The 72,089-nt window shown below is 42.4% G+C and overlaps 1 protein-coding gene across 2 annotated transcripts; it reads left to right on the top strand.

Annotated features, from left to right (window-relative positions):
- The first annotated feature begins 13,519 nt into the window (after window positions 1-13,519).
- Window positions 13,520-61,212, top strand: LOC129708433 (casein kinase I). 2 transcript variants are annotated; one of them, XM_055654186.1, is made up of 10 exons: window positions 13,520-13,902; window positions 31,491-31,601; window positions 36,833-36,981; window positions 38,686-38,914; window positions 39,877-40,047; window positions 41,692-41,840; window positions 42,981-43,149; window positions 44,182-44,321; window positions 51,496-51,558; window positions 59,388-61,212. In XM_055654186.1, the coding sequence occupies exons 1-9, from the start codon at window positions 13,827-13,829 to the stop codon at window positions 51,526-51,528; spliced, it is 1,227 nt and encodes a 408-aa protein (XP_055510161.1). In that variant the 5' UTR covers window positions 13,520-13,826; the 3' UTR covers window positions 51,529-51,558; window positions 59,388-61,212. The 2 variants fall into 2 exon arrangements, with proteins under 2 accessions (XP_055510161.1, XP_055510160.1); XM_055654185.1 differs by lacking the exon at window positions 51,496-51,558 and having other exon boundaries at window positions 13,521-13,902.
- Window positions 61,213-72,089: the final 10,877 nt, after the last annotated feature.

Here is a 72,089-nt window from a genome sequence, read left to right as displayed (position 1 = left end):
CCTGAAGGTGGAATCTCATGTAGATAGGGTGGTGAAGAAAGCTTTTGGTGTGCTGGCCTTTATAAATCAGAGCATTGAGTATAGAAGTTGGGATGTAATGTTAAAATTGTACAAGGCATTGGTGAGGCCAATTCTGGAATATGGTGTACAATTTTGGTCCCTAAATTATAGGAAAGATGTCAACAAAATAGAGAGAGTACAGAGGAGATTTACTAGAATGTTGCCTAGGTTTCAGCACCTAAGTTACAGAGAAAGGTTGAACAAGATAGGTCTTTATTCTTTGGAGCGCAGAAGGTTAAGGGGGGACTTGATAGAGGTTTTTAAAATGATGAGAGGGATAGACAGAGTTGATGTGGATAAGTTTTTTCCATTGAGAGTAGGGAAGATTCAAACAAGAGGACATGATTTGAGAATTAAGGGACAAAAGTTTAGGGGTAACATGAGGGGGAACTTCTTTACTCAGAGAGTGGTATCTGTGTGGAATGAGCTTCCAGTGGAAGTGGTGGAGGCAGGTTCAATTTTATCATTTAAAAATAAATTGGATAGTGGGAAGAAAATTTATATTAAAATTTTGGAAAGGCCCAACAACCCCCACAATCAAGATGTGGATTATGGAGATGTCGGTGACCTTACATTTGGAAAAAAAATAGATTTGTCTTAATTGACAAACCAGAATTATTGATTAGAATATGGCCTCCATTTATAGATTACTTGAAGGAGTAGATCGGACCGGCACGGAGGCCGGACTGAAGCCTGAACCCAGGACTAGATGAATAGTTATGTCCTCTGACCCACAGACCAATCTCCCAAGTTGTATTATTGATAGTTTATTCTATTTCTCTAAATTCTTTCTTTCTTTCTTTTTTTCTATCTATAAATATAAATAAATAATTAGAAAAATAAATTGGATAGGTATATGGATGGGAAAGGAATGGAGGGTTATGGTCTGAGTGCAGGTAGATGGGACTAGGTGAGAGTAAGTGTTCGGCACGGACTAGAAGGGCCGAGATGGCCTGTTTCCGTGCTGTAATTGTTATATGGTTATATGGGTTGGTTAGCACAGAATTTCAATCAAATCAATGCAAAGTAAAACAAACAAGTTCCATACTTAGTCTTACTTAGCCTCAGTCTGAAGAAGGGTCTCCACCCAAAACATCATCTATTCCTTTTCTCCAGAGATGCTGTCTGATCCCGCTGAGTTACTCCAACTTTTTGTGTCTATCCCGGTTTAAACCAGCATCTGCAGTTCATTCCTACACAACCTTACTTAATTGATGCCCTACCCACCAGCTGCACCACGATAAATCATTCACCACAAATACACTTTAGCTGCCGTGTGTACCATCTCCAAATGCATGCACTGTTACTGTGATAGCATTTCCAAAGCCCCCTATCTCTGTCTCCAAGGACAGGCATAACAAGATTATTGAAGCATAATTATATATAGGTAAAGAGAGAACACGTCACCAGGAAAGCTCATCAATGTCCCAACTTCCCGAGAAAATTGAGGAGATCCGGCATGTTTCCGAACACTTCGACAGGTGTACGATAGGGATCAGGAGAAGGCGCTGCCTCAAAAAGGAACTAATATCATCAAAGACCCACCCCACCCTGGCCACGCTCTCATTAAAACATAGAAACATAGAAAATAAGTGCAGGAGTGGGCCATTCTAGCCCTTCGAGCCAGCACCGCCATTCAATATGATCATGGCTGATCATCCAAATTCAGTAACCCGTTCCTGCTTTCTCCCCATATCCCTTGATTCCGTTAGCACTAAGATGCTACCATTGAGAAGAAGGTAGAGGAGTCTGAAAACCATGATCTCCGGGTTCAATAGCGACCATTTGGCTCTTGAACTCTGCACCACACTAACCTCAGCAACTGTGATCCACTGTAGACATTGATTTGATTGCACCATGGACTTCAGTTTTGCACTATTATGATCTGGTTACCAAGTATTATGGATTATTAATTTATTATATTATTGACTTTTGTATATTTATTTTGAGCTATTTTGTTTATGGGTCTGTAAAGCTGCAACAAGTGAGAATGTAATTGTTCCATTGCCAGTACACATGACAATTAAACATTCTTGACTCTTAATGAGAATTCTGATGCCCTCTTATTCACGGCAGAGACCCAGAAATAATCTGTTTTAAATAGACTGTGAGTGGACATTGGCAGGGCATTCAGAGTGTGACCAGGGTGCCAATGTGAAACTGAAACCATCCAAGAGTCATCATAATACAGCAAAGCACAGTGATAGAGTTGCTGCCTTACAGCGCCAGAGACCCGGGTTCGATCCTGACATGAAGCATCACCAATCCATGTTCTCCAGAGATGCTGCCGAGTTACTCCAGCACAATGACTTTTTTTTGTAGATCAGCAACTGCAGTTCGAACACCTCCGCTCGGTCCGCATTAACCAACCTGACCTCCCGGTGGCTCAGCACTTCAACTCCCCCTCCCATTCCGTATCCGACCTCTCTGTCCTGGGCCTCCTCCACGGCCAGAGTGAGCAACACCGGAAATTGGAGGAACAGCACCTCATTTGGGGAGTCTGCATCCTGGTGGCATGAACATTGAATTCTCACAATTCTGTTAACACTTGCTGTCTCCTCCCCTTCCTAGCTCTTCCTCAGCCCTCGGGCTCCTCCTCCTCCTTTTTCCCTTCTTCTCCCCGCCTCCCCCCCACCCCCTATCAGTCTGACAAAGGGTTTCAGCCCAAAACATTGCCTATCTCCTTCGCTCCATAGATGCTGCTGCACCCGCTGAGTTTCTCCAGCATTTTTGTGTACCTTCAATTTTCCAGCATCTGCAGTTCCTTCTTAAACAACTGCAGTTCATTGTATATCCTAGAAGTTTACAAGGTGAAATACACCAGAGTTAGGAGTTAGAGTTATAATCAATGATTGCATTGCAGGGGCCTTGAAATTGACATCATAGGTGGACAAGATGGTGAAGAAGGCTTTTGGCATGCAGTCCTTCATCGGTCAGGGAATTGGGTACAGAAGTTGGGACATGTTACAATTGTGTCTGAAGAAGGGTCTTGACCCGAAACGTTACCTATTCCTTTCCTCCAGAGATGCTGCCTGACACGTTGAGTTGCTCCAGCATTTTGTGTCTATCTCCTGACAATTGTACAAGATGTTGTTGTGGTCACACTTGGAGCATGGTGTTCGGTTTTGGTCACCGTGCTTTTTTTTAATTTATTTTTTTTATGTACAACTTCTTTTTTTTTTTGTTACATTGAAAAAAGATGAGAATAAGAAAAATAAGTTAGATAGTAAAGGATAGAAAGATGTGAAATATATAGTGTGTGAAGAAAGAAAACGAGTAAATGAAGAAAGTTGAGAGAGAAAATAGTGAAAAGATAATAAAATAAAAAAGAAAAGGAGATCATTATTTATAATCTTGACCAACCCTCGTCCAGTCCTGAAACTGTTATTTTTTACAATTGTGTTGCACCATATGATTCCAAAAAAACGACGAATGGAGACCAACTCGTTATGAATTGGTCTGATTTATCCATTAGGAGGAATCGCATTTCCTCAAGATGAGCGGTGTCCAACATAATTGTAATCCACATTTTAAGCGTTGGTATTGATGTACCCTTCCAAAATTTAAGTATTAATTTTTTTGCTATTATTAAACCATAGTTAAGGAATAGATTTTGAGATGTGTTCAATTTATTCCCATCTTCCATTGCACCAAATATAATCATTTCAGTATTAGGTTCCATTCTTGTCTTGAATAATTTTATAAATATTTCAAAAATATCATTCCAAAATCTATAAAGTTTTATGCAGGAAACTAAGGAGTGTGTTATAGTTGCCTTTTGGGCTAGACATTTATCACAAGTGGCGGATATATTTGGATAAAATTTGTTCAATCTTGTTTTTGAATAATATAATCTATGTACAATTTTAAATTGAATTAGATTATGTCTTACATTAATTGAACATTTGTGAATATATATCAGGTATTTTTCCCATTTAACCTTCGTAATTTTTATCATTAATTCCCGTTCCCACTCTTCTCTAAGTCACCGTGCTTAAAGAATGATGCCATTAGGTTGGATTTAAAGAAGATGTTGGACTGAGCTATAGGGGAGAGATTGAGCAGGTTAAGACTTTATTCCTTGGAATGCAGGAAGCTGCGAGGCTGTCTAGTAGAGGTGTATAAAATCATGAAGGAAATTGATAGGGTAAATGCAGAGAGTTTTTTAATTAAAAATACTCATACGAACATAAATATGCCAAATTGAATATCCAATTATGGCAACTTGGTCAGCATGGAGAAGGTGGACCGAAGGGTCTATTTCCGTGCTTTACACCTCTAGGAGGCACTAAAGAGCTCCACCAATGTCCAGCATAAAAACATTGAAGGCCCACTTATTGCTCTCTTCACTGCCCTCTGGTTTAGTTTAGGTTTATTGTGGTCCAGTCCTCCCTCTGACTGCTTAGCACACAACAAAAGCTGTTCATTGTACCTCGGTACACATGACAAAAACAAAAACTAACTAACTCTGCGATGTCCTTGTTTGTTAGCTGGCCGTGCCCTCAGTGGCTGGGTGAGTATGTGCTGGAGCCCACTGGCTGACTGTGTCCCCGCACCGGGCAGTGGAACGCACCCTGTACATCTGCCGTCATCCCACACTGTGGGGGAGCAAGTCTACGTGTGTCAACCCAGGCCCCAAATCTCAGCCACGACTGTAGCTCTGGCGTGTCAGTGCAGAACTAGGCGGTCGGCTGAGACCGCTACAAACATTCTTCTGGAGCCTGAACTGATTCCAATGACACGGCATGATTTAAAGAGGCGGCTCGTGCATCATAGGAGGTTTAAACTGCTGGCAAAGTGAGCTCCAATTACTCACAGGATTTTGAGATTAGAATTTAAGCGACCAAGTTCAACAATTGATGAAAGACAGGAGGAAATGACAGAGTTCCAGTGGCCACTACAATTTGACACTCATGTTTTGGCATTTTCCAGCAAAGAAAACATTCAGGAACAAAGACTTACAGTGGCTTTGCCTTTGTGTGTGTGTGAGTGTGAGTGTGTGTGTGTGTGAGTGTGTGTGTGTGTGTGTGTGTGTGTGTGTGTGTGTGTGTGTGTGTGTGTGTGTGTGTGTGTGTGTGTGTGTGTGTGTGTGTGTGTGTGTGTGTGTGTGTGTGTGTGTGTGTGTGTGTGTGTGTGTGTGTGTGGGTGTGTGTGTGTGGGTGTGAGTGTGTGTGTGTGTGTGAGTGGGTGTGTGTGTGTGTGTGTGTGTGTGTGTGTGAGTGGGTGTGGGGGGTGTGTGTGTGTGTGTGTGTGTGTGTGTGTGTGTGTGTGTGTGTGTGTGTGTGTGTGTGTGTGTGTGTGTGTGTGTGTGTGTGTGTGTGTGTGTGTGTGTGTGTGTGTGTGTGTGTGTGTGTGTGTGTGAGTGTGAGTGTGTGTGTGTGTGTGTGTGTGTGTGTGTGTGTGTGTGTGTGTGTGTGAGTGTGGTGAGTGTGTGTGTGTGTGTGAGTGTGTGTGTGTGTGTGTGTGTGTGTGTGTGTGTGTGTGTGTGTGTGTGTGTGTGTGTGGGTGTGTGTGTGTGTGTGTGAGAGTGAGAGAGTGTGTGGGTGTATGTGTGTGTGGGTGTGTGTGTGTGTGTGTGTCTGTGTATGCGTGTGAGTGTGCGTGTGTGTGTGTGTGTGTGTGTGTGAGTGTATGTGTGTGTGTGGGTGAGTGAGTATGTGTGTGTGTGTGTGTGTGTGTGTGTGTGTGTGTGGGTGTGTGTGTGTGTGTGTGTGTGTGTGTGTGTGTGAGTGGGTGTGTGTGTGTGTGTGTGTGTGTGTGTGTGTGTGTGTGGGGGGGTGTGTGTGTGTGTGTGTGTGTGTGTGGGTGTGTGTGTGTGTGTGTGTGTGTGTGTGTGTGTGAGGTGTGTGTGTGTGTGTGTGTGTGTGTGTGTGTGTGTGTGTGTGTGTGTGTGTGTGTGTGTGTGTGTGTGTGTGTGTGTGTGTGTGTGTGTGTGTGTGTGTGTGGGTGTGTGTGTGTGTGTGTGTGTGTGTGTGTGTGTGTGTGTGGGGGGTGTGTGTGTGTGTGTGTGTGATTGTGTGTGTGTGTGTGTGTGTGTATGTGTGTGGTGTGTGTGTGTGTGTGTGTGTGTGCGTGTGTGTGTGTGTGTGTGTGTGTGTGTGTGTGTGTGTGTGTGTGTGTGTGTGTGTGTGTGTGGGGGTGTGTGTGTGTGTGTGGTGGGTGTGGTGGTGTGTGTGTGTATGAGAGAGTGAGAGAGCCTGTGTATGTGTGCCTCTGTGTATGTGTGTGAGTCCATGTGTGTGTTTCTATGTGTGTGTATATGTCACTGAGTGTGTGTGGGTGAGTGAGTGTGCGTGTGAGTGGGTGTGTGTGTGAGTGCATGTGGGTGTGGGTGTGTGTGTGCATGTGTTTGTGTGTGTGTGCGAGTGTGTGTGTGTGTGTGTGTGTGTGTGTGTGTGTGTGTGTGTGTGTGTGTGAGTGGGTGTGTGTGTGTGTGTGTGTGTGTGTGTGTGTGTGTGTGTGTGTGTGTGTGTGTGTGTGTGTGTGTGGGTGTGTGTGTGTGTGTGTGTGTGTGTGCGAGTGTGTGTGGGTGTGTGTGTGATTGAATTCCTCCAGTGCTTCAGGCATTAGGCCGGCACAGTGGTGCAGCGGTAGAATTGCGGCCTTACAATGCCAAATACTCGGGTTGATCCTGACCAAAGATCCTATAGCGAGCAAGATAGTCCACTCGACAAAAAAGACGTAGTACGGTCATGGGCAGATTCATGGGTAATTTAAAGCCAAATTTCCGTAACCGGCTTCCGTCTCCACATCGAAGATCCCATAGGATACTAGTGCGGAGACGGAAGCCGGTTACGGAAACATCCTCGTAAAAATAAAAGTTATTTGATAAAAATCTTCTCCTCATTTTCAGAATTTTAATTTATTAACACAGACTGTTCTCCCGCAACATTGATTACACTGCGAGTCGGGTCGAGTCGTTGCATTTCGTTGTCTCTGTACTGTACACTGACAATGACAATTAAAATTGAATCTGAATCTGAGTCGGGTGATGGAAATGGATGAAAAAAAGGCCCACGTTCCGTTCCGTTGTGCTACACGTCAGCCCATTGCATTTAGCAGGAGTGGACTATCTTGCACCGCTATAGGATCTTTGAAGGGACACAAAATTGCTGGAGAAACTCAGCGGGTGCAGCAGCATCTATGGAGCGAAGGAAATAGGTGACGTTTCGGGCCGAAACCCTTCTTCAGACTGATGGAGGGTGGGGGGGGAGAAGGAAGGAAAAGGGGAGGAGGAGGAGCCCGAGGGCGGGCAGATAGCTAGAGGGTTAAGGAAGGGGAGGAGACAGCAAGGGCTAGCAAAATTGGGAGAATTCAATGTTAATGCCATCCGGACGCAAGGTCCCCAGGCGGAATATGAGGTGCTGTTCCTCCAATTTCCGCTGTTGCTCACTCTGGCAATGGAGGAGACCCAGGACAGAGAGGTCAGATTGGGAATGGGAGGGGGAGTTGAAGTGCTGAGCCACCGGGAGGTCAGGTTGGTTATTGCGGACTGAGCGGAGGTGTTCGGCGAAACGATCGCCCAACCTACGCTTAGTCTCCTCGATGTAAATCAGCTGACACCTAGAGCAGAGGATGCAGTAGATGAGGTTGGAGGAGATGCAGGCGAACCTTTGTCGCACCTGGAACGATTGCTTGGGACCTTGAATGGAGTCGAGGGGGGAGGTGAAGGGACAGGTGTTGCATTTCTTGCGGTTGCAACGGAAAGTACCCGGGGAGGGGGTGGTACGGGAGGGAAGGGAAGAATTGACAAGGGATAGGATCTTTGACCTGACCACGTGTGATGTCTGGAGAGTTTGTACATTCTCCCTGTGACAGGGTGGGTGGGTTTTCTCTGGATGCTCCAATTTCCTCCTCCATGCCAAAGATGTTCAGGTTTGTAGGTTAATTGCCTTGTGTAAATTGTCCCTAGTGAGTGGGACAGTGCTAGCTTACGGGGTGATCGCTGGGCGGCGTGAATTTGGTGGGCCTATTTCCCGCTGTATCTCTAAACTAATCAAGATTCCAGCATCTACAGTTCCTTGTGTCTGCATTAACTGTGTGATTTCTGTAAATCTTAAACCACCACATATGGAAAATACAAAGAGTTGCTGAGCATTTCAATATAAATGAATTGTCTAGGCTTTAAGGTTTTATTCGAATTATCAGTTTAGGTTAAAATAGCCATGTTTATGCAATGTACAGAAACCTCCCTCTCTGATGCTGATGAATCTTCTGTAGGTTCCTGCCTTGTTAGATTTACATTGCTGGTGCAATTATACAGCATGCACAGGCTGTATTTAATGGGATTACCATCAAACCGGATATGAAAATAGCTTCTGCAAGGTTCGTTAAACCCTTCCTGACAGAAGCACTTAGCAGCTGCTCAATTGAATTCACAACCCAATTCACAATGCACGGCTCCTCCTCCGACTGTTGCCGTAGCAACAGCCGAACATCCAGAATGCAACCTCATCTAATCCACAATCAGGTCATCAGTCAGTAAACAGCACCTCACAACAGCACAAATAGATTGCAAGAGAAATACACAGAGAAAATAAATGCGACTTACATCAGCGAGCCAAGTGTCCTCTGAGTCTTTAATGAAAAGTCAAAGACTTTTAAGAGTTACTATTAAAAGGAAAACTACCCTTAACAGCAATACTCCTCCAACAATGAACACAAATGAACAATGGGGTGATGGAGTGTGAGGTACAAAACAAGCGTCTTTTTAATGGAAATTGCAGAGTTTTTGCCAAAGAGGAAAAAAGAAAACTCGAGCTATTGAATGTCGGTAGAAATGGCCAACAAGTTCAAAAGGAAACATAGCACAACGTTTAACAACGTCAGCAGGAGTAATGAAACAAAAATTACATAAGAAAAGGCACCTTGGGCTGGAATAACTCAGCGGGTCTGGGAGCATCTCTGGAGAACATGGATATGTGATGTTTCTGGTGGATCGTTCTTTAGTTTAGTTTTGTTCATTATCACGAGTCAGCGGAAAGACTATACACGATGACAATCGAGCCGTACACAGAGTACAGATACATGATAAAAGGAAGATTTAAGATTCAAGATTCAAGAGAGTTTATAGTCATGTGTCCCTGATAGGACAATGAAATTCTTGCTTTGCTTTCAGCACAACAGAATGATATTTATTCAAGATAAAGTCCAGTAAAGTCCGATTAAAGATAGTCCAAGGATCTCCAATGAGGGACATGGTAGCTCAGAACCACTCTCTAGTTGTTGATAGGGTGGTTCAGTTGCCTGATTACAGCTGGGAAGAAACTGTGTGTGCTTTCACACTTCTGTACCTCTTGCCCGATGGGAGAGGGGAGAAGTGAGAGTGAGAGTGAGAGTGAGAGTGGCCTTGCCGAGGCTGCGTGAAGTGCAAATGGAGTCAATGGAAGGGAAGTTGGTTTGTGTGATGGTCTGGGCTGTATCTACAATTCTCTGCAATTTCTTGCGGTCTTGGATGGAGCTGTTCCCAAACCATGAAGTGATGCATCCTGATAAACTGCTTTCTATGGTGCATCTGTAGAAGTTGATGGGGGTTGTTGGTGACATACCAAACTTCCTAAGCCTTCTAAGGAGCATTGGTGTGCTTTCTTAGCCATTGCTTGGATATGGGTGGTCCAGGCCAAGTTGTTGGTGAATTTTACTCCAAGAAACTTCTTCAGAGATGTTGCCTGATCTGCTACAGCACTTTGTGTAATTTATTTTAGTAAACCAGTATCTGCAGCTCCTTGTTTACAGTGAAACCATTAAATGGTTTCACTGCAGACAGTTCTACACACAATAACACAATAACTGTCCAAACAGGAAATGTGAAAATGTCAAATCAAAACATCTCATGAGTAAAAAGTATGCAGAATGGGACACAAGGAACTGCAGATGTTGGAATCTTGAGCAAAACACAAAGTGCTGGAGGAACATAGCGGGTCAGGCAGCATACGTGGAGGGAATGGACAGATGATGTTTTGGGTTGTCACTCTTCCCGCTGACTCAAAGATTTAAGGTGAAAGTGAAAGGGAAAAGATTTAATAGGAATCTGAGGGGTAACTTTTTCACATAAAGGGTGGTGGATGCATGGAACAAGCTGCCAGAGGAGGTAGTTGAGGCAGGGACTATCCCAATGTTTAAGAAATTGTTAGACAGGTACATGGATAGGATAGGTTTGGAGGGATATGGTCCAAGTGGGTCTAGTGTACCTGGGACATGTTGGCCGGTTTTGGAAAGGGCCTGTTTCCACACTGTATCACCCTATGACCCTGTAAACATTGATGCCTTCCACAGATGTCTGTAAATACTGATGCTCTCCTCTAGAGCCGCTGTATGCAGAAGGACAGACCTAGCCCAGAGGGTGGACATATACAACCCAGTCTGCAGCAGTGGGAAAGGAAACAGGGTCCTTAAAATGTTTCAGGTCCCAGACCAGGAGTAGACCTGATAGGCCGCATAGCCTAATTCTGCTCCAAGAACCTACGAACATGAACATGAACTTATGCTGCCTGACCCTCTGAGTTACCCCAACACTATACGCGTGTATTTTTTTCTAAACCAACATCTGCAATTCTTGAATCAATGTATTAAACAAGGCTGTGTCCTAAGCCCCCTGCTGTTTAGTCTGCTTACACACGACTGTACTGCTAGACTCAACAACAACTTCATCAACAAGTTCGCTGATGACACAACAGTGGTGGTTCTCATCAGTGACAATGATGAGTCAGCGTACAGGATGGAGGTGGAGCTGCTCACAGGATGGTGCAAATCCCACAACCTCATTCTCAACGTGGGAAAAACTAAGGAGATGGTGGTTGACATCAGGAGGGCGGGAAAACAACACCATACACCTCTGCACATCGATGGAGCTGATGTGGAAAGGGTCAGCAGCGTGAAGTTCCTAGGACTCCACCTGTCAGATGACCTGACGTCCACGACCAACACCACAGCACTGGTCAAGAGAGCCCAGCAGCGACTACACCCTCTCCGAAGACTACGGAAAGCAGGTCTCCCCACTACACACCTACGAATTTTTTATAGGGGGACAATCGAGAGCACATTAACCTACGGCATCACTTCCTGGTTCGGGAGCTGCAAGGCGTACGAACGGCACCAACTAGACAGGATTGTGAAGACCGCCAGCAGGATTATTGGTGCTCCACTCCCTTTCCTGCTGGACATATACAGGAAGAGATGTATCAACAGAGCCATCTCCATCATCAAAGACCCCTACCACCCATCGCATCACATATTCTCCATCCTCCCATCTGGGAAGAGGTACAGGAGCATTAGCTGCAAAACCAGCAGGATGCTCCTCAGCTTCTTCCCGCAGGCTATAAGACTGCTAAACGGACTTTGCCCCCTGCCAAAGTATCGCGCACCAACCACCAACCTGGACGCACTGCAGCAGAGCCACTGTCGTGCCACTGCCGATCGGAACGCCTGTTGATGTTTAGTAGAGAGTAGAGTGTTTAATTTGTTCATGATACATGTATTTTTATTTCTATTTATTTTTTACTGCACACTGAATGGACACTGGTTGAGCAACGTTTTTTTGTTTCCTCTGGGTATGTGAAGACTCAGGAAAATGATAATAAAGATATACTTGATACTTGATACTAAATGATGATGGACCTGGAAAAAAAGGCTCACTGCAAATGACTGTTTTTTCTATCCTGGGCCTCTTCCACTGTCAGAGTGAGGCCAAATGCGGATTGGAGGAACAACAGCACCTCATATTACACACACACACATCTCATATGAGCAGCTCACAACCCCAGCAGTATCAATATTGATTTCTCTAACTTCAAGTTACCCATGCATCCCCTCTCTCTCTGCTCCTGCCCACCCTATTCGTCGTACTAGTTTCAAAGTCATCCTGTTGAATTTCACTGTTTGTATTACTCATTATCACCTTTCCCACAACCCACAATGGACCATTGTGGGCTCCACATTTCCTTAACAATCATTGCTGGCTTTGATCTGTTTTCTTGTATATTTTTCATTAATTTGTTCCATGTACCTTTTCATATCTCTCGGTTCCCACTCGCCTGACTCTGAAGTCTGAAGAAGGGTCTCGACCCGAAACGTCACCTATTTCTTTTCTCCAGAGATGCTGCCCGACCCACTGTTACTCCAGCTTTTTGTGTCCATCGTTACTATGTTGCCTAAGGTAGACACAAAAAGCTGGAGTAACTCAGCGGGGACAGGCAGCATTTCTGGAGAGAAGGAAATGGTGATGTTTCGGGTCGAGCCCCATCTTCAGACTGTTTAAGAAGGAACTGCAGGTGCTTAAGAAGGAAAATCGAAGGTACACAAAAATGCTGGAGATACTCAGCGGGGCAAGCAGCATCTCTGGAGAGTAGGAAATGGTGATGTTTCGGGTCAAGCCCCTTCTTCAGACTAAGAAAAGAACTGCAGATGCTGGAAAATCGAAGGAACACAAAAATGCTGGAGAAACTCAGCGGGTGCAGCAGCATCTATGGAGCGAAGGAGATAGGCAACGTTTTGGCCCGAAACCCTTTCGGGTTTCGGCCCGAAACGTTGCCTATCTCCTTCGCTCCATAGATGCTGCTGCACCCTTCTTCAGACTGTTGTCTGTCAGAGTCAGTGGAGGAGAACGAGGAGTACAGGGGAGAGATAAGACTTTGCCTTCCATCACAGTGAGGATGAGATTCACTGTGATGGATGTCCATGTAAATTGTGTTGTGTCTTGGTTCTTCTTCTTGTTTGTATGACTGCAGAAACCAAATTTCGTTTGAACCTCTGGGTTCAAATGACAACAAATAAATTGTATTGTATTGTATTGTATAGAATGTGGATACACAAAAAAGCTGGAGAAACTCAGCGGGTGCAGCAGCATCTATGGAGCGAAGGAAATAGGCAAGGTTTCGGGCCGAAACCCTTCTTCAGACTGACAGTGTGGTTGACAGTTCGCCTTTCCGAGCAGTTGCCATGTCCACCCCGGTCCACCCAGACACACTGGGCCAGACACACAGGAGCGAAGGAGAGGCGCCCGAAACCCACACACTGATTTGGGTACTGGGTTACTGGGGGGTGGGAGTTACAGCATGTATTCAGGGGAGGAGACAGCTGAATGGGAGAATAGCAGATAGAATATGAGGTAGTTTCTTTGAACATCGAATTCTCCCAATTTTGTTAGTCCTTGCTGTCTCCTCCCCTTCATTGTAACACCCCCCATGGACTCCTCCTTTGTCCTCACAACGAAATTTACAACGAAGAAGGGATTCACCCCGAAATGTTGCCTATTTCCTTCGCTCCATAGATGCTGCTGCACCCGCTGAGTTTCTCCAGCTTGTTTGTGTACCTTCGATTTTCCAGCATCTGCAGTTCCTTCTTAAACATAGAATGAGGATAAACGTGGACTACATTTCCCAGAGGGCACCTCTTCCAAAGGGAGCGCCCTGGTGCTGGGCGCGTGACGTCACCAGTCACCGCCCGGTGACGGCGGGCGGCGGACGTGACGTCAGCCGGCCGCCTCAGTAGAGTAATGGCGGAGTAGAGCTCGGGAGGGGAGAAGGAGGCAGCGACCAGAATCGGACTCCATCCTGCGCGTAGCGGGGCAGAATGACAATAAAACTCGGCGGAGCATAATCCGCAGTGTCCCGCTCGTCGCTCGGTACCGATATTGCCCGGGTGTGTTTGACAAGGAGCGAGGAAAGTGAGAGTGAAAATCGTTGCCCGAGATAGATCGGGGAACAGAGGGAGAGGTGCCCTCAATCAGCGGGCTCCATCTCACTGGGCGACAGCAAGCAAGGCCGGCCATGGAGCTGAGAGTGGGCAACAGGTACCGGCTCGGCAGGAAGATCGGCAGCGGCTCTTTCGGAGACATTTACCTGGGTAAGAGCTGAGTGGAGACGGGAAGGAGGAGGGAGGGAGAGGACAGTGTTCATGGTAACCCAGTAAAAACAGTGTGTGTGTCTGGCGTCTCCTCCTGTGTGTCTGGCCCAGACCGGGGTGGACATGGCAACTGCTCGGAAAGGCGAACTGTCAACCACACTGTCAGTCTCCACCTCTTGTCAGTCAGCCGCTGAAGAGGCTGAATCCTGGGACTCACACAGCTGACAGGCACCACTGCCTTGCTGCAATAAGCCACAGGAGAGAAGATCACACCCTCCTTGGAGCAACTTCACTTTAACAAACCCAGCTGCTATCCTTAAAACAAACCTCAGCTGATCTAACACTCCTGGGGCCTGGAACCTGTGCCCATTTGAAGTGGTCTTTCACATGTACTACTAAAGTTGCAATTGTCGCAAGTCTAGGTCCAGGCTTCCTGTTTTCTAAAGGAGTGTTTCAAAGTAATTGTTTGTGTAGAAGTAATGGATTATGGGAGCTTAGTGAATAATCAAATTTGTTTCCTGGTGGAAACACAAACTGCTACTTTGTTATCGATTGATTTTTACATCATTGCAGTTCGGATCAGGTGAAAGTCTTAATGGTCAATCGTTTAAATATTGAGCTCGTGGTAGGTTATCTGGGTATAAGTTAGGAAACGTAGCGGATGGTTTGATGCTGGGGTCTCCAGCACGCTACTGCCAGTGTTGTCGATAGTTTGTGTTTATAGAATCTCACCTTTACAAAGCACTACAAAAGATAAGGCATCAGGTCTTTGCTGGGAATTCTTACTCGAGTATTAAACAAGTACATAAAAATGCTGTTGCAAAAAGGAAGGGCTTATACTTGCTTAGATCTGGCAGACCTTTGTCTGGGTGTGCATGCTGTGTTGTGCACCAGAATAAACCACAGAGAAAGTTGAAGGGAAGGGCAAGAGAAATGAAATACCATAATGGTTTATGGTATTTTTATATTGTTTAAAATAGTAAGCTGACACAATAGGAAAGACCATGTTCAGTAGTGTTGATCTAATCAGCTGTGTCTGTCCGACACTTACAGATATCCAGCTGGCCTTCAGCTGTAACTGAAACATTTGCTCAATGGATGTCAGTTCTCGAGCATCAGAACTTTTGCACACTTTAAAATTGGCAGATATGATATGAAACATTGTGTGGGGAGGGGAATCTAATTAATAACCTAGAATAAATTGAACTTTTTGATAAAAATCACCTCCCACTGAATGCCATTCCCAATGGCAATCTGGACTTTAGCTGTAATGATGTAGTGTGAACATATTCAACGGATTGTTTCCTGATGTGTCAAGAGCATCCACGAGTGTAATAGCTTTCCAAAACACTCTAGACAGCCATGCTGTAACCGTATGCTTGGTTTCTCTTCCTGAGGTTTCTGAATAATGTCCAATTTGTCTATTGCAGTCTTCTGAAATTTCCATTGTGATTCAGAAGGGGCGAGTTGGAATTGGGTATCGCAAAACACCAGATTTATTACAGTGTTTGACATTTTATTTTGCTGAATGTCACTCCTAGAATTCCCATTGGAAGCTTCTGAATTTTGGCAGGTTGTTTCTGAACAATGAGAAATGTTGAAGTTTACATTGTTTCAGGAAGTAAATGCCTCAGGTCAAAGTGTGTTCAGTGGACAGGCTAGATAATACTATAGAAGCCATTTAATCTTTATTAATGTAAAGTTCAGCAATATAGATTTGATTACAGTTGTGTATGGGGATATTTGGTATACCATAGACTAAAATTTTAAAGATTGGTTCTGGTTTTTGTTTAGTCAAATGGGGGTCAAATTGTGACTTTGAGTTTTACCATTTGTCTATTATTTCTCTAAAGCTAACCTTGGAAAGTTTTCCTCTATTTCTATGCGGGGGGAGGGGAGAGGAGAGAGTCTGCAATTTTAGTCTTGCTATAGAAAATTTTGATCCCGCCTCTTCAACTGGCAGAACAAGATAATTCCCAATATCGTAAGTCAATTTAAAATTATTTGATGAGATCATAACCATCGCACAATTTGAACAGTATAGTTTTAGTTATCATTTTGATTTTGTTAGGCTGGGTTCCTTTTTTTTTTATTGTGATTTGTGCTTTTCTTGCCACTTCCCCTCCCCCTCAAGGCCCTGATTCCTTTGTTTCTTTGTCCTGGAGCTATATTGTGTCATTTGTTTTATACAACACTTAAAGACGGCTTTAGATGATGCACACGAATATAGCAGTGTTTGTACAGAAATTCCTTTTTAAAACGTAGTTCCCCCATGCTTTGATTAGTAACTGAGAGCTCAATTCCCATTGTAATTTATTATATTTTATTTTCAATTTACTTCATTGTTTTGAAGAAGAAGAAAAAATATTGCAATTGGTAAATTGACCTCAAAAGCAGAAATATGCAGAAAGTTTCATTGAAATTTTGAACTCGGATCAGCTGATGAGACGGTCCGTTCTAATACCATCTGAACATGGTTGACAGTTTCCACCAGCTGGACATGAATGGATTTTATTCCCATTTTTTACAAAGATCATGCGTTCCTCAGATTAAATGTTTCTTTTATGTGCAATTTTAGAAAAGGAATAGGCAGCCAAAGCACAAAAGAATGAAAGTGGAGCTTGGGCTTGCGAGCTTTCATCGTTTTTGGTCGTGGCATCTCATGTAATGGAGGTTAGTGAACATCTGCAGGGTTCAGCCTGGGCAGGAAAGGGGCCACCTTGATGATTAAGAGCTGTCTTGTCTGATTTTTAAGTAAAATTGATTTTGCCAAGTATGGATGTGAAGATGCTTTGGTGCACCTGTCCATTTCTGTTTAGTAGTATTAATAGAATTGTGCTGTGTGATTTTGCTGAGTTTAGTCTTGGTTTCTAAGGTGTTAGGAGATTTCCTGAGGCATATGGTTTTGGTTGGAAATAAGGGACTAAATCTGAGTCTTGCTTCCTCTTTTGGAAAGGTTTGCTTTCTCGTAATTATTCCTGATCTTGAACTTGTTCAAGAAAAGTGTCAAGAGTGCTTAATTGTCAATTTACCGCAAACAGAACAATGAAATTCTTACTTGCTGCAGCTTAACAGCTCCGTGAACAGAGTACCCTTAGGTAACAAACTAAAGAACGTTTTCTAAATTAAAAAAAATACTGCAAAATAAAAGCCCAAAGTCCCTAGTGCAACCTAGACAGTTCTTAGTGTTTAAGAAGGAACTGCAAATGCAGGAAAATCGAAGGTACACAAAAATGCTAGAGAAACTCGAGCCGAAACGTTGTCTATTTCCTTCGCTCCATAGATGCTGCTGCACCCGCTGAGTTTCTCCAGCATTTTTGTGTACCCTAGACAGTTCTTAGTTTACTTAGTGTTTATAGGGTTCAAGAGTCTGATGATTGTGGGAAGAAACCTGCAGTTACTTAGTTTATTGTAGCTCTTTGCTGCCACACCAAGAGGGGATCGTTTCCCTTTGTTGTGAATTAATATTCCCAATTTTGACTTTTTACTTTGCAGTTACTATTCTGAGGTTATTGGATTTCTGTCCATTAGCATCCAGAATTTAAATGCATGCCACCATCTTTAAACCATTTATTATCCTGCCGTTTATCATATATAGACGCCTATATTTCTCCACGCCTTTGAAGACTGGCTTTTTTATAGGGGAGGGGTGGGGAATCAAATGAGAAAATTGCAGTTTCAGTTTGTGCATGAATTGGAACACAATGATCAGAAATACATTCTGGGCAACTCGAGTAAACGATTCTTATCTGTGGGAGTAAAGGTTAGTGTATTGTGTTTTCAGTTAGTTAGATTGTTTGTCCTGCGATGGTGAAATGTTTACATTGGTTTATTTTAAGCAGACGCAGTTGTTCTCAGATGAGATGTTTTGATTTGACACATTCAGATTTCCTGTTTGGATAGTTATTGTGTGTGGGACTGTCTGCATTTAAGCCATTTAATGTAGACACGAGGAACTGCAGATGCTGGTTTACTAAAAAAAACACAAAGGGCTGGAGTTGCTTGCCAGACAGCCTCTGGAGGACAGGGATGGGCGGCGGGTTGTGACCCTCTTCAGACTGAAGATGGGTCCTGACCTGAAACGTCATTTATCCATGTCCTCCAGAGATGCTGCCTTACCTATTGAGTTACCCCAACATTTCATGGTCTTTTTCTTTCTGAAGCCATGTAGGATTCAATGTTAGGAAAACAATTCTGTGATTCAATGTCCTTCTGGAGGCAAGTAAAAAAATAAATGCCATTAGAACAAGTTCAAATAAAAGCTGTACCATAATTAGGAATTAATAGGATGGTGTAATTGTCATTGTTTCAACTACCAATTATTTGGGGAAAAGACTATTTCTTATTAGAGTTTTCTCATTAAGCCAACTGCTTCAAATATTTGAGAATCTCACATCTGTTCAAGGAGCAGCTAAATTGCTCCCCAGAAATAAATTATGAACTCATAGAGAATTTAATGCTGCAAAGAGATCAGAATTACTAGTTAATGCAACTTAATGCTTGTGTAATTGGACATCTGAACAAGGGAACTAGGACCACGACAGATTCTGGCTTCTGAATTTTCTATATAATTTTCCTAATTTATTGCTCGTCTAGAATCAACGTGTAAAATAATCAAAAATAAAATGTGGTAGATAAAGAAACGGAAGTTTGTGCTAATATTCAGGTCGGGTGGAGCCTGTACAAAATGTTAACACATTTTTCAAAAACTACACGATGTGCTGGAGTAACTCATTGGGTCAGGTAGCATCTCTGGAGAACATGGATAGGTTTGGATCGGGACACCCCTTCCCCATTCTGACAGATGTCTTCCCCGCGACAGATGTCAGTCTTCAACAGAAGCTGTACCTTTGTATGGTTATACATGTAAAAAAATGTCCAAAGTAGCAACCTGATCTTGTGTAGGACTAGCATTTTGTGATTTTTATAAAATGTAAAATCATGCTTTAAGCGGCAATAGATCCAAATAGTGCATTTCCTTTTGAACTATTGTTTATTGACTATGAAGATAGACACAAAATGCTGGAGTAACTCAGCAGAACAGGCAGCATCTCTGGAGAGAAGGAATGGGTAACGTTTCCGGTTGAGACGCACCTTCAGACGTTTAATACTTTTCTCCGTATGGTGTTTTAATTGGTTGCTTTAAGAATGTGATAGGAAATTGTCAGCTGCCTCAGATATTTTTTTCTGATAGTACATATATGGTAGAGCTTAGTTTCAAATTTGTAAATATGTGTTTTTATTTTGCGGAGGAAATTATGGTGAGAATATTTTTCACGCTTATGTTCTTGCTGAACACACTTTGCTCAATAAATTATCATGGAACAGGAAATGAGACATGTTATATGCTCTTTGTTGATGATGAACTTTAAATTGCTGCTTTGGGTTCCACTGAGGAAGAATGATGTGAAATGTGTTTGTATTTAATTATATTTCAATAAGTAGGTTGAGTGGACTCACCCAAGTACATTAACTCCCAGTAAGCTTTGGAAACAATTGAGATGTACAAAATTCTGAAGAAGGGTCTTGACCCGAAACGCCACCCATTCCTTCTCTCCAGAGATGCTGCCTGTTCCGCTGAGTTACTTCAGCATTTTGTGTCTATCTTCAGTTTAAACCAGCATCTGCAGTTCCTTCCTGCACAAATTTTAGATTGGTTTTAAGCTCACTGTTGATAGAACTTATTAGAAACATCGAAAAGGTGCAGGAGCTGGCCATTCGGCCCTTTGAGCCATCACCGCCATTCAATATGATCATGACTGATCATCCTGTTCCTGCTTTTTCCCCCATACCCTTTGATTCATACCTCGTTCCTGCTTTTTCCCCATATTCCTTGATTCCTTCTAACTCTCTTGAAAATATCCAGTAAATTGGCCTCCACTGCCTTGCGGCACCCCACTAGTCACTGTCTGCCATTCTGAAAAGGACCTGTTAATTCCTACTCTTTGCTTCCTGTCAGATTCAGATTCACATTTATTGTCACATGTACCAATTAAGGTGCACTTCCGGCTACTCCTCCTTTTCCCTTTCTTGTCCCCACCCACCCCCACCCCTGATCAGTCTGAAGAAGGGTTTCGGCCCGAAACGTTGCCTATTTCCTTCGCTCCATAGATGCTGCTGCACCCGCTGAGTTTCTCCAGCTTTTCTGTGTAACCTTCGATTCTCCAGCATCTGCAGTTCCCTCTTTAACAAGGTGCAGTGATATTTGAGTTACCATGCAGCCATGCAATTAAAAGAACACAACACAATTAAAAAGAACCATAGAACTTAACATAAACATCCATCACTGTGATGGAAGGCAATATAGTTCAGTCAGTCTTCCTCCTATTGTTCACCTGTGTTTGGGGCTTTGACCCTCCGCAGTCACCGCCACAGACGGCCCCATGTACAGGCCCTCTCGTCGGGATGATCGAAGCTCTGACGTCGGGACAGATGGAGCACACTTTGCGGCTTGGAGTGCCCGAATCGGCCGCTTTCTGACCAGAGACAGCCTCTTCTCGATGTTATAGGCCGCAGGCAGGCTAGCGGTTGGAGCTCTTCTTCGGCGATCTCTGGCAAGGGATCCCTGGCTCCGGGATGGTAAACTCCACTCCACGCCTGCTGCTAGAAGCTTCGCAGACCACAGCTTCACGATGTTAAAGTCAGCAGGCCGGCGGTCGGAGCCTTTCTTCTGGCTCCGCGATGGAAGTCCGCGCCGCCCCTGCTGCTGAAGCTCTGAGCCAGTCTCCGGGAAAGGCCGCTCCAATCCAAGTTGTTACGTCGCGAGGGAGGGTGAAAATGCGACTAGAAGATAAGTCGCATTCCACCGAGCTAAGTGACTGGAAACAGTTTCCCCCTTTCCCCCACCACCCCCACATAAAAATGTACCTAGATACATTAGCACATACATTTAACATACTAAAAAAAACAACAAAAGTCGAAATGACTGACAAACTGCTGGCGAGGCTGCTGCGCCACCCGATGACGTCTGCCAACCATTTCTCTATCCATGTCAATACTCTACCCCCAATACCATGTGCTCTAATTTTGCACATTAATCTCTTGTGTGGGACCTTGTCAAAGGCTTTTTGAAAGTCCAGATACACCACATCCACTGGCTCTCCCTTATCCATTCTACTTGTTACATTCTCAAAAAAACCCAGGAGCTTAGTCGAGCATGATTTCCTCTTCATAAATCCATGCTGACTTTGACCGATCCTGTCACTTCTTTCCAAAAATGCGCTGCTATAACATCTTTAACAATAGACTCCAGCATCTTCCCCACTACCGATGTAAGGCTAACTGGTCTATAATTCCCTGTTTTCTCTCTCCCTCCTATCCTAAAACGTGGGGTTACATTGGCTACCCTCCAGTCCACAGGAACTAATTCAGAGGTTATTGGGAGGTTTTGAGACCTGTATATGGAACGATGGATTAATAAATAGATATCTTGCTCAGAAACTGGGGAGGGGAAGGCAGCCCAGACAATTCCAACCTAATGCAGTGAACCCCGTCTTCACTATTGCAATCTTCAGCTGGTTGATCGATATGCAAGTGACCCTAGATAATGGCTTGACAAGCGATATGTTGCATTATTGTCCTATTTTACGGCATATCTTTGCCTTCATTCTATCGCTCTATATCCATAGGAACTGTGCTCTTATTGCACTTTTAGTAAAACACAGGAACTGATTTATAACTTTTTTTGAGGGGAGGGGGCTTATTTATCAATTCCGTTCAACTTTCAGATTTTGGGCGTATGTGACTTTTCCATTTATTTGTTTAAATATTTCGACAGTAGAGCAAGTGTAAAAGCAAAAAGTCTTGCCGTCTCTGGATTGAGAATAGTGTGTGGTAATAGATTTGTACAGCACGGAAGCAGGTCTTTCAGCCCAACTCATCCATATAGACCATGATGGGTCTGATTTGCCTCTTCCCCACAATGGTCTTTGTCTATGAAACTGTTGTTCTACAATGCAGAGAATTATATGCATCTTTTCCTTTACTCCACTGTACTTGAGTTTGACGATTGCATCTATGCATGATATAGCTGATCATGCAAAACAAAGCCTTTCACTGTACCTTGGTATACATGACAATAATAAACATAAACCTAAAGATGCCTTTCTCAGCCAGTCACATTTACCTAGGCTTGGCCCACGCACCAAGTCTGTATTTCTGTGCAAATGCGTTGGTTGTCTCCAAATTATTTAGCAATCTGTGAAGGAAAGCCTGGCAAAACGCAAGACATTTTAGCAAGCTGTTAGGACGTACATTTGCCAAATAGTCTCAGCAGGATAGGAAGATGCGATTTTTTTTCCCCTCTCCTGATGACTTCACCATATCTGGTTGAAGAGAAGGAAATGAGATGTTATGGCTTTTGGTCTCTCCATAAAAGATAGCACATCGATCATTTTATGTTTCAGAATACTGGCATTATTTTTTTTTATTACATCTTCATAAATCTGGGAGACCAAATAACTAAGTTCCAATGTTAAAATTAGCAAATTCAGTTCAGCTGTCAGACATTTAGCCTTTTGCAAAGGTAGTTCACTATGTGCAAATTTCAGCATTAATTCTTGTTCCCTTGCACACAGATATATTAGTATGCTGATGTCATTCATATTCGCTCTTATTATGTTACAACTCGCCCCACTCCTAATTTATTTTGAGTAATCATTGGCAGCATGCCACGTCTCTTCCAATTGGAGATGTAACCTGACCTGTCCATCTGCTTTTGGAGGTTAAGGGGCCTCAATTCCATAATGTTTTCTTTTTAAAACCATGATTTGTAAAATCAATGCCACATACTTAATGGATCTTCATTTTCCACTGCATCACTCTTGGTCTCACAGCTTCCATCTCTGTTTCTCCATTATTACAGGGTTTTTTTTAACTGCTCCACACTTCCCATAGCTCCATTGCTTTAAAATAATTTTAAGAGTAATATTTCAGAAGCATTCAACAACTTTGTTCAAGTCAGTGGTCGGCAACGAACGCCCATGGGCCGGATCTGGCCCGTAACCCGAAATCATCCGGCCCGCAGGCGTCTTTTTTCAATTAGTTTTCGCGACCTGGGAACTGCAGCCAGTCCCGGGGCACACAGGCGACCTGGGAACTGCAGCTAGTCCCAGGGTCGCGAGGGATCTGGGAACTGCAGAAAACTAATTGTAAAACACGTGAAAACTAATGCGAAAAACAACACCAAGTGTCACACTAGTATGTATTATTACTAATTTATGTATTATTAGTATGTATTATTACTAATTACTGATTTAGTATGTATTATTATCTCCATTTATTAACTATGGCGATAGATGTGGCCCGCCATCTGCTCACAGACATGGGTCCTGGCTCCTATGCAGAACAAGGTTGCTGACCCCTGGTTTAAATGAAACGCATTGCCAACAATTTTTCTGTATTTTCAGTAAGCATATAACATTGAGAAATAATGGTATTATGCAACAAGTATTTGTGAGAGGTTGAAAATATTTTGGACAATTTCATTCACTTAACAGTTTTATTTTTCAAGCTTTATGTGACAGACAAAATTCGGGAATGTTTAATTGCCATGTGTTCCAGCAATGGAATATTGAAGCTATTACCAGCTGCATCTTTACAGGACCATTATCCCAATTATATACAAATAAATATGCAATAATTAATAACACTAAATTAATGGTAGACAAAAATGCTGGATAAACTCAGCGGGTGAGACAGCATCTATGGAGTGAAGAAATAGGTTAACGTTTCGGGTCGAGACCCTTCTTGACCCGAAACGTCACCTATTCCTTCGCTCCGTAGATGCTGCCTCACCCGCTGAGTTTCTGCAGCATTTTTGTCTACCTTTGATTTTTCCAGTATCTGCAGTTCTTTCTTAAACATTAAATTAATAATGTGATACTTGGTAGCTATTAATACAGTACATGAGATGATATTTCAGCACCTCAGCTTCAATGAAAGCAAGGAGTGAAATGGTGGTGCTAAGCTAAAACTTTACTTAAGCTTCGAGTAAAATGATTTTTCAACAATAAGCTTTTATAAAGTAAACAGTTGAATTATTTCTAATTGAGTTAATAGTTGAACCATGCACTGTATCATTTGGATCATTCACGGCAGCATAGATAGATATTTTCATCTATAGGAAATGCATTTTGTCTTCATTCCATACGGTTTGAAATCAGTATTGTAAATGCGACAGTAAGAGATGATTTCTTATGTACTGTCATTTAACATTTTGCTGGGTGGCATTTTCTTGCTGCTATTAATCTTGTGCCAAGAGCATGGGACAAAATTGTAAAAAAGAAAAGTCACAAGTGTGGATGTCAGTTTGTTACAGTGAATGTATCCAAACTAACCAATTATTTACACAGAACTGGCCTGATCAGCAATTTGTAATTCAGCCAAATTGATGTCATGCAGAGCCGTACATTCCTGGCATAGGAACGCATAATTCTGCCCCTCATGTTTGCTTGCAGTCTTCCTCCCCATGCATTTTTCAAAGATCTAATTTCCTTTCAATATGAATTTTTGAACCATACTTTAGTTTTTGGCAGAGCATTCAATATGTTTGTAACCACACTTTTTGTAGCTTTTAATTATTCAGCTTAATACTTTCTCATTCCTGTCTTGTTGATCCAGAGCTCCCCTTGTTGCTAACTATCCTCATCCAGCTGCAATCATATAAGACCCTAATGGGGGGAAAAAAATAGCTTCTCAAATCTCTCCGGCTATACTCATCACCTGCGGGAACATTGTGAGTTATAGATGTCATTGCACCTGTTATGGTTAAAACAATTTCTGGTAAGCAAAAGGCACCCTGGAGAAAAGCTGCTTTTTGTAACGGCCCAGAAAAGAGAATGCCGGAAAGCTGAGCGCTTCTGGCGGAAAACAAAACTTCATATTCACCATGACATCTATAAAGAGAGCCTCCGTGCCTACAATTTAGACTTAAAAAGTGCTAGAGAAACATTTTTCTCCAATATCATTAACAACAACACTAATAAGGCAAAAACCCTATTTGCAACTGTTGACAGACTGACTAACCCCCCAACACAAATACCACCTGAACTCCATTCCACGCAGAAATGCAATGAGTTTGCATTATTTTATACAGAAAAAATTGAAGGCATCAGACGTGCCATCAATATCACCGCTTCAAATAAAAATGTTGGATCACCACCCTATTTAGGCAAAGGTAATGTGGCAATGATGACATGCTTTAATGTCATAGACTCTAAAACTCTTGTGGAAACGGTGACACAACTAAGGCCATCCACCTGCTGCCTTGATGCTTTACCTACCAACTTCTTTAAGAATGTTTTTGACTGCCTAGCAATAGACATACTGCAAATAGTTAACAGCTCTCTTCAATCAGGCAATTTCCCAAAAGCCTTGAAAACTGCAGTTATTAAACCTCTTTTAAAAAAGCGGAGCCTAGATGCCTCTATTATTAACAACTATAGACCAATATCAAACCTATCTTTCATAAGTAAAATCATTGAGAAAGTTGTCCTCCTGCAACTTAATCACTTCCTGGCTTCAACTGGCTGCTACGACAACTTCCAGTCAGGATTTCGACCTCTTCATAGCACCGAGACCGCCCTTATTAAAGTTGTAAACGACATCCGTCTTAACACAGACTCTGGCAAAGTTTCAATATTAATGCTATTAGACCTCAGTGCTGCATTCGACACTGTTGATCACTCAATACTTTTGGACAGGTTGGAAAAATGGGTGGGGCTCTCGGGCACAGTCTTAAGTTGGTTCAGGTCATATCTACAAGATAGGAACTATTTTGTTTCCATTGGTGACTTTGTATCAGAACCAACGTGACGTGTGGAGTCCCGCAAGGTTCGATCTTAGGGCCCTCTTTATTCAACATCTACATGCTCCCACTAGGGCAAATCATGCGAAATTATAATATTGACCACCACTTCTATGCCGATGACACTCAAATCTATGTAGCGCTATCACCAAATGACTATCGCCCCATAGATCTGCTGTGCCAGTGCATTGAGCAAGTCAAAGACTGGATGTGCCAAAATTTTCTCCAACTAAATAAGGACAAAACGGAGATAATTGTTTTTGGTGCAAAAAAAGAAAGGCTTAGAGTAACCCAACACCTACACTCTCTGACCCTGAAAACTTCAAACAAAGCCAGAAATCTTGGGGTCATTATGGATTCAGATTTAAATTTCGACAGTCACATCAAATCAGTAACAAAATCGGCCTACTATCACCTCAAGAACGTAGCAAGATTAAGAGGACTCATGTCAGCTCAAGACTTAGAAAAACTTGTACATGCCTTCATTACTAGCAGGCTAGATTATTGTAACGGTCTCCTTGCAGGTCTTCCAAAAAGAACTGTCAGACAGCTACAGCTTGTTCAGAACGCTGTTGCTAGAGTTCTAACAAAGACCAAAACATTTGAACACATTACACCAATTCTTAAATCCTTACATTGGCTCCCTGTATGTCAGAGAATTGATTTTAAAATCCTGCTGCTCACCTATAAATCACTACATGGTTTAGGACCAAAGTATATCACTGACATGCTTCCACTATATAAGCCTTCTAGTCACTAAGAAGCCACTAAGATCTTCTGAAACCAATCTGTTAGTGATTCCCAGAGTAAATACAAAACATGGGAAAGCAGGATTTAGTTACTATGCAACAAATAGCTGGAATAAACTTCCTGAAGATTTAAGACTTGCCTCAACTTTGACCACTTTTAAAACAAGACTGAAAACTTTTATGTTTACTTTAGCTTTCAGCTAAATCTTAACTACATTGCACTTTTAACTTTTGCACTTTTTATAATGCATTTTTAATTTTGCTTTTCTTTTCTTTTAGTTCTATTTCATTTTATTTCATTTTATTATTTCATTTTATTGTATGACATGTTTTTATGTGAAGCACTTTGAGTCTGCCTCGTGTATGAAATATGCTATATAAATAAAGTTGCCTTGCCTTGCCTTGAGTTACTGCTTCACATATGCTGTTCCTTTTCCATTTTAAACTAAATTGGCCATTGTCAGAGTGAGGCTAAATGCAAATTGGAGGAACAGCATCTCATGCAGTGCCCTCCATAATATTTGGGACAAAGACCCATCATTTATTTATTTGCCTCTGTACTCCACAATTTGAGATTTATAATACAAAAAAATCACATGTAGTTAAAGTGTACATTATCAGATTTGATTAAAGGCAATTTTTATACATTTTGGTTTCACCATGTAGAAATTACAGTTGTGTTTATACATGGGTCCGTCCCCCCCCCCCCCCACTTTTTCAGAGTACCATAATGTTTGGGACACATGGTTTCACAGGCGTTTGTAAATGCTCAGGCGTGTTTAATTGCCTCCTTAATGCAGGTATAAGAGAGCTCTCGGAGCCTGGTCTTTCCTCCAATCTTTCCATCACCTTTAGAAACTTTTATTGCTGTTTATCAACATGAGGAACAGTTGTGCCAATGAAAGTCAAATAAGCCATTATGAGACTGAGAAACAAGAATAAAACTGTTAGAGATATCAGCCAAACCTTAGGCTTACCAAAATTAACTGTTTGGAACATCATTATGAAGAAAGAGAGCTTACAAATCGCAAAGAGACTGACAGGCCAAGGAAGACCTCCACAGCTGATGACCAAAGAATTCTGTCTAAATAAAGAAAAATCCCAAAAACACCTGCCCGGCAGATCAGAAACACTCTTCAGGAGTCAGTTGTGGATTTGTCAATGACCGCTGTCCGCAGAAGACTTCATGAACAGAAATACAGAGACTACACTGCCAGATGCAAACCACTGGTTAGCTGCAAAAATAGGATGGGCAGGTTACAGTTTGCCAAGAAGTACATAAAAGGGCAACCACAGTTCTGGAAAAAGATCTTGTGGACAGATGAGATGAAGATTAACTTATCAGAGTGATGGCAAGTATGGAGGAGAGAAGGAACTGCCCAAGATCCAAAGCATACCTCCTTATCTGTGAAACACGGTGGTGGGGGTGTTATGGCTTGGGCATGTATGGCTGCTGAAGGTTCTGCCTCACTTATCTTCATTGATGATACAACTGCTGATGGTAGTAGCATAATGAATTCTGAAGTGTATCGACACGTCCCATCTGCTCAAGTTCAAACAAATGCCTCAAAACTCATTGGCTGGTGGTTCATTCTCCAGCAAGACAATGATCCCAACATACTGTTAAAGCAACAAAGGAGTTTTTCAAAGCTAAAAAATGGTAAATTCTTGAGTGGCCAAGTCAATCACCCGATCTGAACCCAATTGAGCATGCCTTTTATATGCTGAAGAGAAAACTGAAGGGGACTAGCCGCAAAACAAGCATAAGCTAAAGATGGCTGCAATACAGGCCTGGCAGAGCATCACCAGAGAAGACACCCAGCAACTGGCGATGTCCATGAATCACAGACTTCAAGCTGTCATTGCATGCAAAGTATATGCAACAAAATACTAAACATGACTACTTTCATTTACATGACATTGCTGTGTCCCAAACATTATGATGCCCTGAAATGGGAGGACTATGTATAAATATTGCTGTAATTTCTACATGGTGAAGCCAAAATGTATAAAAATGGCCTTTATTAAAATATGAAAATGCACTATAACCATGTGTGATTTTTTTATGTTACATATCTCAAATTGTGGATTACACAGGTGAATAAATAAATAAATAAATGGTGGGTCTTTGCCCCAAACATTATGGAGGGCTCTGTATTTCGCATGGACAGCTTTCAGGCCAGTGGTATGAATACTGATTTCTCTCAGTTCAGGTAACCCCTGCATTCCCTCTCTATCAATCCCTCTCCCACCCAAGTTGCACTAGCTTCTCATATTCACACAAAAACAGCTAACAATTACCTGTTTCCTTTATCATCGTTACTTTTTTGCATATCTTTCATTCATTGTTCTTTATCTCTCCACATCACTGTCTATATCTTGTTTCCCTTATCCCATACCAGTCTGGAGTAGGGTCTCGACCCGAAACGTCACCCAGTCCTTCTCTCCAGAGATACTACCTGTCCCGCTGAGTTAGTCCAGCTTTTTGTGTCTATCTTTGGCTATAATACTCCAGTTAGAGTCACGTTTGTGCAGCAGCATTCTGCTTTTATTTATCGCCAAAATGCATTATTCCCCATTCTTTATTTTAAACTGCCAATACAATCTTACTGGCACTTTATTTTTGCATGCACTGGCTTCCCAGTTTTCATCACAGCTTGTTAATTCTGTTTTGCTCTCGTAGTATCAGTTTGTGTCCTTTTGTTTTTCGATGAGCTAGTGTTTCTTTTTGTTAAATTCACTGCTTCAAAGAAGTACAGAACATTCTGAATACTAATTTAAGCAACTTTACCATCCAAAAATAAACAGAATTATATCACCAGTTCATTCATGTTTGAAAGTTCTAATCTAGTAGAACATTTCCTGTTTTGATGTCCATGTGAAATGGCAGTTCAGAACCAACTTGGAAGTTTTTAAAGAGCCACTTGCCTTTCGTCTGCCTTATAATCTGTACCCAGTAATGTCCAATAGAATTAATTCCAAAAATGGATTTTTGATAATCGCAGGCTAAACAGAGACTGGAACCTTGCTGTCCACATAAGTGTAATAAATAGAAACTGCAGATGCTCGTTTATACCAAAGATCGACACCAAATGCTGGACTAACTCAGTGGGTCAGGCAGCATCTCTGGGGAAATTGGAGAGGTCACATTTTGGGTGGGGCCCTTCTTCCGATTACATACATGCATGTGTGGCTATTTTTCTCGACATAAGGCATTTACCATGTATTTACCTAGATAATGTCATAAAGTGATACAGTGCAAAACAGGCCCTTCTGCCCAACTTGTCCACACCAGCCAACATGTCCCATCTAGACTAGTCCCACTTGCCTGCGTTTGGTCCATATCCCTCCAAACCTGTCTTATCCATGTACTTGCCTAACTGCTTCTTAAACGTTGGGATAGTCGCAGCCTCAACTACTTCCTGTGACAGCTTGTTCCATACACCCACCGCTCTGTGTGAAAATGTTACCCCTCAGATTCCTATTGAACCTTTCCCCTTTACTTTAAAGCTATGTCCTTGGGTCCTCGATTCCCCTACTCTGGGCAAGAGACTCTGTGTATCTACCCAATCTATTCCTCTCATGATTTTATACACCTCTATAAGATCGGCCCTCATCTTTCTGCGCTCCAGGGAACAGAGTCCCAGCGCTCTCAACCTCTCCCTTCATCTTGGTGAGACCGCATTTAGAACCTCCCAGCTTCTATACTCAATGCTCTGACTGATGAAAGTCAGTGTACCAAAAGCTTCTATGACCACCTTATCTATCTGCAACTCGACCTTCAAGGAACCATGCACCTGCACCTAGATCCTTCTGCTCTACAACGCTCCCCAGTGCTCTACCATTCACTGTGTAGGTCCTACCCATGTTAGACTTCCTAAAATGCAACACCTCATGTTTCTCTGCATTAACCATTCCTCAGCCCACCTGGCCAATCGATCAAGATCCTGCTACAATTTATCGCAACCATCTTCACTATCTGCAAAACCACACACTTTTGTATCATCAGCAAGCTTGTTAATCTTGCCATGTATGTTCGCATCCAAATCATTGATGTAGATGACAAACAGTAACGGCCCAGCACCAAACCTTGAGGCACACCACTAGTCACAGGCCTCCAGTCTGAGAAGTAACCTTCAACCATCACCCTCTGCTTCCATTAAGCCAATTTTCTATCCATTCAGCTATCTCTCCTTGGATCCCATGCGATCAAGCCTTCCATGGCAGCCAGCCATATGGAATCTTTTTGAATTCCTTATTGAAATCCATGTATACAACATCTACAGCCCTGCTCTCATCGCCCTTTTTGGTCACGTCTTCAAAAAACTCAAACAGAAAAAACGTCTTCAGCATTTGTCCATCCAAATGTCTGCTTATCCCATCCCTCAGAATACCCACCAGTAACTGGGGAAAAAAGGAATAGGTGAGAAGAGTCTCTACCTGAAATGTCACCTATACATTTTCTCCATAGATGCTGCCTGACCTGCTGAATTACTTCAGCTTTTCGTGTCTATCTTTGGTTTAAACCAGCATCTGCAGTTCTTTCCTACATATGTTTCAACAAATAGTTTATTATGTTATTTTCTCCCTCCTTTGTCTTGAGGTTGGGTTGGTTCAATGTCTGTAAATAATGACAGTGCCACAGTCATTATATAAAAAATCATAGGATGTTACTGTGTAATTATTTGTGTTTGTCTAATTTGCTGCCCAAATTGTATTACCGCTTTGTATTTAGCAGACATTGGAAGTGGTTTAGGGAGGTGTGAATTTTGATGACCTCTGATTCCACTGGGGCAACAGCTTACATTTTGCAAGTTTCTGATGATTTCAGTTCCTTGATGTTAAATTTGTTGTTTACCAGTTGGCTCACTCTTCAAGATAAGTGTATTGCATTCGCCAGTTATTTTGCATTAGTGTATCGGGTACATACTTTAGTCTTAAAGCAGCAGCTTTAATTTAACGGTGATGTTCCTTGCTGCGATTCTGTATAAGCCTTCCATTGATGGCATAAACCATTTGTTTGTTTCTCACAGGGACCGACATTGCTGCAGGAGAGGAGGTAGCCATCAAACTGGAATGTGTGAAAACCAAACACCCCCAATTGCACATTGAGAGCAAGATCTACAAGATGATGCAAGGAGGAGGTAGGTGTTTTATTTACTGTGTTTGCCATGTTGGTTTTTTATCTTCAGAATTGTGAGGTTGTATTCATATTTGCTTATGTACTTGAAATGGCCTTATAGTCCTTATACGGCCATTATAGACTACATAGTCGTCGTCTTCTTATCGAGTCCACACACAAGATTAGAAGTTGTTCAGTCAGAGCTGAACACACTTCTCGGCATCTGCATACAATGGTTTCTGTCTTGCTCTTCTTGTGCGTGGTGGTGGAAAGATTGGTGAAAACGGGGCCTCGACGTGAACGCTCTTTCCTTGACCCCACCTTTTAGTTATAGTACCCGATGATTAATATGAAGTCACTTCAAGGAGAAAATTAACTCTGTTCCAATTTTCTTTTCAAGAATCTAGAGTGTTTAATTGTCATGGAGCACTGCCACATAAACATGTAGCAGTGCTCTAGTTTACTCTGCTTGCAGGATTTTGATCCTTGGCTCCAAGTTGTGCAGGATTTTGTGGTACCAAGTTTGATCAGTTAAATGAGGAAGAATGATAGATTTGCTTTCACAGCCTTCTTCTTTCATGTCCATCTCCCTTTTAAATCTTTTTATTCGTTTTTTTCAAAGACAAAACAACAACAACAACAACAACAACAAATAATAATAATAATACACATAACAATGATATGGATACATAAGGATCAGGATAACATTAATAACAGGTATAACCTAAATATGAGTCCAGTGTCAAAATACACATTGAATATAGACCTCCCGGTCTCTATGTAAATATAGTTAAGTGTTTAAAAGAGAACTTGTGTATATATAAAAATAAAAAGATAAAAAGAAAGAAAAAAAGGAGAAAACCAAAACCCCCTAAACTAGAAAAAAAAAGCAAAACAGAATCTGGGCTGCAAAGAATTTCAACAATTTAAGTCCCTGTTTGTCATCAAAAATGCTGGAAAAACTCAGCGAGTGCAGCAGCATCTATGGAGCGATGGAAATAGGCAACGTTTCGGGCCGAAACCCTTATGAACCCTTCTCAAGGGTAGAAAAAACTAAACTGAAAGCAAAAGTCCCCGTCCCGTCCCCCCCGCACCCATGCAAAGCCCGAAACTGACCAGTCGACAGTCGGTACGCTACCTAATCCCTCCCCTACCCGCATCACTCCTAATGACAGCTCCCAACGTAGAAAGTAGATATATTTACCACTCAATGGGCAAAATGAATTAATGTTATGGTTAAAAAATGCATGTTAACTGTGAAAAACAAAAGCTACATATTATTATTTATCCAAGGTCAAAATATGAAAAACAAGAACTGCTTCACTTTGTTTGTCTAAAGATGGGGGGAAAATCCTTCGATTGACTTTTTAAAAGTAGAAGAGCTAACAAAGAAGATCTTAAAAGTTAATATATAATACCATTACATTAAATTAACAGTATCTTGGAGAAGGTAAAAGTTGTGGTTTTGATACCATCATACTAAAAATGTTTAAAGTAATTAAAGAATAACTCATCCAATTAAATTCTTAATCATTTGCAAAATGATATACTGTCAAAATAAATCTCCAATTGTAACTTAATCGACTATCAGGAACTCCCCATCGCGGCTTCAGCCCCATAAGCCTCCAGGAAGCTGGATGCTTCTTGCGGATTGTTAAAAAATCAGTTGTTACCATTAAAGAGTCGTATACGCAGTCTAGCTGGATAGAGGAAGGCGGGGCGCAACTATTTCTTAAACAACTCAGACATTACATTATGGAAAGACTTTCTCAATCCCATTAGCTCACGGTTGTAATCTGGAACAAACTGAAACTTGCATCCTTCATATTCAACCTTGCCCAACTTTTTTGCTGCTCAGAGAATATTCTCCTTCATCTGCAAAAAGTGAAACCGAACGATCAAATGTCTCGGTTTATCTTGGAGACCAGATTTCTTCCCGATCCTGTGTGCGTTATCCAAAATTGGAAGATTTTCATAGTGCTCGGTGTTGAAAGCCTCCTTTATCATTTTAGAGGCAGATTTTATAACATTATCCCCTTTTGACCCTCAGGCAAACCAACAATTTGCAAATTCAGTCGACGGCTTCTGTTTTCCAGATCCATGGTTTTAATCTTGTATTGCTCAAGTGCCCGGGTATTTTCATTCACTTTCCGTTCCAGTTTTTCAATCTTCAAATCTCTTTCCTGGCCCAAGGTTCGCAAGTTGTCAATATGTTCCTTCTGTTCACGAGATTCACCTTGTAACATAATCAGCTTGTCTTGAACTTCCTTCAATTTGCTTGAAATTCCATTCATCATTTCTTCCAAACTGCTGAATCTTGTTTTCATTTCTCCGTTCATTTTCAATATTGCTTCTAAGATACCAGAATCAGAAGCTGCGCCTTCCCCACGCTCCTTCCTTGGAGAAGCTCTTTTTCCTCTTGTCTCCATCCTTTACACGGAGATTGTAAATCATTGCATAAAAGTGTTAGTTTGGAACACTTTATGTGGTGGTGGTGGGGTGGGTGGGGTTAGGGGGAAACTTTAATTCTTAGTCCCCTAAGTCGGCGACTAACATCGCGGAGCTGGGGGCTTCTGTCCGAAAGGGGCTCTGTCCGGCGCTGCTGGTGTAACTCCGACCCCGGCAACTCGACCCCTGGCTGCGAGGCCAAGCCGCCCGCGGTCGGACGCCCCCCACCCCAGCTCCGCGAAGTTGGAGAGAGCAAACGCCCTGGAGCTTACCGTTACACCCCTTTACAGCATGTTGCCATAGGCTGGGGTGGGGTCCGTCCAGCGCCTCGCTTCCAGGGGTGTGTCAAGCTACAACCGGCGTTGACAGCGCTGCGGTCTTATCACGGCGACCCGGTAAGGCATTCCATCTCTGACCAAAGGGGGAGTTTACCCCTTCAACCCCCCCTTCAATAAAAGCCTCCAAACTAACGACTAACATTTAAGCAATGATTTACAGACAATCTCTGGGGAGGGGAGCTCATCACGTTTCGGGTCAAGTTTGTTGCCAATGGTGCTTTGGTGTGCAGAGCAGAAAAATTAGCTCGGTTTTCGGAGTTTTTCCAGTTTCCAGTCCCGCGACGTGGTCGCTTCTGCTCTGGGGCCGCTTTCACAGTAAATACAGAAGAATGGCATGCAAAAAGTTACAAAGTGGGTTCAGTGCATTTAGAACCACAGCTGTAGAGAAACAGACTTGACTACCCTACTCCCCCCTCTCATTAATTTTTTTTTCAATTCCCTCCTTGAATACAGGTCCGCTCTATGGTGTCTTTGGCTTTCACAGTAAATACAGAAGAATGACATGCAAAAAGTTACAAAGTGGGTTCAGAGGCACCTACAGCATTGCCTTCTAGGTCTCATTTATAGTCACATTCTCTGACCTCTGTCAATGCTGAATTCTGCAGCACTTAATCTAAGATTGATCGCTTGGATGAGGTGCTTTTTTACCCGATTAACCCACTTCAACGCAGAAGTAGGCCACCCAGATGTGTTTTTAGACACAAGGGAATGCAGATACTGGAATCATATGTAGAACGCAAAGTGCTGCAGTAACACAGTGGGTCAGACGGCTTCTCTGGCGGACAAAGACGGGTGATGTCTCACGTCAGGACCCTTCCTCAGATTCCCAAGTCTGCAGAAGTGTCCCAACCCAAAATGTCATCTATCCATGTTCTTCAGAAATGCTGTATGAGTTATTGTGCTACATTGAGTTACTCCAGCACTCGTGTGTTCAACCAAGATTTTTTTTTTTTGCTTTGTCATGGTATAAATGGGGCATTGTCATGATCTTGATATTGATGTCCTGTTTTTAAGTGAAATCTTTTTTTCATGAGGGAAAATACGTGTATCTGTTTGGCTAATCAGGTATTGATTGGATTGTCGTTATCTTACAGAAAGATATTTCACACCAAGTATTTATCACTGATTTCTCTTCCATACTTGCTACGGGATTGTTGCTTGGTAACCCAGTGTTTTTTAGTATTGTTCAGCGGCTGTCATTAGTGGACGATTCGCCGTCGTGAGGTTGAGTGGAGCAGTCACGTCGGGAAGGAAAGTCTAGTTAATATCTTTGTTGCTGTTTAGTAAAACAGCCTTAGTCTGCAATTGCGATAAAATGGTGTAACACACCCACTAGACGTGGGACATTTCTGTTTACTCTGTAGTTGCGTTTACTCTTGAAGTTGTGTTCTTCCTTCAGTGAACAAATCCAAAATACTTTGCTGTGCTCGAACAGTTTAAGATAACCAAATATAATAGAAAACGATTAATATTTACAGCTGCAAAATTAATATTAGCTCCATCTTTTATTGTTAGACACAGTTTTTAAATAACATCAAGATATTTTGCCCACATTTTCAAGTCATTAGATTAGATGGACAATTACTTCAAAATGTGGCAACATTTTAGCAACCTTTTAAAAAAAATTGAATAAACCAAAATTTGGCAGAATCAAACCTGGAATAAGTGTTAGGATAAGACTGGACATTGGTAACAGTATAGTTGAGGATGGGGATTGTGATTAAATAAAGTGTAAATAAGTGAGTGCAAGTTTGTTTTTATTTCTTGGTGAGTGGGTTTCTCTGATGAAGTTAAGTAAACCAATGATTCGTTTTTAACTAATAACCCCCTCATTATTTCAATTCTTTATATCATGGAAGACCATTTATTAGCTTTTTGTTTTTTTTTCAAATTGCTCTTCACACTCATTGACGGCCTGAAATCAGCCAAGTGTACAAGTGAGTAATCAGTGGTTTGAATCTTAAGCCGTTTCCTTTTGAAATATTTGTTATATTGAGAGAGATTTCTATGTTTATAATCGTACACAGATCCATCACCGATTTTCCTGCACCCTTGGTTCCAGAGCCTTTCTGGATTATCCTTTTGCCAGACCAACAGAGGTCACGGCCTCCAAGAGGGTCGGATATGGGGGTGTGGGGGGAAAGGGGCGATACACTGGCCTGCAAAGTTGGCGCTGGGAATGGATCTGCCGGCTTCCAAAGCCCCCGCTGCAGGGGGCAAATTCGGCCTAGGCGACACATGTTCGGGGGGGGGGGGGGGGGGGGGAGATACTTCAAGTGCACTCTCGTCATTTTGTCCAGATTAAAGCTGCCAGAAAATCGACAGTGGAACTGTAATAAAATCTAACTTAGAACTTGGTATTTAAGTAAGGCTTCTGAAACTCAATTTCAAACTTAATAAGAATGCAATTCCACAAATGCTTGAGCTTTCTTTGTGCTCACTTGTCTTAAATTACTTTCTGTTTTAGTTGGGATCCCCACCATCAAGTGGTGTGGCGCAGAGGGAGATTACAATGTGATGGTGATGGAACTGCTTGGACCAAGTCTTGAAGATCTCTTTAACTTCTGTTCCCGTAAATTCAGCCTAAAGACAGTTCTCCTCCTTGCTGATCAGATGGTAAGAAATATTCCTGTCTGTAGCTTCTGTGTGAAGGTGTATGCAATTGCCAGCAAAAGGCTAAAAGTGATATTTTTCTCCTTTCCAGTTTGCATCCATTTTCAACCTCCTAATATAATATGTGCCTTTCTTTCCAGCAACTATCATTATATTATATTGAGGTGAAAAGATTTGTGAAAGAATCAATGTGATGCTTCAGGGCTACAAGGGGTAAAATATGGCTTTTTGATTGCTGGTTCCCATCTGCGGGAACCCCAGAGGTTTCAGTTGTGGAAATATGCTAAGTAGAAACTAGGTTGCTTCTCGACCAGAAAAGGAGCAAGGATTGAAGAACCTCTCTCCAAGAACACCATTTGGCTCTTGGTTGACTACACTACGTTTTGCATCAATGCAAATTGCTTTGGGTATACGTTGATGCAGAGGTGCCAAGATTTCCGGGGAGTCCAATGTCCGTCTGATCCCCACATGCAGTTTTGAAATCCATTGTCTTGTGAAAGTAGGCTCTTCCAGTTGTGCTGCCCAAACATAAACAATGAACAGTGCAGGACCTTTGATTAGTTTGTTTTAAAATTCGGAAGGGTTACACTGTCGGCTGTTTGTGTTTTATCCAATTGCATTTTGCTCCTCTGTTGTAGTCTGCTGGTAAAGCCAACCTAATTGCATTATTTACAAATTGGCAAGATGGTAAATGGGGAAGCGTGGTTAGGTAAGGTATAAGGTGATAAAGAGGGAACTTATTATTATATAGGGTGGTGCAGTGGGAGAGTTGCTGCCTTACAGTGCCAGAGACCCAGGTTCGATCCTGACAACGGGTAGATTCAAGATTCAATTTAATTGTCACATGTACCAATTAAGGTACAGTGAAATTGTACCTTAAGTACACTCGAAGAGCCTGTTTCCGCTCTGTATCTCAAGTCTAAATTGATGCATTGGGGGGGGGGGGGGGGGGGGGGGGGGGGGGGATGTGTGTGGTGGCCTGAACTATAGGTTTCCAACTTTGGTCTACAACAGTTCCTGTTTATATTAATAATGACAGGATTAGGAATTCTGAAACAATGGCTTATTTCAATGAATGCCGACTGGAGTTTTGCTCCGAACTGAATTCGAGTTAAACTTCCTTTTGTCCCTGTGTTACTTTTTGTAAGATTGGTTGATGGGCTGGAATGGGCGAAGATGGATGGAAAAGATACCAGTCCCGTCTTATTTCAGAGATACAACATTGGAACGGGCCCTTTGGCCCACTGAATCCACTCCTACCATCAATCACCCGTTCACACTAGTTCTATGTTATCCTACTTTTTCAACAACTCCTTGAAAGCTGGGGCAATAAACAGAAGACAATTAACCTACAAACACGCACGTCTGGGATGTGGGAGGAAACCGGAGCACCTGGGGGAAACCCACGGGGAGAACATGCAAACTCCACACAGGCAATGTCCAAAGTCAGAATTGAATCCATGTCTCTGGTGTTGGGAGGCAGGGATGGTACCAGCTGTGCTTCTGTTCTGCCCAAAAGTGAGTCTTCCTGCAGGAAACTTGAAAGATGGTCTCACCCGCTTTCTAACGATGGGGGGGGGGGGGGGGGGGGGGGGGGGGTGAGGGAGGAGGAGGGAGTTTGGCCGCAAGGGTGCACGATTCAATTCTACATCAGAGGGCTCTCTGACCTTTCTCTTACAAATCTTTGTTTGTCCTCTTTGTATTTAGATCAGCAGAATTGAGTTCATTCATTCAAAGAATTTCATCCACCGCGATGTGAAACCGGACAACTTCCTAATGGGACTGGGAAAGAAAGGCAACCTGGTCTACATTATTGACTTTGGGCTAGCAAAAAAGTACCGGGACGCACGAACACATCAACATATACCGTATCGTGAAAATAAGAACCTTACAGGAACGGCTCGATACGCCTCCATAAATACACACTTGGGAATAGGTAGGCATGTTAGCGTCATGTTGCTTGGATTTCCAGTCATTATTCTTTGCATTTCATGCACATATTTGTGATATTGAAATCCCAATCCTTAAACATTATTTTTCTCCAATCAGCAGAAGTCATTTAGATTGAGGTTTATTATGTATTACGTATACCGAGGTGCAGTAAAAGCTTTGTTTTGCATGTTACCCAATAAAATCACAGAGAATACTGTAGATAAATGCAATCAAGTCAAACTCAAATACAATAGGTAGAGCAAAGGTGCAGAATATAGTTCTCAGCATTGTAGGGAATCAGTTCCATAGACAATATATTTAAGAAGGAACTGCAGATGCTGGAAAATCGAAGGTACACAAAAGTGCTGGAGAAACTCAGCGGGTGCAGCAGCATCTATGGAGCGAAGGAAATAGGCAACTTTTCGGCCCAAAACGTTGCCTATTTCCTTCGCTCCATAGATGCTGCTGCACCCACTAAGTTTCTCCAGCATTTTTGTGTTCCATAGACAATGTAGTTTTCCCAATGGGGTGCAGGTGAATCAGGCAGTACCTTAGCGTTTGGAAGTGCTCTTCAGAAGCCTGAAAGATGGTTGTAGGATGACTCCATCCACTGCACCATGATGCAAGGATTTGCAGCTTTATGAAGCATGACAAGCTTTAGTCTTGTTGCTTACGATGCTGCAGTTGTATTTCTAAGCTGTTAATTTATATGAAGCAAGTTGAAAATGTCCAAAAACATTGTAAAAGCACAATAGAAACATAACTACTTCTGTCAGACAAATAATATATTTAGTAAATTTTAAGATAAAGGGGATTTTAACGCAGGCAATTCTAAAGCTTGTGCGCTGTGATCTTTCACAACAAAATCCAGTTTCGAAAGACCTAAATAATTGGTGCAAATATGAAGCGATTTTGATATTTGCTGTACAATATTTTTCCAGGCTGATGTGCACTTTTCTTTTCCAGAGCAAAGTCGACGTGATGATCTGGAGTCTCTAGGCTATGTTTTGATGTACTTTAACTTGGGGTCACTGCCTTGGCAAGGTCTGAAGGCAGCAACAAAAAGGCAGAAATATGAGCGCATTAGTGAAAAGAAAATGTCAACGCCCATTGATTCTCTCTGCAAAGGTTACTCGTGTATGTGGAAATTTTAAGTAAAGGCCAAAATGTCAGCAAAAGACCTGACTAACAGTGGTGCTCGTAAAGATTTATAATCCAATCAAGTGTCTTGTGTTTTTCTGTCAGATTATTGTAATTTGTCGTAATAGATTCTGGGAAATAAGCCCTAATTTATAATTACAACATAGTTACTAGTATGACTTGATACTTCTCAAAATTTGATAGTTGTGAAAGATGGCCTCAGGCTACTTAATCACATGACACTATTTTCTTTGAGCTGAATCTCTTCATGCTCAGTCTAGCTCCTGCAAGGCAATGCATCACCAGATTCTTTCTGCATTTATCCAATATTCAGGCTCGTACAAGGCCAGTGTTTAATTTTGGTCCTTAATTAGCCTGAGACGGTGGTGGTGAGATTGCCTGGGACTACCGCAATGCTTCTGGTGCAGGTGTTAGCACCAAGAGTTCTGCCTCCCAGCCCAGTCGTATTATTCTCTGCAAGCGTCTAGGCCCGACGTTATAGGCCCTTTCGGGTGGTTTTAGAAGCACCCATGGCGCTGCCTGAACTGTACAAGTCATTGGTGAGACCACACTTTGAGACCGGGAAGGAACTGCAGATGCTGCTTTCTACCAAAGAAAGACACAAAATGCTGGAGTAACTCGGTGTGTCATGCAACATCTCTGGAGAAAAAGAATAGGTGGCATATCTGGTCGGAACCCTTCTTCAGACTCTTGAAGTTTTGATCACCCAGCTATAGGAAGGACGTCATTAAATTGGAATGATTGCGGATGTGTATCTCAGTCTGAGGAAGATCCTCGACCCAAAACTTCACCAATCCATGTTATCCAGAAATGTTACCTGACCTGCTAAGTTACTGCAGCACTTTGGGTTTTTTTAAACCAGCATCCACAATTATTGTGCTTCCTTCATCATAGAGAAAAATCCTTGGAACTTTGGAGACCTTGAAACTAACATTTAATTTAATAATTCCACTCATCGAAGCGTACAGCATAGAAAGAGGCCCTTTGGCCAAACCCGTCCATGATCACCAAATTGCCCCATCTAACCTAGTCCTATTTGCTCAAGTTTGGGGCATATTCCTCCTAACCTTTCCTATCCATGTACCTGTCAAGTGTCTTTTAAATGCTGTTATAATATCCGCCTCAATTACCTCCTATGGCAGCTTGTTCCATATACCACCACACACAGTGAAACAGTCGTCCCTCAGGTTTATTTCTTGCCCCTCTTAACTTTAACATAGGTCCTTGATATTTTTTGATTTTTCCCCCTACCCTGAGTAAAGATGCTGCACATTCACCTTATCTATTCCCCTCAAGATTTTATACACCTGTATAAGATCACCCCTCAGCCTCATGCACTCCTAGGAATAAAGTCTTAACCTGGCCGACCTCTTCCTGTGGCTCAGCCCTCGAGTTCTGGCAACATCTGTGAATTGGCTACATGAAATAGAACAAGGGTTGAATAACTAGTATTTCAGGTAGGTTTGATAAGCTTTGTTGATTTAATATTAACCACCTCCTACTGGTCCGACAACATTACATTTAATTTTGAGCCCTTTCTGTCGGCAATATGGTGGTACATAGTATATCCAAGTTTAGAACTATAACCATTTACTGTGACTTTTTCTCATTTCCTCTCAGCCGAGTTTGCTACTTACTTGAACTTCTGCCGCTCCCTGCGTTTCGATGACAAACCAGACTACTCGTACTTGAGGCAATTATTTCGAAACCTTTTCCACCGACAAGGCTTCTCTTACGACTATGTCTTTGACTGGAACATGCTCAAATTTGTACGTTTGATTTGTGTTTTCAGCAACTGTTTTATGTTTTGTATAAATTCATATTTTAGTTCTACTTTACTATTGGAAATGTAGTTCACTACCATCTGTATAATGCGGTAATCCTTCAGACTGATTTTGGGGGGGGGGGGGGGGGGGGGGGGTGGAAGAGAGAAAGCTGCAAGAAAGGAGCGGCAGGACAAAGCCTGCAGGTATGGGTTGGGCAGCTTATAACCAAAGGATATGAGTATTGAAATCTCTGATATTAGCTAACCCTGGGCCCCACCTGTACTCGCACCTACAGTATTTCAGACATTTTGATCTCTTGAACAATTTGCACCGAAGCATTGAAAAGAAAATCCGATCTTTCTAGCTGTGAGTGCAAGACTTCAGATGAAGAATATTTGCACGATGGAACTGTTAGAACCTGATAAAGGTTTAAATGTTTTTTACGTAGGAAAGAACTGCAGATGCTGAATTAAATCGAGTATATATCAAGTTTTTTTTGGGGGGGGGGTCCCTTCTCTTAGTCACATAGCATGAAAATGGTGCCTTCGGCCCAACACGTCCACGCCAACCAACCAAGATGCCCTCTCTAAGCTAGTCCCGTTTGACCCATATCCCACTTTCTCATCCATACCCTACACATTTGGGGCAATTTACAGAGGACCACTTAATCTACAAACCCACACGACTTTGGGAGGAAAATCACACGGTCACAGGGAGATCGTGTAAACTCCACACAGACAGACAGCACCCGAGTCGGGATTGAACCCGGGTCTCTGGCGCCATGAGGTAGCAGCTCTATTATCTGTGCCACTGTGCACCCAATAGTTATACAAAAATCTAGAGAGAGAGAGAAAGTAAAAATATTCTGGAAGATATTTGGAGTACTACTGGCTGGATCAAGACAAGAAACAAATTAACTGCTTAACAAGGCAACATGATTGTCCGTCCTGCATTGTTTGCTCTGCGCTGCCTGCTGAGCAGCCACATTTTATCTCCAATGTTTCGTATTTTCTTTTCTATCTTCGTGTGCTTTTGATAAGATAGGGATAATGCTGGCCAAGTCATTCCTTGAATAGTTTAGTTGATTTGTGATGAGAAATGATTGGATTTCTTTGTATCAGCTTTCTTCGCTCTTCATTTCAGGGAGCCAACAGAGCGGCAGACGAAGATCGGGAGCGCAGGGAGCTGGAGGAACGGCTGAGGCACAGTAGAAATCCAGCAGCCCGCGGCTTACCCTCCACCGCCTCGGGGAGACTGAGGGGAAATCAGGAAGTGGCCCCACAGACACCTCTCACTCCCACATCCCACACCGGTCAGTCATTGACTGGACCTAGATAATTTAGTTGTGGGTTTAAATTTCATTTGTGGTCAGATTTCCATTTTTGAAATGCCCTTTCTATATTTTACAAGAGAAATATGTAAGATGTGAATGTTTTGAGCATTTATTAGTTAGCTCATATTACTTGTAAAGGCTTAGATTGTTAATTTGTGTGAATCTAATGTGTCCAAAAAGAACGTAATTAACATTAACTTTCTGGTGCCTTTCCCCACAGTGGAAATTTTTGATTCTGCTGTGGGGGGACGTTTGTGTTGAACTCTATAATGTGTCCATTTTCTTTAATTATTTTTTTTAACCTTTTTCTATGGTATGGAAACTTATTATCTATTTTATGTAAAGCACTTTGGTGTCAATGCGAGTTGACTTAAAATGTACTATATAAATAAAACTTACTTACTAGGGTATGAAACCACCACTGAACACTTATTAGGATATGATTCCCGTCAGAGAATGAGGGGTGATCTTATAGAGATGCTCAAGATCATGAGAGGAATAGATCGGGTAGACACACAGTCTCTTGCCCAGAGGAGATAAATCGAGAACCAGAGAACGTAGGTTTAAGGTGATTGGGGGGGAGATTTAATAGGAACGTGAGGGGTAACATTTTTACACAAAGAATGGTGGGTGTATGGATCGAGCTGCCGGAGGAGGTAGTTGAGGCAAATACTTTTGCAACATTTAAGAAACATTTAGACAGGTACATGGATAGGATAAGATTAAAGGGATATGAGCCAACCGCAGGCAGGTGGGACTAGTCTAGATGGGACATATTGGTCAGTTTGGGAAAGTTGGGCCAAAGATCCTGTTTCCACTCTGTATGACTGTATAAAATACGAGGCTTCCAAATTATTTGTGTGAAGTTTTGTAGGTTTTTGTACATGGAGTATTTTGTATTAGGTTTTACTTCCACTAAATAAACATGGACAAATGAACATTAATCTCCTCCTTCTACCATGCCCACAAAGTGAGAGATTTTAACTGGTGTTTTGCCATTTTATTCCTCAGCTAATACATCCCCACGCCCTGTCTCAGGTATGGAACGGGAGCGTAAAGTCAGCATGAGGTTACACCGCGGTGCAGCCGTTAATGTTTCCTCAACAGATCTCACTGGCCGTCAGGACACATCACGAATGTCAACATCACAGGTATATTCACTAAAAAAACGTTAAACTATGCGTGAGGCACTTCTTCATTTTGCAGCAGACTTTTCTAAAATTCCTTTGCTGTTTGATATGTTTTTGGCCAACCGTGCAGAAAAATATTGTAAATAAGAAGCGGCTACCAATAAAAGTGATCATGGATCTGCAAACTTTTTGAGGGCACGCCCAACTAGTTCTCCCGTGTCTGTTGGGGAAAGAAGCTTGCGGGCCTAAATATGCCTTCCACAGGAGAGAGGTGAACGTGATTTTTCAAGTAGTCCACGTAATTATAAGGGGCAACCAGGATGGGCAGTAAATGCCATCCTTAATAGTGATACCAACATTTTAAGTAGAAGAAAATGTGCTGCAAATTTAGATGGAGACTGGTTTTCTTTCCACATCTTCTGGTCGGAGGCTTGTTGGAGAGGACGCCGACCTATGTGTGCAGTTGGTTTGTGAGAAAAGAGTTTGTATCATGACTTTCTATAAGGTGAAGCTGCATCATGTGCACGCCTTAAGAAAAGAGAGTATATATTTGTAGGAATTTTTATTCCAGGAATTTTTATTTTTGGTAGTGATTACCTTGGCTGCCTGCAGCTTCATGTTTTGTGCCGCCATTCCCTTGAGCTAAAGTAGTCACGTAGTGAAGTAGAGATATGTTTTAACCACCATCAAATACCTGTGTCATGTCAAGTTAAACTGCCGGTAGGAGTCACAAAGGTTCAAAGATTTAGTCCACTCAGATATCCCTTTATATACAAATTTTGTTATAGCAAGATTAGCTTTCAAACCACCTTTTAAAAGTAGAACAAAGTGAAAGATGTACATATTTCTTATTATTTCAGTTCCCTACTCTAGTTTTCTGTTCCTCTGCTCCTCTGGAAATGAAGAGAGAGGTTGATTTTGATGACTGTGTCATTGATATCAGAAATTATTAGCCAGGATATCTGAGTGGACTAAATCTTTGAACCTTTGTGACTCCTACCGGCAGTTTAACTTGACATGACACAGGTATTTGAATCCACGCTGTCTCGAATCGGGACATGTTCTGCTGGAAATTTATTTCTTTGGCCAACAATAAATTAGCTTTATTCTTCCCCAGACATTCAGCTCCGATTATAGATATTGTGGAATTACGTGTATGAAAATGATTGATCTCTCAGCTGCGACAGATTATTTTTACCCCCTTAATTCTCAGAATATCTTGATGTCACAGAAACACATTGTGAAAGATTTATCAGTGCAACAAAAAGATAGCTAAATCAGTCACGATTATGCTTTGTTCACTGGTAGGCTTTGTGAAGGTGTCTGACTCACATTACACAAGTTAATGTGTAAAATGGCGAATCTTAAGGAGGTGGCAATTAATTTAAACTTGTACATGAATTCCCATTGTTCTGCTTTTTAATACTTTTGCAGCATTAACATTTAACTTTATTCAAGGAATTAATTTCATGAAAACTGTTGAACAAGGATTTTACATCAACTCTAACAGTAAAAAATAATAATAGCAAGATGTTTAAAAAATATAAATAACGTGAGTTCCTGGGTCGTGCTGCCAGGGATGTGGTTAAATCAGATACGTTGGCTGCATTTAAAAGATTTTTGGATAGGCACATTGATAAGCAGGGAGGGATATGGGTTATATGCAGCTAGATAACGGTCTTGGCATCATGTTCAGCACAGACATTGTGGGCTGAAGGGCCTGTTCTTGTGTTGTACTGTTCTATGGTTAATTGGAAGAACTTACTTTCACTTAGGTCCACATCATTCACCACTCATAGATATTAACATTTTATCAGACATGTTCACTTTTCAAGGTGCCTCCGTTCAACATTATTTGGTATCTACACATTCTCATCAATTCACGGATTTGCAATTCTTTTGTGTACAAGGTCCTCAATTCGGTAGGCGGCGCGGCTCTGGCCAGCAGCGGCCTCTGCAGTCTGTCCGCGGTTTTATTATTTTCTGTCTGTGTTTTAATGTAGTTTTTGTTATTTTTTGTTGGGGTGTGTGTGTGGGGGGGTGGGGGGGGGTGGGGGTGGGGAAACTTTTTAAATCTCTCCCTGCACTGGAGACCCGACCTTTTTCTCGTCGGGTTTCCGTTGTCGTTGGGGCCGCAACGAGGAGCGGCCTCCAACAGGAAGAAGCCGGGGACTCTGGTGCTACTCACCGTCGCCGTCGCGGGGCTGGCCGAGACCGGAGCGGGTGGAGCGGTGGAGGAGCGCTGCTGCTGCTGCTGCCGATGCCGCTGCTGAGTCGGAGGCTGCTGCTGCGGGTCTGCGGACAGCGGCGCCGGGAGCCCGCGGATCCCTGGAGAGAGACCGCTTTTCGGGGCTCCTGCAACGGCGAATTCTCCCGCCCGTGTTGCGGGGTTGAAGAGCTCCTGGAGCGGGGCCTCACTACTGGAATGGCCGCGGGACTCTGCGAGCGCACGCCGGGGGCTCTAACACCAAGACCCGGTGTGCGACCTCGCACCACCCGGCGTGGCTTCAATGGCCGCGGGACATTCGCCATCGCCAGCCGGGGGCTTTGACTTTGACTCTGACATCGGGGGGGGGAGAGTGCAGTGGAGAGATAAGTTTTTTTTGGCCTTCCATCACAGTTATGTGATGGATGTTTATGTAAAATGTAATTATGTTGTGTCTGGGGTCTATTTGTGTGTAATGTATGGCTGCAGAAACGGCATTTCGTTTGGACCTCTAGGGGTCCAAATGACAATTAAATTGACTCTTGACTCTTGACTCAATGAATAAAGAATCCTCAAGAATAAAGTATCAATCAATCAAGTATCAATCCCCCCCCCCCCCCCCCCCCCCCCCCCCCCCCCCACCCCCCCCCCCTCACCTCGCCTGTGACAATCACAGTCATACCTGCATAGAGATAGTGTAAGCATATTTGTCAACGTAATTCTACAGACTGGCACAAGGAAAGGAACAATGATAAACCGTGCAGTGGGTCAGCAAAGTGTTATGCTGTATGCTGTGGCAAATTATACAAAGAAGAAACAAAGCTCTCGTCACTTTTGTTAATGTAATGAGCTCGGCAGGCTGTAAATGAACTTTGAGAATCCAACGTTTCTGTTCATTGTGATCTAAATTGTTCTAACATGGAATTTTTTTTTGAGAAAAAAAGTTTGAACATTTCCTATGAATTCAAGAACAGAACTTGGTGCAGTGCTATTTGTGACCTGTTTTGGTTAGCCATTGTTTTAAGCTGGTGTATTAAAAAAAACAACCCACAAGCATTGAGACAAAAGGCACAGTTTATACCTTGATAAGGAAGTATTAGGTTCACAATTGATACAGAATAATGGCTGGGGGAGGTGGAGTTGTACTGAATTTCTTCAATCATTTATTCAGTTCCTTATTCTCTATTCCCGTTTGAGCTGGCCCCTGTTTTGTTTTTGTAATAAAAGCAGGAAGTGTTTGAAAGTGAATCACGAGGAGAGTCTGTACTCCTACAAGATGGTCTTCCACTTTGAAATCTTGCAATTCTGCAAAAGTCTTTATCTCAAGTTTCAAGCCTGGATGTAATTTGAGCGCTATCTTAATGCTAAAAATGAATACGTTGAAAGTTTATTTTGTGTAACATTTGTGCGGAGCGGGGAATTGCTGCCTCAAATGATTTTGCTGTGGTGCATTGGGGGAAAAAAATTGTTGGCAGCAGTAATACTAAAGAAAGAGAATGTCAGTGGCTTTGAGTAGTTTATCTGACACCTGACGCCTTTCCTCTGTAGCTAATATGTACACAGTTAAAATTTAAAGGGTATTGGTTCGACATTCACAAATGGGGAAGTGATAAATAATGAGAGCATGTTGGTGAAATTGTGTATTTGGCAATGCACCATAGGCAAAGTTGCTGATGGTCTTGACCAGATTGGAAGGACATAGTGAGGGTCGGAAGCTTCTTGTTCCCTCTCCCCCTCTTCCTCTCCTCCCCCTCTCCCCCCACCCCCTCTCCTCCCTCCCTCCCTCCCCCCCCCCTCTCTCCCTCTCTATCCCTCTTCATGCACGTGTCTGTCTGTCCCTTCTCTCCTCCCCGATGTGTTTTCAGGTCATTTTAGTAAATAGACATTGTGTGCCATCTGGTTTTCCTCTACAGATGTTTGTGGATGAATTACGTTGGAGGTTGTGAGGATACATCTCTGGTAATTGTAAAAGAGAAATTATACTGCACCGATTCTAAATAGCAATTTTAACTGGAAAAAATAATCCATGCATACCATGAAAGTTTGTCCAGTGTGATGTATATTGTATTTGAATTTGCAAATGATTGCTTACATTTTATATAGATTGCACCTTGATTGTACTTTTCCTGAATGCTTATTTATCAAATAGGCTTAACATTCACCACTGCATTTTGAAATAATTATGAATTAATTTGGCATTTTAAGTCTACCTTGAGGACCACACACCTTGCTCACTTCCTGCCCCACTGCATACAGATCACTAATGCGCAGGTGATACCATCTCTTGCACAGTCTGATCAAGCGGTGCACTGCAAGTGTGTGTGCATTAACTGGACTGGTTTGGCTTGTGATGTGGCTGTTGTGTGCGCTGTACATGTGTAGGCTGGTGATCTGTGCTTCAGTCACAATGAAGCTGCTTGCACATTATGCAATGCTGAAATGATTTCAGAACGTGAATGGTCTTGTGTAATTCAAAGCATAAAAGAGTTTATTTAATACATTGATACTGGTGGACGTATTCAAGAGTCTGGCTTATTGTTTTAGCTTAGGGTAAAATGAGATTCTTTTGTGGTCCTAAAATGGTTGCTATAGCTTGGCTTGCATATGTTAGGAACGTTCTGCCACATCCCATTATTCAACTGTTTTCAGTTTAAGCACATCAGAGCTTGAGCTAAACATTTCTTACCTTCATAATGTTCGATATGCTGCAACATACATGACTGAGCGTTGGAGAATGGGACTGGGCGACTCAGGAGGCAGTTTGACCCGCGCCCCATCATGATCCGAGTCCAAAATTACTGCACTATTTTGTAAATGATTCATGATAATGACGTCGTCGTGACTATCCCTCGAGGTTGAGGATGATGGTCTACGTTCCGTAGTTTTTTTGCTCACAGAATGAAGATGCCTGTGCATGCGTTTGTTTAACGTGTACGTGATGTTGCGTTCCAAGAAGCGCACGGTCCTTCACAAATCAATCAACTCATTCCAATGGCAAGGGAACCAAGACGATTGGAGCTGATAGATCTGTTGCAGCCTTCATCCACCTTCACAGCCATTGAGTTCAAGATAACTTTGTCCGCCTGCTCCGCCGTTGTGGTCTTGTAGGTTGGATGGTTCTTGGTCTGGACCCTCACCCTTGACATTACCGCTATGGGTGGCCTTACCAGAAGCTGGTGCTTCCGACGGCATCGCTCTCCGAATCATGGGGGCACGCAAGCCTCTTCATCACGACAAGGTTTACCTTGTCATGATAACACAGAGGTATTAAACAGTGTTTTATTCACTGTCTGTATATTAGGTAATTGGTCTCCCTGATGCCATAAATAAAGTCACATTTCCTATAAACAATATCTTTACTGTTGCGGTTTTTTAGAACACAGTTACAGAAGGGATGTCATGAAAGGGTATATACATATATCGACAAATAGTGAGATAATTCTCAGATAACAGCATATCCTACTGTTTGTTATTCTTTCCAACGACTCCTTTATCATAACATCTTTGCTGTTGAGCATCACTTGAAATTAAAGTATTTACAGATGTATATCACAACATTATCCCTTTTCTACTTCTCCTTTTCTTTGCTAGGACTACTAAATTATACATGATGCATTTTAACTTAATGCAACTTGAATTTCTTTCCATTTAACACCCAAGACATAATTTCAGACATGGTCATATAAGGTGGCGCAGCATTTGCGTTGTATTATCTTGGTTCGTGGAGGAGGCATTATGATAAAGAATTTCTTGACCGTCACAGGAATGTAGTCAAGCAAACTGATAAGACCAAAACAAAAACTCAAAGGGGCCTCTCTCTAGGCACATCTTAGAGAAGGGAGAGGTGGGCAAGTGGGGAAATAGGAGGCATGAGGAGCTAATAAGAGGATTAAGAATCTTAAATCTGAGCTATTGATGGTGATGCCTTTACAAATGATGGCTGAATAAGATGGTGAGAGTTGGATTGCAAGTAACAGTCTTGGACTTGGACAGCGGCTGATGAAGCAAGCAATTGAAGTTGTTTGGCAATCCTACAGATGTAGATCCAGTAGGTAGGAAGCCTTGGGCGTGGAGGTGGCCTCAACTTCATTGTAATTCCAAGCACGAATCCTTGATGGATGAGCAGCGAGTAATGGTATAGATATTACATTAGAAGTCCATCCTGGAATGTGATGGCAGCACTGTGTGCCATTCAGTTTAATCAGGAGTGATGGGGTTGGGCTGGTATATTGGGATATGCCTTCAATCTGTTTAACTTGAGGACATTTCAGCTCAGTAAGGGTTGAATGCTTAAGAACAAAGATAACAAAGTTGTGGAAGATAAGTGATGATGTGGTGGAAGTGGAGACTGCAGTGTTTCACATGATATTTTCAACATGTAGATGAGAAGTGGAGGAGAGGTGAATAAACTATAAAACATTGTCACATCTATGCTTTGGCAAACTTCATCTGAACTTCAATATAACTTCTTGCTACAGTGCCAGATGGGGAAAGTATTGTTTTCAACTTGAGGAGATTAAAAGATCCCCAGCAGAATACTCTTCCACCGGTTAAAGATGGTGTAAAGAAGTTTATAAATGGCTTCAAAAGGCTACTTGAACAAAGTTGTTTCGGCTAAATGGCAATTGGAGTTGAAATCGAACTCTCTTTACGTGCATTGCGTACCTCACTAGGAACCACACCAAAACATTTAAAGGTCTTCCATGCTATTTTTGTCCAGAACAAGATGCACTTGGGATATTTAATTTAAGGAAAACAATTCTGAAGTGTCAGTGAGTGATCACAATTAAAATGTTACCATTGCAAATCAATTTGTTCACAGCTGTGGATTGGGACCTGTTTTTCCCCAATAAATTCAACATGGTTCCCACTTTCAACCTGCTAATTAAACGGGATACGTGATAACTTGAGATTTGCAGCTCACTGTTAACGATGGACTTGTGTGGGTATGGCACAGATTACAATTGGTTGTCTTTTCCCCCACATTAGAATAGCCTATCCTTCGAGCACCAAGGCATGTAGCTGGTCCACACGCACTGAAGGCTCCGCTGGGTGAGTTTCTCAATCCCATCTCGTTAAAGTAGAAGAGATTGAGGATGGAAGGCAGTCTTTCTAAGGGTCAAATATTTAATACTTTGACTACCCACTAATAATTAGTTTCTACATCCAAGGTGCTTATCTTTTTTGTTTCAGGTACTTATCAATGACTTCCTCTTTGTGTAGATGTTTGCAGGAATATACAGTGCCCTCCTTAATGTTTGGGACAAAGACCCATCATTTATTTATTTACCACTGTACTCCACAATTTGAGATTTGAAATAGAAAAAAAACACATGTGGTTAAAGTACACATTGACAGATTTTAATAAAGTCCATTTTTATACATTTTGGTTTCACCATGTAGAAATTACAGCAGTGTTTATACATAGTTCAAGTTCAAGTGAGTTTAATGTTATGTGTCCCTGTATAGGACAATGAAATTCTTGTTTGCTTAAGCACACAGAACATAGTAGGCATTTACTACAAAACAGATAAATGTGTCCATATACCATGATATAAATATATACACACATGAATAAATAAACTGATTAAGTGCAAATAGCAGAAAGTGGTTATTAATAATCAGAGTTTTGTCCGAGCCAGGTTTAATAGCCTGATGGCTGTGGGGAAGTAGCTATTCCTGAACCTGGTTGTTGCAGTCTTCAGGCTCCTGTACCTTCTACCTGAAGGTAGCAGGGAGATGAGTGTGTGGCCAGGATGGTGTGGGCCTTTGATGATACTGCCAGCCTTTTAGAGGCAGCGACTGCGATAAATCCCCTCGATGGAAGGAAGGTCAGAGCCGATGATGGACTGGGCAGTGTTTACTACTTTTTGTAGTCTTTTCCTCTCCAGGGCGCTCAAATTGCCGAACCAAGCCACGATGCAACTGGTCAGCATGCTCTCTACTGTGCACCTGTAGAAGGTAGAGGGAGTCTTCCTTGACAAACCGACTCTCCGTAATCTTCTCAGGAAGTAGAGGCGCTGATGAGCTTTTTTGATAATTGCATTAGTGTTCTCGGACCAGGAAAGATGTTCAGAGATGTGCACGCCCAGGAATTTGAAGTTCTTGACCCTTTCAACCATCGACCCGTTGATATAAATGGGGCTGTGGGTCCCCCTCCTACTCCTTCCAAAGTCCACAATCAGTTCCTTGGTTTTGCTGGTGTTGAGGGCCAGGTTATTGCGCTGGCACCATATGGACAGTTGCTCGATCTCCCTTCTATATTCTGACTCATCCCCATCAGTGATACGCCCCACAATAGTGGTGTCGTCAGCGAACTTGATGATGGAGTTCGCACTGTGGTTGGCTACGCAGTCATGGGTATAGAGTGAGTACAGCAGGGGGCTGAGCACGCAGCCTTGAGGTGCTCCCGTGCTGATTGTTATCGAGGCTGACACATTTCCACCAATACGAACAGACTGTGGTCTGTGGATGAGGAAGTCGAGGATCCAGTTGCAGAGGGATGCGCAGAGACCCAGTTCTGCGAGTTTGGTAACCAGTTTGGAGGGGATGATTGTGTTGAATGCCGAGCTGTAATCGATGAATAACAGTCTGACATATGAGTTTTTGTGGTCCAGTGCGGAGTGGAGGGCCAGCGAGATCGCATCCACCGTTGATCTGTTGTGGCGGTAAGCGAACTGCAGTGGGTCCAGGTTTTTGTCGAGGTAGGAGTTGATTTGCTCCATGATCAGCCTCTCAAAGCACTTCATCACCACCGGCGTTAGTGCCACTGGTCGATAGTCATTGAGGCACGTCACCTTACTCTTCTTGGGCACCGGTATAATTGATGCCCTTTTAAAGCAGGTGGGGACCTCAGCCCTCAGAAGTGAGAGGTTGAAAATGTCCGTAAAAACTCCCGCCAGTTGGTCCACACAGGTTTTTAGAACACGACCGGGTATACCATCAGGACCAGGTGCTTTTCGGGGGTTCACCCCTCTGAAGGATTTCCTGACGTCGGCCTCTGTGACTGACACTGAAATGCCATCACAGCGAATGGGGGATCAGGAAGGCACATCAGTATTCTCCCTGTCAAAGCGTGCGTAAAACGCATTGAGCTCGTCAGGGAGTGATGTTTCACCGACATTCGAGCTGCCTCCTGGTTTCGCCTTGTAGGAGGTGATTGCATTCAGGCCCTGCCACAGCTGCCGAACATCTGTCTCATCCTCCAGTTTGGAGCAGAAGTCCCTTTTGGCCTTTTTGATGGCCTTACCAAGGTCGTATCTGGACTTCATGTAGGCCACTGTATCATCGGACATGAATGCCCTGTGTCTGGACTTTAAAAGAGTGCGGATCTCAAAGTTCATCCAAGGTTTCTGATTGGGAAACACTAGGAATGTTTTTGTAGGGATGCAGTCCTCCACACATTTCTTTATGAAGTCTGTAACGACTGTGGCGTATTTGTTCAAGTCAGTTGCCGAGTCCTTGAACATTGCCCAGTCTACAGTCTACATTGAACCCCCATTCAGGGCACCATAATGTTTGGGACACAGCAATGTCATGTAAATGAAAGTAGTCATGTTTAGTATTTTGTTGCATATACTTTATATGCAATGACAGCTTGAAGTCTGTGATTCATGGACATCCCCAGTTGCTGGGTGTCTTCTCTGGTGATGCTCTGCCAGGCCTGTATTGCAGCCATCTTTAGCTTATGCTTGTTTTGGGGGCTAGTGCCCTTCAGTTTTCTTTTCAGCATATAAAAAGCATGCTCAATTGGGTTCAGATCGGGTGATTGACTTGGCCACTCAGAATTTGCCCTTTTTTAGCTTTGAAAAACTCCTTTGCTGCTTTAGCAGTATGTTTGGGATCATTGTCTTGCTGTAGAATGAACAGCCGGCCAATTAGTTTTGAGGCATTTGTTTGAACTTGAGCAGATGGGACGTGTCGATACACTTCAGAATTCATTATGCTACTACCATCAGCAGTTGTATCATCAATGAAGATAAGTCAGGCAGTACCTTCAGCAGCCGTACATACCCAGGCCATAACTCCCCCACCACTTGGTTTCACAGATGAGGTGGTATGCTTTGGACCTTGGGCAGTTCCTTCTCTCCTCCATACTTTGCTCTTGCTATCACTGATATAAGTTAATCTTCATCTCATCTGGTCCACATGACCTTTTCCCAGAACTGTGGTTGCCCTTTTAAGTACTTCTTGGCAAACTATAACCTGGCCATCCTATTTTTGTGGCTAACCGGTGGTTTGCATCTTGCAGTGTAGCCTCTGTATTTCTGTTCATGAAGTCTTCTGCGGACAGTGGTCATTGACAAATCCACACCTGACTCCTGAAGAGTGTTTCTGATCTGTCGGACAGGTGTTTGGTGATTTTTCTTTATTATAGAGAGATTTCTTCTGTCATCAGCTGTGGAGGTCTTCCTTGGCCTGCCGGTCCATTTGCGATTAGTAAGCCCACCAGTGCTCTCTTTCTTCATAATGATGTTCCAAACAGTTGATTTTGATAAGCCTAAAGTTTGGCTGATGTCCTCATGTTGATAAACAGCAATAAAAGTTTCCAAATGTGATGGAAAGATTGGAGGAAAGACTAGGTGCTGAGAGCTCTCTTATACCTGCATTAAGGAGGCAATTAAACACACCTGATCAATTACAAATGCCTGTGAAGTAATGTGTCCCAAATATGATGGTGCCCTGAAAATTGGGGGGGGCTATGTATAAACACTGGTGTAATTTGTACATGGTGAAACCAAAATGTATAAAAATGGCCTTTATTAAAATCTGACAATGTGCACTTTAACCACAATAGATTTTTTTCTATTACAAAATCTCAAATTGTGGAGTACAGTGGCAAATAAATGAATGATGGGTCTTTGTTCCAAACATTATGGAGGGCACTGTACGTGGAGTATGTGCTTTGTTCACATTCAACTAAACAGTGAGGATCACTGCAAATTTGTAAAACACCAAATGCTAGAGGAACTTAGTGAGTCAGGCAGCATCCGTGATGTAATAGGCAAACAATGTTCAGTTCCAGACCCTCTACCCCCAGGGTACTGACCCAGAATGTCAGTTGATCTCTCTCCACAGATGTTGTCTGACTCGCTGCTTTTCTCCAGCAATTTGTTTCGCTCAAGATTCCAGCATCTGCAGTTCTGTGTGTCTCTATCAAGTGCTACAAATTTGTGTTTGGTCCAGGGAGGAAGAAGGCACTGGCTATCTTTGAGTCTTCAGCTCCCTTCACAGTAAAGATGTTTGTTAAATTTTAATTCAAATAATTTCTAAACTAGCTGTACAAGTGACTGGATGTTGATCGAAGTGTTGGATGTCCATTCCATGCTGCCTCTGTGTGACCATGCAAGAGTGCAAAGTTGATTACACTTAGACGATTGTCATTTTCCATGGGATGCAGCTGAACCTACACTATTCAACCAAATGTTTAGCATGTTTTAATATCTGGTTCAATCAGAGGTGCTGGAGTGGAGCTGAATTCAGACTTGTACAAAAGATGTTGGACAGTGGCTTCAAAGTTTCTCTGTGTTTACTGGTATGAACAAAGATTGGCAATTAATGACGGATATTTGAGGTAATTAGATGCATGTACCTCGCCTGTAAAAACAAAGCTGGATGTAACCTTTGGAGATGGGGAATAGGGCACGATCCTACTTCATTTTTACATTCCAGGTCTGTTTATGGAAAAAGTCTTGAAGCATGGGCATTGAAAGTAGTTCAACAATTCCATGCTAAAAATGGAAGTGCGGGTACATTTTTGCCTCCATATTGTTTGGTGTTGCACCCCCAACCATGGCACTTCTTTAACCTGCTTGTGATCTCCCACCCCTACCCCCAAGCTGCTCCCTGGCTTCTCGAGTGTTAGAGTGTGCCTTATCCAGTTTGAGTTGACACTTCTGCGGTGATGGCTTGAGTTTTGGCTTGACCTGTCATATCTGCTTGTGAAGTCTTACTGCACGGCATCCTGGTTTAATGAACCCTCTGCATCAGACGACACTCACCTTCTGCATGAAGGATGGTTGCTGTGCTTCTGTTTTCAAAACAAAATGGATGGAAGAGTAGATATGATCCTTAAGCAAATATTTTGGTGTCATTTGATTGACACTGGTTCGGTAAGTGAATGGATCATTAAAGGATTGGTATCAAACATTTGTGATCAAAGATTTGCCTGATGTTTAATGCTACAAAACTAATTGCAAAAGGAAAAAATGGTAGCAGCTGGTACGGTGAGAGTGATATAAACTTGCAGCAAGAGGCAATATGCAAAGCTGTTTCCTAGTTGTATCCGCTTTTACCGTCAATCATAAATGTCTTGACCAACACTGCAGAAGCAGCTGCCATGTAAATAAACATGGTTCCCTTTCACTGTTTAAGAATCCTGCAGTTACAGTGTTAGCAGAGTATTGAGGTGAATACTAGCTTGCACTCTGCAAGCTACCAAATGAAGTGCTCTTCTATTTTGTAAATGGATGAGTAGGACAGTGAAATTGACTATCTGCATCTAACATTTTGAATATTTGGAATACTAATGCAACTGCTGCTGAACTAAAATAAGTTTGAATATTGAAGAAAATTAAAACCAATTGCATTATGATAAACTGGTAATCGCCTCAAGACTTTAACCTTTTGGATAGATGCAGCTTTTCACTGCTCTAAATTATTGCATTGCCAGTGCACGTGCAGTCAAGGTACAGCTTTGTATAGAGTTCTTTAGAAGTTTTGTCTAATCATTGCACTGTTTGTCGCCAATTACTTTTCAGGAAATGGTTAATATTCGTCATGGCTGAGGTAAAGGGGAAAATGTCACTGCATTTTCTTGCAAGTCTCCATTCACTTGTTCATCATGTTGCAAGGCTGCAGATTATTTCAGTACTTTGTTAATAACTTTTCTATTGAACATATTAGATGCATGTGTGGGAAGCTTGCAACTTCTTAAACTTCATCTCAAAGTAATTATGATAAAGTTGTTTTAAAGGTGTGAATCTTTAATATATTTCAAGAATCCATGCTTTTACATCTGAAATGATTGATTAACACTGCATTTTACTGTTGCTATTGCAAGCATCTTTTTGGATCTTTACACATAAGATGCTGTACATTGATCCACTTCCAATATAAGTTCAGGGAGCATGTCTTGTGTAATTTCAAAATAAAACAAGAATGAATGGTGGAGTATTTGAATTTGAAATTACTCTATCTTGTATTTGAATGGAATTTAATATACACTTAGGACAATCTGGTCTCTCCAGTAAATGTACACTGAATGCCAGCCCTACAGTAATACATGCAGCATTACTGCAAAATGGCCATTCATTTGTCATTTGTGTTGCCGAACTCCTCTTCAGATATCCTTAGGGAGGTCATTACCAATTGGAATGTGTTTTCCATTTTTTACTTTACAAGATTCCTTTCCCAAACTGGAGTGCAGCAGCTTTGTGTTCGATCCTGCTCTTTGAGCAACTGACTGGTGTTGTTTAGGACCACTCCAATGGGCAAAGACCCTTTATTCACATTTAAGCACATCACACTTCCTGTTAATTAAAAAATGAATATATTTCACTCTTTTGAGTTCCTAACTATTGCTGGCAAACCCAACATTTATTGCTCATGGCTATTTAATGGATTTTACGGAAATTGTACGGAATTTTTAACTATTTCTCAAAGTTCAACATTTGCTTTTTAAGTTGAACTGTGTGGATCTTGGCAATTGTGTTTTTTTGCTTTTTGCTACTTCATTATAGAAACATTTAGGAGTTGTTTATGGTCACGCCATTCAATTACATCATCCAAAAAGCATTGATTTTGCAGGGATATCTAACTCCCTCTTAAATCAGCCATATACAATACCCACTGTGGCAGTTTAAAATCACTGTGTGAAAAAAGTTCTTCTCATCTAGAAAAGAGATTTAGACCCCTTGTCCTGGCTACAATCTTCTGGTGTGCAATAAGAATTTTGTAATATAAGATCCCCTCTCATCTTCTAAATTGGAGTTAAACCTCATTCATTCAGCTGACATCTGTCAACTCCTTTGGCAATAATGTCATTCCTCTGGAGACCAAAACTGTACGCAATACTCCAGGTGTGGTCATGGTGTGGTTTATGGTCACAGTTTCGTGAAAAGCTTTGTTTGCATGATATTTCAGATATACATACACACTAAAATTTGTGCAATAGAAAAGAGATTTAGAATTGCTACATCTGGTGTGCAATATAATAAAGATTGGAGTTTACTCATTCATTCAGCCATCTGCAACTCCTTTGCAAATCATTCCTCTCTTAATTAGTACTTCACAGTTTCTGAATTTGTTTGCAATTTTTGTCCTAAAATTTGCAGAATTATTAGTTTTTGTTCTGCTACGTCCTCAAAGGATTGGTCATGGTGCCTTTGCAAGACTCTCTTATAAGCCATGTGACAGTTGGTCTGACCAGATCACATCCAGCTGGGCTGCATTGTCAAACAGAACTACAAATTAGTCACCAATTTTCTTGAGGTTGAATTTTTGTTTAAGATGTGTTATTAAAATTTAGGTGTCAGCTGGCTTCTAATCATTTAATACAGGATGTATTTAGACTTTTGGATGAAGTCTTGTTTATACATTATGAGTCTGAAGAAGGGTCTCGACCCGAAACGCCACCATTCCTCTCCCGAGATGTTGCCTGTCCCGCTGAGTTACTCCAGCTTTTTGTGTCTATCTTTGGTTTAAACCAGCATCTGCAGTTCTTTCTTACACATTATGCATTTTCTTCTTCATTGTGGTTTGGTGTTCTGCATTTCCTAATCTATACACATTGATGGTTATCCAGTACTGGTGTGGGGAAATGTCTTGGCTCTTGACACTTGTAAGGGATTAACACAATCTTTGTCTGTTGCTTTGGATAGATCCCAGCCCGGGTGACTACCAGCGGCATCCACTCGTCTGTTCCTCGATGAAAGGGACTCACCATGGAGAGTGATCAATGCATGGCCAACGTCCCATTATAACCTTGAAACTCATGACCCCCCCCCCCCCCCCCCCCCCCAACAAAACCAACCGACAAAGTGAAGAAGCTCTTGATGCCTTCAAATGCAGGAAGAAAACTTTAACAGTTTTTTTTTAGGAACATCTTTGCAAGGAGACCTTTTGCCTGACTGCAGTATAAGATACGTTAAAAGATTGTGCCCACTGCTTCAGCAGCGGGGTGGTTTTCTAAAGACGGTTTACAGAATTTACCGCAAATAGAATAGGTATCGCCATCCCTTCTCCTTCCATGATTGGCGTAATGTAGCCTTTTATTACTCTACTGTACAACGTAGACTATACCTGGTTTAAATATTTTGTATTGCCCTTCTAAATTTGACAGCAGCATCGGTGTAGAAAAGTAGAATGTTGTCCAGCCTATGTCTGTGATGCTCTAGAGGTCTGAGAATCTGAAATGAGAATTGACTGACTTGAAAAATCCTGTCATACGTAGGGTTGGCAGTGAGTGTTTGTGAATTTAAAATGCAGCTGATTTTATTTAAAAGCTTTTTCCAGTCTTTTTGTATTAAACTTGAGTTTAAAAATGTTTTTTGGTAGTACACTGTAACAATTAATGTTTTTTGGTTTAGTATCTAGATTTGTTTGCACACTTTTTAACTTCCACATTTTATTTTTGTCATGAAACCTGAATGCTGATTGATGCCAGTGGCCATTTGGCATCTTGTGGAAGACACTGACAACGCACAGGGAAAATGGCAGTGCCAAGGCTTATCAAAAACTGTGACCTTAAAAATGAAAATGTGGAAGAATAAAGTTTTTTTAAAAAGTTAAGGTGAAGCTGTGTTTTGGTGAATTATTTTTTTAATTTCTGATTAGTGTTGGTATCGAGTTTGTCTCGGGATTCCCTATCCTAAGGATTTGTAGCATCTCCATTAATCACTTAGGCGTAGCAAGGTCTTTTAAACAGAGCTGTGAAGGATTTGTACAGTTAAAATGTGAATTCTGCCATTAGCTTGGGGGGGGGGGGGGGGGGGGGGGGTGCTGGTGAAATTTTACATTCCAGTGCGCGGCTTCTAAACCTATATCTTGATTTTGTTTTTAAATGTTTACAAGTGACAACAATTCAAAAGTTTCAGCTTAAAATTGAGTTTTATAAGAATTCTTGGCCATTGGTATAGTTTCAGGTAGCTGAAGGAATGGAGGAAGTTCAGCCGAACTCATGGATGTGTGTGTGTGTATGTGCGCGTGCTTCATCCTATGCACAGTCTAGGCCCTTTTTTGTTCGTAACAGCCAGGTTTGTAATTCACCAGCCTTTTGGGAGGTCGCATGGATGGGCATCTGGAGGGATGTCAGCAATGCCTCACCATATGTGCATGCGCGCGCACTGACGTGTTAAACAGGAGCACAGCACGGCTGTCATCGTTACCCCCAGGCTCCCCATTTTGTTTCAGCAGTCCCTCAGTTTTTATTTTGTAAATATGCGTGTGTGTGGTTAAATTAATGTTTCACCCTAGAGGCTGAGACTTGAGAATCAATGTTTTCTTTCTAACTGGTGGTGCCTCCAAGACAATGGGCTCTTCCAACTTTTATTTTGCGTGGATGGACCATCAGTATCTCAGGTGGCTGGTTTCCCCTCTAGAATGTCTGTGTATAACATGTGATGGTAACAAATGCTGGTGACCTATTTGTATTGCAGCTGTATTTGTGTACTTAAAAAATGTAAATAAATTCATAATAACTTGTAATGGGTTCTCCTGTTTTGTTCTAAAATTCTACGTTGTTGGAATCTTTCTAATTTTTATTTTGAGGTTTTTAACTTAACAATCTATACTGATGAGGGTTCCCAGGAATGATTGGGTCAAGATATGATGTGCGTTTGGCGGCTCTGGGCCTGTACTTGCTGGAGTTCAGAAGGATGAGAAGCGATCTCATTGAGATTTACAGAATAATGAAAGTCCTGGAGAGTGGAAGAGTCTAGGACGAGAGGGCACAGTCTCAGAATAAAAGGATATACTGTTAGAACGAAGATGAGGAGGATTTTTTTTAGCCAGAGGGTGGTAAATCTGGGATTTATTGCCAAGTCATTGGATATTTTTAAAGACAGGTTCTTGATTAGTAAGGGTGTTAACGGTTACTGTGAGAAAGGAGAATGGGGTTGAGAGGGAAAAATGGACGGGCTGAATGGCCTAATTCCCCACCTATTTCTTACCGAGGTACAGTGAAAAGCATTTGTTGCGTGCAACCAGTCAGCAGAAAGACAATACATGATTACAATCGATCCATTTACAGTGTAAAGATACATGATAAGGGAATAATGTTTAATGCAAGGTCAAGCTAGCAAGGTCCGAGGATCATCAGAGAGGTAGATAGTAATCCAGCACTGTTCTCTGGTTGGGATGATTCAGTTGCCTGAAAATAGCTGGGAAGAAAATGTGGTGTGTGTGCGTTTTCACTCTTCTATACTTTTTGCCTGATAGTAGAGGGGAGATGAGGGAGTGGTCAGTGTGCAACTTGTTTTTGATTATGCTGCTGGCCTTGCCGAGGCAGCATGAGGTATAAATGGAGTCCTTAGGCGAGAAGTTGGACCATATGAAGTTATGACCTGAAACTCCACCTATCCATATTCTCCAGAGATGCTGCCTGACCCGTTGAGTTTCTCCAGCACTTTGTGTCCTCTTGAGCTTAACACCAAGTTGGCTGTAATTAAAATTTGAAAACTGTTGATTTGTGTGGCATTAGAATCCCAGATCTTTGCCATCTCGAAATTATGTGAGAACACCTACAATTTATGGATAATCAACACTTCATCTGCATGACAAAACAAGTTGTGGGCATGTTTCTAGCGTGCATCTGGTACCAAATGATCATTACTAGACCATCATTTTAAACCATTTTGTTCCCCTAGATATAAAAAAACATTGTATAACCAATGGGTGTAGTAATGTGTTTCCCTTAGCCAGTATAAACTGCGATGTCACCTGGCTAAATTAGCTTAGCCCTGGAGAAATGGCTACATGAATGAGAATAAGTATTATTGATCGTTCAAATAGATTATTTTTATTTAATAAGCTGCTTTCCGACATTGTAATTACTAATCTTCCTGCCAACAATGCTTACATCTTGTGTAATTGACAACCACTCTGACCAAAAGCACTTGTATTGATTAAAACATTGTTCAATAATAACATAGCTAGATGGAGTAGAGCGCATTGCATTAAGGTGAGAGAGGCAAAGTTAAAAGGAGATGTGTGGGGCAATTTTTTCTTTTTACACAGAATGGTGTGGGCTTGGAACGTGCTGCTGGAGGCAGATGTGATTGTGGTGTTTAAGATGCTTTTAGATAGGCACATGGATATGCAGGGAGGGATCACATGCAGGCAAAGGAGATGAGGCTAACTTGGCATCCTGTTCAGCAGAGGCATTGTGGACTGAAGAGCCTGTTCCTGGTCTGAACTGTTTTCTGGATTACTGATCTACATTTTAAATGCGCCTGATATGTATTAAAGCATTATGCAGTCATTAAATATTTTGTTAACATAGATTATTGAAAAAGGTGTTTTTTGAGTTTCTATCAATCTAAAAGCATCTGTTAAGAGTAATTGTCACCGTCTGACTACTGTCATTAACTCTTCTCAAATGTGGTAACTGATTGATACAAACTGACCACATAAAATAATCTAAAACACTGCTTGTTCATTTGTCTGTGTGGTTTTCTATTCATAGTGATTTTTATTTGTAGACAAGAAGGTGCTGGTATGCATATCATTTAAAAATAAAGCTACAATTATTGGCAGCTTTTGAATACAATTTTTTGATTTTGTGACCAATCAACTTCTAACTTGATAAACTAATACCTAAAAGTATAAAAATCAACGCATGGAGACAATGGAGACTGCAGAACCTTGAGCAAAACACAAAGAATTGGGGAAATGCTGCTGAATATGGCGACTGTACATTTGTGGGTTGGGCAAAAAGAATCTCTGTGCATACATATGTGACAATACAGAATCATTGAACTTGGGCAGCATGGAGGGAATGGACAGACTGTGTTTTGGGTCGGGACCCATCTTCAGAATGTTCCGAAACGTCGTCTGTCCGATCCCTCCATAGATGCTGCCTGACCCACTCAGTTCCTCCTCCACTTTGTGGTAAAATCCACACGCGTTAAAAATTGAACCTATGGGGAAAAATAGTTGACTTTTTATAGGTGCCGATACACTGCGCCATCACAAAGAAGCAGCACACGCAGTTCATTTAGCACTCCTTTCCTTTTCCTTCATGTAGTCCAATACTTTACTAAAGATGCAGAATGTAAACTAAGCCCGAATATAAGTGATGTATGTACCTCCTGGGCCACTCTAACCTCAACACATTACACTAATTAACTGAGGATTAAAATTGTAATCATACACCTGAATGCTAATCAGTATTTGGCAGAAATATCTTATGGTCATAATGAAATGCTTCAATTTGGTGAAAATTTCTGTAGGAATGAGGTATCAAATGTCTGTACGGCTGTACACAACGTCTGTTCTGTCTGTCTTGCTATTCTTGTAATGATAGCCAAGCTAGTGTTTGCTGTCCCATTCTGCTATGTAAAAGAGCTTGCAAAATGTAATGTGTAAGAAGGAACAGCAGATGCTGGTTTAAACCGAAGATAGTCAAGTCAAGTTTATTTGTCACATACACATACGAGATGTGCAGTGAAATGAACATTGACACAGTGAGATAGACACAAAACACTGGAGTAACTCAGCGGGTCAGGCAGCATCTCTGGAGAGAAGGAATGGGTGACGTTTCGGGTTGAGATCCTTCTTCAAAGTGGGAAACGAGAGATATGGACGGTGATGTGGAGATAAAGAACAATGAATGGAAGATTTACCAAAAAGTAACAATGATAAAGGAAACCGCCCATTGTAAGCTGTTTGTTGGGTGAAAATGAGAACCTGGTGTGACTTGGGTGGGGGAGGGGTAGAGAGAGAGAGGGAACTCCGAGCACATGAAGTGAGATACATCATTATTCATACCACTGGGCAGTAAGCTGCCCAAGTGAAATATGAGATGCTGTTCCTGGAATTTGCATATAGCCTCACTGACAATGGAGGAGACCAAGGATAGAAAGGTAGGTGTAGGAATGGGAAGGAGAATTAAAGTGTCCAGCAACCGGGAGATCAGGTTGGTTCAGGCGGGCTGAGCTAAGGTGTTGGGGGAAACGGTCGCCCAGTCTGCGTTTGGTCTCGCTGGTGTAAAGATGGCCAAGCTGTGATACTGCCTGATTCACCTCAACTCCATTGTGGACATTGGACTTTGTCTATAGAACTGATGCACGACAATGCTGAGAATTATAGTCTGCATTCTATCTTCACCTTCACTCTATTGCAATTGAGTTTTACCTGATTATCTTGTCTACACCGAGTCTATACCGACCAGCGATCTGAATGTGCTAGCTTCACCCAACACACTAGGGGCAATTTATAATTTTACAGAAGACAATGAACCTACAAACCTGTACTTTGGAATGTGGGAGGAAACTGGAGCTCCTGGAGAAAACCCACGCAGTCACAGGTAGAACGTACAACCTGTGTACACACAGCACCCGTAGTCAGGGTCAAATCTGGGTCTCTGGCGTTGCAAGGCAGTAAATCTACCGTTGTGCTAGTGTACCGCCCCAAGATATAGTATCTGATTTGATTGGATAGCAGACAAAACAAAGCTCTTCGCAATATGGAGGCTGCACGGCAGCCGGGTCATGACGCCAACTGGAGTACACGCGGTGAACTGCAGGCAGGCACTTACAGTACAGCGGGCCCGTGTTCCGTCCCAGCATCCGGACTCCACGCTGACTGGTTCCACACTCACGGACCCCGGGTAGTCTGTCCCCGCGGGCGGGGGTGGGGAGGGGTAGTCGGGGGTGGGGGGGGTGCGGGTGCAGATGCAGTGTGGCCAATGACTCTGGGTGGGTGGAGGGACCAGACTGCCCCCAACTCTGCTGCAGATGACGGGGACCTTTCCGGGTTTTCAACCCGGTCCTGTGTGCGCACTGCCGACCCGCAGCCCGTGACAGTGCGTCCGCACGGCGGGAGGGTGGCCGTGGCCGGACAGCGCTGACCCTGGGGGAAGAGTGGGGGCTGTCCCGAGGGATGCGCTCCTTTGGCCGTTTACACCTTGGTGCTCGGGTTCAGAGCAAAGATTTGGTTCAAAGCGCTCAGTCGCCCTCCACAATTATTTACAACGCAAGAATTTACCATTTTGGCGGTTTTTAACAGGTAAGAAAGTACGCGTTCCGTGTGTTAACAGTGTATGCCGGAGGCTGCAAAATCCTCCAGGCGGATTGAGCTGCCCCGTCCATCATGCCCTTTGACCCTATACCTCAATATGTGTGACATTAATTAACTCAAAGCTAAGTATGTATGGAAGATATCGTCGTTTTTCATGCAGATGTTGGCATGGTTCAGCCTTGCAATCCATTTTCTGCAAAAATGTTCGTTATTGTTTGATCGGAGGTCCACCTGAGCCCTCAACTTCATTCAGTCGGGGAACGGGAGAATTTCACTCTGCGGCTGCTGTTTTTTGCGTTGTCTAATGAATGAATATTAAAACTGGCACTGTAGAGGTGAGGCTGGATTGTGAATGGGCAGGTGCTAACAGCATCCATGTCAAAGCAAGCTTTGGGATTTGACCTTTTAATCCCTCAATATAATAATATAATAAAATTAGATTAAAACTGATTTTTACAGCATGGCTTAGATTTAAAAAATCCCCATAAAATGGTCACGTTGATCTCGGTATTGCTCCACAAATTGCTTTCTCATGGGGCGGCAGAGTGGCGCAGCGGTAGAGCTGCTGCCTCACAGCGCCAGTGACAGGTTCGATCCTGACCACGGGTGCTGTCTGTGCAGAGTTCGCTAAATCAAGATGTTACCATTTCAGCTTGAGTTTGACATTGATCGATGAAGTCTATTTGTGGTGGTGGATCTTCATTAGTTTATTAGTGTAGAACACGTTCGTACAAATGTTCAGTTGCCTGAAATAAAGATTTGTAAATTTAATAAGATTCTTTAAAAGTCGCTAGAAAAACCTGAAGCAATTCTCATTGAGATAAAAGTTTGATACAGCATCTCCCAACTTGTGGTGACACACATTACAGGCAGGGAAATGGTGCAAAAATATATCTGTTCAGGATGAATGATGTAAGTGGGAGATCTCTGTCTCTGACAATCAGGTCTGTCAGAGAGGCTGGAGTGAAGTTTAGTGAATTAAAACAGATGTCCAATTCAGTGGATGTCTTATTTAAGAAAATGCCTCCAAGCTCTTCAACGAGGAAGGAATGCATGGATTGGAAATTAAATATGTGCAGAGCTTGCAAAATGATGGGTATTAGCTGTGGGTCAATATTGTCATATAATCTTAATGTGCTCTATACATCATCAGTCAGTGAGTGGCTGGTATGTACAAATGTTGACACTTTCCTCTTAGAATTATCAATGATATTGTGAATTAAATTTTAATGGAGGGGAATCCCTGTGCAAGATTTTCAATTAAATTGTTTGGTGTGCTTTGATATTTACCGCTGGCAGGTGAATGATGAATCCGGGAAACTACAGATGCTGGTTTACAAAAAAAGGCGCAAAGGTCATGGATAGGTGACGATTTGGGTTGGGACCCTTCTTCAAATCAGTCTGACGGGTTCCCAAACTGAAACGTCGCCTATCCATTCCCTCCACAGATGCTGCTTGACCCGTTGTTCTTCCATCACTTTGTGTTTTGCTCAGGACTCCAGCATCTGCAATTCCTTGTCTCTGATCACTGAGGCTCTCAACCTTCTCTCTTGAGCTGCAGTCACTAATTATTCCAGTTGAGGTCACTGTTCACCAATCAGGAATAAAAGCTCTGGATCTTTTCTCTGCTGGACTGATGATGTGGAGCTACTTGAATGGACCTCAGCACGTGGGGCAGCGTCTGTGAAGGGAGTGGATAGACAGTGTTTCAGGTCGGAACTCTTCATTAGCTATTTCTGTGCTGCATGGCTCAGTGACTAAATTTGCCTGAATGTTTTCCTTTCAAGACTTGCGTTTCAACAAGGCCTATTTCATAACGAATAGGAGTAGAATTAGGCCATTCAGCCCTTCAAGTCTACTTCGCCATTCAATCATGGCTGATCTATCTCTCCCTCCTAACCCCATTCTCCTGCCTTCTCCCCATAACTTCTGACACCCGTACTAATCAAGAATCTATCTCTGCTTTAAAAAATATCCACTGACTTGGCCTCCACAGCTTTCTGCGGCAAAGAATTCCACAGATATGCCACCCTTTGACTAAATACATTTCTCCTCATTCTCCGAAAGGAACGTCCTTTAATTCTGAGGCTATGACCACTGGTCACTAGTGGAAACATCCTCTCCACATCCACTCTTATCCAAGCTGTTTTAGAGGAATGTTTGTGTCAATCCCACAATTGATGGAGTAACGCAATGATGAGTCTAAAATGCCCAAAACATCTTGTGTTCCAAAGTTGCAGGAAGAATATTGGCAGGTAGACAAAAGTGCTGGAGAAACTCAACGGGTGCAGCAGCATCTATGGAGCAAAGGAAATAGGCAACGTTTTGGGCTGAATCCTAAGGAAATAGGCAACGTTTCTGGCCGAAACCCTTTGGTTTCGGCATGAAACGTTGCCTATTTCCTTTGCTCCATAGATGCTGCTGCACCTGTTGAGTCTCTCCAGCACTTTTGTCTACCTTCAATTTTCCAGCATCTGCAGTTCCTTCTGAAACAGAATATTGCCAGCACTGATCACATGCTATATTAGTACTGGTTAAATTTGGAAACCTTTCCGCAAGTATACTGGTTCCTTTGTAAGTAATTTGGAATTCAATGTTAAATGATTCATCGAGATGATTCATACAGATACATGTATTGGTTGTATTCTCAGTAGGATGTTATATGACGTCCTAAGACTTGCTACATGTTCAGCAGCAGGTCTCTTGGTCTAGACGGCAGGGCATTTCCTGGAATGAATGTTCAACATCGTTTGAGGGTTTGCCTGACACGTCAACAGGAACCTTGTGGTCAATGGACATGCTGCAAGGTTGCACTGGCATGGCACTTGTTGACAGCTGCCTGAGGGACTGCACTGGACGTAGAGGGTAGTGGGGTTGCAGAGGAGGTTAAGGGCACCTGATCTTTCTCTGGATGGGGGGGGGGTGGGGGGGGGGGGGGGGGGGGGAGAGCAAATCTGTGGGAAATGGACTGAAGTGGGTGACAGTCAGGTTAACTGTAGCTAAACTACCATTTACAAGAAAAGGAAGATATCTGGCAGGCAAACACGTGGCTCCCACCAAACCAGAGAATCCAAGAGATCAGAGCTAATTGCCCCTGTCCCACTTAGGACACCTGAACGGAAACCTCTGGAGACTTTGCGCCCCATCCAAGGTTTCCGTGCGGTTCCCGGAGGTTGCAGGTGGTTGCCGGAAGTTGCAGGTAGTGGAAGCAGGTAGGGAGACCGACAAAAACCTCCGGGAACAGCATGGAATCCTTGGGTGGGGCGCAAAGTCTCCAGAAGTTTCCCTTCAGGTTTCCTAAGTGGGACAGGGGCATAAGTCCGTGAGCAAAAACTAAACATTACAAGAGCTCAGCAGGTCGGGCAGCATTCGTGGAGGGAATGGACAGACAATGCGTTTGGGTCAGGACCTCCCTTCAGACGGGTGGAGTGGCAGACCGCCCTCCAGCTGTGAAGGTTGCTGCTGAGGTTCCTCATAAATCTCTCCACCACTCACTATGTGCTTCTATTTTTAGATTTCACCTCCTCCGGAAAAAGACTAAGTGTTCACTTTATCCAGGCCCATTGTGATCTTGTACAGCTCAATAAGTTCACCCCTCAGACTCCTGTGCTTCAAGGAAGAAAGTCCCAACCCACTCCTTTTACCTCATCCTACGAAACATCCTAGTGAAGACACAAGGAACTGCGGTTGCTGGTTTACACAAAAAAAAGACACAAAATGCTGGAGTAACTGCAGGTCTCTAGAAAACATGACTAGGTGACGTTTTGGGGCGAGGCCCTTCATCAAACCAGAAAATCTCCCCTACACACTTTGAACATCAATCAAATACATTGCTTTGTTCTCATGGTTTAGCCTTGAGTGTTAGGTGCTGAGAGCAATAGAGTGTGTAGCTGTAAGATGTAGTGTCTTGCTCTCAATGTCAGGCCATTTTGAATGTTCCTCCAGGAGAGACCTGCATGGTTTGAAGTTTCACCCCACCAGTCAACAGGAACGATGTGGTCTAGGGCGTGCGACTAGATTGCATTGGCATGGCGCCTGCCTGAGAGTCTACATGGGACACCTGCCTCATAGGATCTTTGGGAGAATCTCCCAGGACAAGTTCATGGCATCACTAGTGGCCCTCGTCAGTGGTCCATTGCCTAACTTTGCATTTTCCGAGGTGGTGCATGATTAAAAATGACTGAGAAATCAGTAGCAGTGCTGTTAGTTCTCAGTGTTTATGGATCTTTAAATCATGAACTATTGATTCTCAATATTTCTGCATCTTTAGATATTTAGTTTATCATTTGGGTGAATGATGCGTGCAATATTCCAGCAATCTATCACAAACTATATATTGTCGAATAAACTAGGTGACTGGATTAAAAATGACTAAGCATTCACTACACCGGTCATACCTCTGCACTGCAAAAATCCACCTGCTGTTTGAATAGAAGTCGGAGCCCTCTCGTGGTTCACCCCGCTAAAGGAAGGATATCCATATAACCATATAACAATTACAGCACGGAAACAGGCCATCTCGACCCTTCTAGTCCGTGCCGAACACGTATTCTCCCCTAGTCCCATACACCTGCGTTCAGACCATAACCCTTCATTCCTTTCCCGTCCATATAACTATCCAATTTATTTTTAAATGATAAAAACGAACCTGCCTCCACCACCTTCACTGGAAGCTCATTCCACACAGCCACCACTCTCTGAGTAAAGACGTTCCCCCTCATGTTACCCCTAAACTTCTGTCCCTTAATTCTCAAGTCATGTCCCCTTGTTTGAATCTTCCCTACTCTCAGTGAGAAAAGCTTATCCACGTCAACTCTGTCTATCCCTCTCATCATTTTAAAGACCTCAATCAAGTCCCCCCTTAACCTTCTGCGCTTCAAAGAATAAAGCCCTAACTTGTTCAACCTTTCTCTGTAACTTAGTTGCTGAAACCCAGGCAACATTCTAGTAAATCTCCTCTGTACTCTCTCTATTTTGTTGACATCCTTCCTATAATTAGGCGACCAAAATTGTACACCATACTCCGAAATTGGCCTCACCAATGCCTTGTACAATTTTAACATTACATCCCAACTTCTATACTCAATGCTCTGATTTATAAAGGCCAGCACACCAAAAGCTTTCTTTACCACCCTATCTACATGAGATTCCACTTTCAGGGAACTGTGCACAGTTATTCCCAGATCCCTCTGTTCACCTACATTCTTCAATTCCCTACCATTTACCATGTACGTCCTATTTTGATTTGTCCTGCCAAGATGTAGCACCTCACACTTATCAGCATTAAACTCCATCTGCCATCTTTCAGCCCCCTCTTCCAACTGGCATAAATCTCTCTGTAGACTTTGAAAATCTACTTCATTATCCACAACCCCACCTATCTTAGTATCATCTGCATACTTACTAATCCAATTACCACACCATCATCCAGATCATTGATGTACATGACAAACAACAGTGGACCCAACACAGATCCCTGTGGCACCCCACTAGTCACTGGCCTCCAACCTGACAAACAACCATCTACCATTACTCTCTGGCATCTCCCATTCAGCCACTGTTGAATCCATCTTGCTACTCCACCATTAATACCCAACAATTGAACCTTCTTAACCAACCTTCCGTGAGGAACCTTGTCAAAGGCCTTACTGAAGTCCATATATACAACATCCACTGCTTTACCCTCATCAATTTCCCGAGTAACCTCTTCAAAAAATTCAAGAAGATTAGTCAAACATGACCTTCCAGGCACAAATCCATGTTGACTGTTCCTAATCAGACCCTGTTTATCCAGATGCTTATATATATTATCTCTAAGTATTCTTTCCATTAATTTGCCCACCACTGACGTCAAACTAACAGGTCTATAATTGCTAGGTTTACTCTTAGACCCCTTTTTAAACAATGGAACAACATGCGCAGTATGCCAATCCTCCGGCACTATTCCCGTTTCTAATGACATTTGAAATATTTCTGTCATAGCCCCTGCTATTTTTACACTAACTTCCCTCAATGTCCTAGGGAATATCCTGTCCGGACCTGGAGACTTATCCACTTTTATATTTCTCAAAAGTGTCAATACTTCCTCTTCTTTGAATCTCATAGTTTCCATAGCTACCTCTACTTGTTTCTCTTACCTCACATAATTCAATATCCTTCTCCTTGGTGAATACCGAAGAAAAGAAATTGTTCAATCTCCCCCATCTCTTTTAGCTCTGCAGATAGCTGTCCACTCTGACTCTCTAATGGACCAATTTTATCCCTCGTTATCCTTTTGCTATTAATATAGCTGTAGAAACCCTTTGGATTTACTTTCACCTTACTTGCCAAAGCAACCTCATATC

This window comes from Leucoraja erinacea, chromosome 23, assembly GCF_028641065.1.
Source record: "Leucoraja erinacea ecotype New England chromosome 23, Leri_hhj_1, whole genome shotgun sequence".
Taxonomy (NCBI): domain Eukaryota; kingdom Metazoa; phylum Chordata; class Chondrichthyes; order Rajiformes; family Rajidae; genus Leucoraja; species Leucoraja erinaceus.
Note: the sequence above shows the minus strand (reverse complement) of the source record. Positions and strands in the feature narration are given on the sequence as shown.

Coding starts and splice junctions, on each gene's coding strand:
- LOC129708433 (XM_055654185.1), top strand. CDS start 13,827: ATGGAGCTGAGAGTGGGCAACAGGTACCGGCTCGGCAGGAAGATCGGC. Junction 31,602..36,832: donor CAAGATGATGCAAGGAGGAG/GTAGGTGTTTTA, acceptor TTTCTGTTTTAG/TTGGGATCCCCACCATCAAG. Junction 40,048..41,691: donor TCTCTGCAAAGGTTACTCGT/GTATGTGGAAAT, acceptor ATTTCCTCTCAG/CCGAGTTTGCTACTTACTTG.